The sequence below is a fragment of the Nycticebus coucang genome, chromosome X (genome assembly GCF_027406575.1).
Source record: "Nycticebus coucang isolate mNycCou1 chromosome X, mNycCou1.pri, whole genome shotgun sequence".
NCBI classification, from domain to species: Eukaryota; Metazoa; Chordata; class Mammalia; order Primates; family Lorisidae; genus Nycticebus; species Nycticebus coucang.
Window position 1 is genome coordinate 126,966,453 of NC_069804.1, and position 72,089 is coordinate 127,038,541.

The following is a 72,089-nucleotide window of genomic DNA, read 5'->3' on the forward strand; positions in this document are numbered from 1 at the left end:
ATGGAAAGTATCAGCAACAGGTTAGACCATGCAGAAGAAAGAATTTCAGAGGTAGAAGACAAAGTTTTTGAGATAACTCAGATAGTAAAAGAGGCAGAAAAGAAGAGAGAGAAAGCAGAACATTCACTGTCAGAATTATGGGACTTTATGAAGCGTTCCAACATACGAGTTATAGGAATTCCAGAAGGGGAAGAAGAATGCCCCAGAGGAATGGAAGGCATACTAGAGAATATTATAAAAGAAAATTTCCCAAATATCACCAAAGATTCTGACACACTGCTTTCAGAGGGCTATCGGACCCCAGGTCGCCTCAACTCTAACCGAGCTTCTCCAAGACACATTGTGATGAACCTGTCCAAAGTCAAGACAAAAGAAAAGATTCTGCAAGCTGCCAGGAGTAAGCGCCAGTTGACCTACAGGGGCAAATCCATCAGAGTGACCGCAGACTTCTCTAATGAAACTTTTCAAGCAAGAAGACAATGGTCATCTACCTTTAATCTACTTAAACAGAACAATTTCCAGCCCAGAATTCTGTATCCTGCTAAGCTAAGCTTCAAAATTGACGGCGAAATCAAATCATTTACGGATATACAAACATTGAGGAAATTCGCCACAACAAGACCAGCTCTACAGGAAATACTTCAACCTGTTCTGCACACTGACCACCACAATGGAGCAGCAGCAAAGTAAGAACTCAGAAATTAAAGGACAGAACCAAACCTCCACACTGATGCAAAAGATAAAACTAAGCAATGGACTCTCACAATATTAGACAAATAGAATACTACCACACTTATCAATTATCTCAATTAATCTTAATGGCTTGAATTCCCCACTGAAGAGACATAGATTGGTTGACTGGATTAAAAAACACAAGCCATCCATTTGCTGTCTGAAAGAAACACACCTGGCTTCAAAAGACAAATTAAAGCTCCGAGTCAAGGGTTGGAAGACAATTTTTCAGGCAAATGGAATTCAGAAGAAAAGAGGAGTTGCAATCTTATTTTCAGATACATGTGGATTTAAAGCAACTAAAGTCAAAAAAGACAAAGATGGTCACTTTATATTGGTCAAGGGAAAAATACAACAAGAAGACATTTAAATTCTAAATATCTATGCACCCAATTTAAATGCTCCCAGATTCTTGAAGCAGACCTTACTCAGTCTGAGCAATATGATATCTGATAATACCATAATAACAGGGGACCTTATCACTCCTCTTACAGAGCTGGACAGATCCTGTAAACAGAAATTAAACGAGGATATAAGAGACTTAAATGAGACCGTAGAACAACTGTGCTTGATAGACGCATATAGAACACTCCATCCCAAAGATAAAGAATATACATTTTTCTCATCACCCCATGGAACATTCTCCAAAATTGATCACATCCTGGGACACAAAACAAATATCAATAGAATCAAAAGAATTGAAATTTTACCTTGTATCTTCTCAGACCATAAGGCACTAAAGGTGGAACTCAACACTAACAAAAATGATCAACCCCACCCAAAGGCATGGAAACTAAACAATCTTCTGTTGAATATCAGATGGGTGCAGGAAGAAATAAAACAGGAAATCATTAACTTCCTTGAACATAACAACAATGAAAACACAAGCTACCAAAACCTGTGGGATACTGCAAAAGCAGTTTTGAGAGGAAAATTCATCGCTTTAGATGCCTACATTCGAAAAGCAATCTCACAAGAGATCTTATAGAATTGGAAAAAGAAGAACAATCTAAGCCTAAACTCAGTAGAAGAAAAGAAATATCCAAAATCAAATCAGAGATCAATGAAATTGAAAACAAAAGAATCATTCAGAAAATTAATGAAACAAGGAGTTGGTTTTTTGAAAAAATAAATAAAATAGATAAAACATTGGCCAGACTAACGAGGAATAGAAAAGTAAAATCTCTAGTAACCTCAATCAGAAATGATAAAGGGGAAATAACAACAGATCCCACAGAGATACAAGAGATCATATCTGAATACTACCAGAAACTCTATGCCCAGAAATTTGACAATGTGAAAGAAATGGATCAATATTTGGAATCACACCCACTCCCTAGACTCAGCCAGGAAGAAATAGAGCTCCTGAACAGACCAATTTCAAGCACTGAGATCAAAGAAACAATAAAAAGTCTCCCAACCAAAAAATGCCCTGGTCCAGATGGCTTCACTCCAGAATTCTATCAGACCTTCAAGGAAGAGCTTATTCCTGTACTGCAGAAATCATTCCAAAAAATTGAGGAAGAAGGAATCTTCCCCAACACATTCTATGAAGCAAACATCACCCTGATACCAAAATCAGGAAAAGAACCAAACAAAAAGGAGAATTTCAGACCAATCTCACTCATGAACATAGACGCAAAAATTCTCAACAAAATCCTAGCCAATAGATTACAGCTTATCATCAAAAACGTCATTCATCATGATCAAGTAGGCTTCATCCCAGGGATGCAAGGCTGGTTTAACATACGCAAGTCCATAAACGTTATCCACCATATTAACAGAGGCAAAAATAAAGATCACATGATCTTCTCAATAGGCGTAGAAAAAGCATTTGATAAAATCCAGCATCCTTTTCTAATTAGAACACTGAGGAGTATAGGCATAGGTGGCACATTTCTAAAACTGATTCAAGCTATCTATGACAAACCCACAGCCAATATTTTACTGAATGGAGTAAAACTGAAAGCTTTTCCTCTTAGAACTGGAACCAGACAAGGTTGTCCTCTGTCACCTTTACTATTCAACATAGTGCTGGAAGTTCTAGCCAATACAATTAGGCAAGACAAGGAAATAAAGGGAATCCAAATGGGAGCAGAGGAGGTCAAACTCTCCCTCTTTGCTGACGACATGATCTTATACTTAGAGAACCCCAAAGACTCAACCACAAGACTCCTAGAAGTCATCAAAAAATACAGTAATGTTTCAGGATATAAAATCAATGTGCACAAGTCAGTAGCCTCTGTGTACACCAATAACAGTCAAGATGAGAAGCTAATTAAGGACACAACTCCCTTCACCATAGTCTCAAAGAAAATGAAATACCTAGGAATATACCTAACAAAGGAGGTGAAGGACCTCTATAAAGAAAACTATGAAATCCTCAGAAAGGAAATAGCAGAGGATATTAACAAATGGAAGAACATACCATGCTCATGGATGGGAAGAATCAACATTGTTAAAATGTCTATACTTCCCAAAGCAATCTACCTATTCAATGCCATTCCTATCAAAATACCAACATCGTACTTTCAAGATTTGGAAAAAATGATTCTGTGTTTTGTATGGAACTGGAAAAAACCCTGTATAGCTAAGGCAGTTCTCTGTAACAAAAATAAATCTGGGGGCATCAGCATACCAGATTTTAGTCTGTACTGCAAAGCCATAGTGCTCAAGACAGCATGGTACTGGCACAAAAACAGAGACATAGACACTTGGAATCGAATTGAAAACCAAGAAATGAAACTAACATTTTACAACCACCTAATCTTTGATAAACCAAACAAGAACATACCTTGGGGGAAAGACTCCCTATTCAATAAATGGTGTTGGGAGAACTGGATGTCTACATGTAAAAGACTGAAACTGGACCCACACCTTTCCCCACTCACAAAAATTGATTCAAGATGGATAAAGGACTTAAACTTAAGGCATGAAACAATAAAAATCCTCCAAGAAAGCATCGGAAAAACACTGGAAGATATTGGCCTGGGGAAAGACTTCATGAAGAAGATTGCCATGGCAACTGCAACAACAACAAAAATAAACAAATGGGACTTCATTAAACTGAAAAGCTTCTGTACAGCTAAGGAGACAATAAGCAAAGCAAAGAGACAACCTACACAATGGGAAAGGATATTTGCATATTTTCAATCAGACAAAAGCTTGATAACTAGGATCTATAGAGAACTCAAATTAATCCACATGAAAAAAGCCAACAATGCCATATATCAATGGGCAAGAGACATGAATAGAACTTTCTCTAAACACGACAGACGAATGGCTAACAAACACATGAAAAAATGTTCATCATCTCTATATATTAGAGAAATGCAAATCAAAACCACCCTGAGATATCATCTAACCCCAGTGAGAATGGCCCACATCACAAAATCTCAAAACTGCAGATGCTGGCGTGGATGTGGAGAGAAGGGAACACTTTTACACTGCTGGTGAGACTGCGAACTAGTACAACCTTTCTGGAAGGAAGTATGGAGAAATCTCAAAGCAATCAAGCTAGACCTCCCATTTGATCCTGCAATCCCATTACTGGGCATCTACCCAGAAGGAAAGAAATCCTTTTATCATAAGGACACTTGTACTAGACTGTTTATTGCTGCTCAATTTACAATTGCCAATATGTGGAAACAGCCTAAATGCCCACCAACCCAGGAATGGATTAACAAGCTGTGGTATATGTATACCATGGAATACTACTCAGCCATTAAAAAAAATGGAGACTTTACATCCTTCGTATTAACCTGGATGGACGTGGAAGACATTATTCTTAGTAAAGCATCACAAGAATGGAGAAGCATAATCCTATGTACTCAATTTTGATATGAGGACAATTAATGACAATTATGGTTATGGGGGGGAACAGAAAGAGGGAAGGAGGGAGGTGGGTGGGGCCTTGGTGTGTGTGACACTTTATGGGGGCAAGACATGATTGCAAGAGGGACTTTACCTAACAATTGCAATCAGTGTAACCTGGCTTATTTTACCCTCAATGAATCCCCAACAATAAAAAAAAAAGAAAAAGAAAAAGAAAATAGTGAATAATTCTCACATAAATTGGATTTAATTTTGACCAAAGTACATTATTTGAACCATAATGTATATTTCAAGTTGTTAATATGTTGTTTAGGATATTGCATCCTCATTTATAAGTGAAATATGTTTGTAATTTCCCTTTATAATAATAAATTTTTTCCAATTTTAATATCAGGTATATTCAAATGAAGTAGAATGAATTTGAAGTATTTGTTCTTTTTACATTGTCTATAAAATTTGGCATGATCTGTTTTTTGAAATTATCTTCTATTTTTATTTATAAATATTAGTTGTTTATTTTTTAAGACTTTGGAAAAAAATTTTTTTTCCTGCTCTAAAATCTTTAGTAGTCACCCATTGTCTCTCTCTTTTCTTTTTTTTAGAGACAGAGTCTCACTTTGTTGCTCTAGGTAAAGTGCCGTGGTGTCACAGCTCAGAACAACCTCCAGCTCTTGAGCTTAGGTGATTCTCTTGCCTCAGCCTCCTGAATAGCTGGGACTATAGGCATCCACCACAATGCGCGACTATTTTTTGTTGTTGTTGCAGTTTGGCCAAGGCCGGGTTCTAACCCTCCACCCTCGGTATATGGTGCCAGAGCCCTACTCATTGAGCCACAGGTGCTGCCCCTCCCACTGTCTCTTAAAGTAAGGACAAACTCCTCAGTCCCTCATAATCTTTTCCAAAGATACCTTACAGGAATGACCAAATTATATACAGACAGGATCAGCAAGATAACATGAATATATAATTAAGCCAAGTCAGATATAAAAAAATAAGGAGTGGTCAGACCTGGGACAAACTGGACAGTGAGGACTTACCTGAACATGTTCAAATTAAATGAACCAAAAAACTTAAAGTAATAATTTTTTTCCAAAAAGCCCTACTTACTGGCCAAACAAAATATACCCAGGGCTGCCATATGCCCATATGATGTCAACTTGAAAATCTTGCTTTACCATCTTATATCTATTATTTTCTCATATTTACTCATTCTTCAATAAACTCTTTCCATTCCACAACTTTACTAACACTGATCCTTCTGCCTTGAGCAACAATTCTCAATAATAATTACACTCTGGAAATGCTTAAGGAGATTAAAAAAAATTCCAATGCCTCGCTAGCACCCAAAACAATTAAATCAAAAAATCTTCCCAGTATTTCTAAAGTATCCCACTAATCCAATATGCTGCAAAATTTGAAAAATACTGGCCTGGTATTAATTCCCTATAGGTCTTCTCATTAAATCCAAATCCTTGCAGAGCACTTGAAATGCAACTTTATGAAGTCGGTCCCTCAAAATCTTAAAAGAATACAATATCTAGGGTGGCGCCTGTGGCTCAGTGAGTAGGGCGCCAGCCCCATATACCGAGGGTAGAGGGTTCAAACCCGGCCTCGGCCAAAACCGCAACCAAAAAATAGCCGGGCGTTGTGGCGGGCGCCTGTAGTCCCAGCTGCTCTGGAGGCTGAGGCAGGAGAATCGCTTAAGCCCAAGGGCTGGAGGTTGCTGTGAGCTGTGTGAGGCCACGGCACTCTACCGAGGGCCATAAAGTGAGACTCTGTCTCTACAAAAAAAAAGTAATAACAAAAAAAAAAAAAAAGAATACAATATCTCACATGCCACTATTTGTATTTTTCTTTTAAGATATATTTTACTTTTACTACTAAGCTGCTTAAAACAATATACATTCATTATATTACCATTTTCATAGGTCTCTATTGTTATTACCCTGGTTCAAGCTACTATCATACCTCCCCTGTCTAGTCAGTTGCAATAGTTCCAAAGTAATTTCTCTTTTTCAACCCACCACCTCTCACCCATACCCGATACACAGGCTACCCAATACATTCAATCACCATTTCATAGTGTACATTTGATTATATCACTCCCTTGCTTTATAAAACAAAAATAACAATCTTCTTCAATTTACCATAGTCTCTAGGACCCTGCATGATCCTGATTCCTCTTCTGGCCCATCATAGTACAGCTTCACTGGCCTTCTTCTGGACAATATTCTCTGCTTAAGGGTTTGCATGTTAGAAATCAAATTTTCAGTTGAGGTTGTGTTCTTGTATGTACCTCAGGGTCCTCTTTCAAAGCTCATTTGAATGCTTGCCATCATCAACTTCTTCATGATTATAGTAGACTACTGTCTCCGTTTTCTTGCTAGCTGTTTATCAGCAATAGGAAACTACTCTCAAGTGGTATCCATGTGGATCCCTCCATCTTAAAGTGAGCAGTAGTGCCTTTATTTTCCATGTTCTTTGAATCTCTGATTTGCTCTTCAGTTTTCCTTTCAGAGAAAACTTTCTATTTTTTAAAGACTTGTGCTGTTAGGTTAGACTCATCTCAATGTTATTCCCATCTTATAATCATCTGATTAGTGACCTTAATTACATCTTAAAAACTTTTTTCATTGTGTTACATAATCATGGCAGTAACACTAAGAGAAGAACCTCATGAAGGCCATCTTAGAATTCTTCCTACCACACTTTGTAGTGTGTATTTTTGTATATTTGTATTTAGATTGCAAGATGTTGAAGAGCAAAGGCAAAACCATATACTTCTTTTATTTTTCCTCACTCTTTCTTCCACAATCAGTACTCAGTACAATTTTGCAAGCATAGAAATTGTCCAATAAAACTTGTTGACTAACCTAGTGGAAAATTATGGTCAACCTGATAACATGCAATACTTACACAGCCAAGAGACGTATACAATCCACTTAAAATAATCGCTGCCCAAATCATACCTTGTGGCAAATGGATTGCGATGGCTGGTCTAAAAATTGTAATCCTAATAATCCAATTGCTACACTTGGGGGCTAAGGTAAAAATGATGATATGGCCTCATTAATGGTTTAATTGAGTAGCCATGTTCTTTGAGGAAAGACATTTTTCAACTACTATCTTATAAAAATAAACAAAAAGAAAAATCATAGGCTGCCATTCATTTTGCCAAAGTACATGCAATAAATCAATCCATTTATAATATAAATAGATACCCATTGATATCTATTTTCAAAAATGTTTACAATGCATGAATTTTGTGACATGTACACATGCTTTTACTGCATGCTTAAAGAACTTTCTGTGCATATATGTGGCATAAATTTATTTAGTTTAAACTACAATACTAGCAACATGAGTTTACAATTGTAAAGTCCGGGAACATCAAACTTCTAAAATGGTCAACATTTGACATGGTGAGTGCCTCAAAATAAGATTGCTCTGTGTACTCTCTCAGTGTTTATTTTGTTTGCTAGAAATCTGCATATATTCATGAATTTTGATACCACAAAATTTCATTTAATGCTGCCAAGAGGTAATATTACGATTATTTGCTCACATTGGGACATTTTAAAGACTATAAATATTTCTTTCTCATAAGTATCTTGATTATCTACAACCTAAAAGTGGTATCAATCAAGTGGAGGAATTTTCCCATAGTCAGTTTAATGCTACAATTCGAAATTCTTGCTCCTGTCTGGCCATGGCATTGCTTTGCTATTTGCGGCACCTTCAAAAGCAAAGCCAAATAAGTTAGTGAATTTTATTTTTTTTATTGTTGGGGATTCATTGACGGTACAATAAGCCAGGTTACACTGATTGCATTTGTTAGGTAAAGTCCCTCTTGCAATTATGTCTTGCCCCCAGAAGGTGTGGCACACACCAAGGCCCCAACCCCCTCATTCCCTCTCTCTGCTTTTTCTCCTCCCCATAACCTTAATTGTCATTAATTGTCCTCATATCAAAATTGAGTACATAGGATTGATGATTCTCCATTCTTGTGATGCTTTACTAAAAATAATGTCTTCCACTTCCATCCAGGTTAATACAAAGGATGTAAAGTCTCCATTTTTTTTAATAGCTGAATAGTATTCCATGGTATACATATACCACAGCTTGTTAATCCATTCCTGGGTTGGTGGGCATTTAGGCCGTTTCCACATTTTGACAACTGTAAATTGAGCTGCAATAAACAGTCTAGTACAAGTGTCCTTATGATAAAAGGATTTTTTTTCCTTCTGGGTAGATGCCCAGTAATGGGATTGCAGGATCAAATGGGAGGTCTAGCTTGAGTGCTTTGAGGTTTCTCCATACTTCCTTCCAGAAAGGTTGTACTAGTTTGCAGTCCCACCAGCAGTGTAAAAGTGTTCCCTTCTCTCCACATCCACGCCAGCACCTGCAGTTTTGAGGTTTTGTGATGTGGGCCATTCTCACTGGGGTTAGATGGTATCTCAGGGTGGTTTTGATTTGCATTTCTCTAATATATAGGGATGATGAACACTTTTTCATATGTTTGTTAGCCATTTGTTTGTCTTCTTTAGAGAAGGTTCTATTCATGTCTCTTGCCCATTGATATATAGAATTGTTGGCTTTTATCATGCGGATTAATTTGAGTTCTCTATAGATCCTAGTTATCAAGCTTTTGTCTGATTGAAAATATGCAATTATCCTTTCCCATTTTGTAGGTTGTCTCTTTGCTTTGGTTGTTGTCTCCTTGGCTATACAGAAGCTTTTCAGTTTAATGAAGTCCCATTTGTTTATTTTTGTTGTTGTTGCAATTGCCATGGCAGTCTTCTTCATGAAATCTTTCCCCAGGCCAATATCTTCCAGTGTTTTTCCTATGCTTTCTTTGAGGATTTTTATTGTTTCATGCCTACCACTGTGGCCAGCTTCAAGAAAGTCGAGTGAAATCACTGCACACAAGAGGTGGGAAGAGAGCCACAATGACATAATACACTTTTTATTTAAGAATGTAATGTAAAAGCATAGCTGTTGTTTTGAACAATATATAATATTTAACCTACATGCTTTCAGAACACACATCCAGGAAAGAATTCTGTCAGTCCATAAAAACCAGACATATTTATCTCATGTATTATAAAATGATTTTATTGAGTTGTGACAGTATAAATAAAATTCATATTAACTATCTTTGACTATACTTATAGAACTTCAAATCCCACAATCGTTGCTTAGTTTCTGAGGTACTGTGAAAAAACACAAAGCCATTTTTCCTCTTGGTGATTCTTTTAACCCAAATTGTTATTCTCTTAAATATTTGGTTTCATACTTAATCACATTTCCTCACTTGCCCCTGCTCTGAGTTCTCTTCCTCTATCTCCCTTCACCTGTTTGTGTGTTCAGAGCTCAACTTTCAAATCTTCTTACCCATTCACTAACTAGAAGAAGGATATCTATTATTAATTTTAAAGGTGATCTAATGTCAAACCTTTTCATCCAGAAAATAAATAAGGTTGCAATAAAACCCTATATTTTTATTCAAAGTTACAGAAGTACTGGGGGGGCAGAGAAAAACATGGCTGACTGAAGCCAGCTTTCCACAGAGGAAAGTTAGAGAGTTTCAGAAGAGAGTCCAGAAAGAGAGTTAAAGGACAGAAATTTAGCAAGTAACCTGGCGGATTAGAGCTGTGCCAAGAGAGAAGGTTGAAGAATGCACATGAACCCTGCTGAGGTGAGCTGTGACCCCAAGAATACAAATAAAAGGTACAAAATCCATCACCAAGTGGAAGGAAGTCCCCTCTCCCATGAGAACAGCTCAGAGTACCCCATAAACAAACGACCAGAGTTCAAAATTCCTCCCATTATACTCCATGGGAGAGATCCTCTAAAAACCGGACCTACTTCCCCTACTAGGGTAACATGGCACTCTCCTGCCAGGCATAAAACTGTGTAAAACTGTATATATTCTCTACATGCCATTCTGAGCTACCAAAACTCCCCTCCACTCTCACTCTGAGGTCTGGAGTCTTGTCCCCCAGGAGTCCAGATTCTTTGGTGTATTCTCCAGAGGTGTGGACAAGGCCTGGACTGCTGGTGGTCAGTGCTGATTCTGCGACACGGGAGTGAGGAGAGCATGGTCGGCTGAAAGAAAACCACACAGGAGTGGTGGGGCCCTGAGGTGCAAAGAAGCAGCCATTTTTGGCAACAATAGGGTTCACCCCTACATATTCCAGAGTCACACCCCCTGTCTCTCTGGGCAACCAGAGGAGGCTGGGCATATTCTCAGGTGGCAACCACCAGTGGAACAGATCTGGGATGAAAACACAGGCCCTGAGGGGTGGAGCAAGATGGCAGCCGAGTAACAGCTTCCTAGCATCTGGGCACCGTGAGTCTGGGGAGATAGGACTCCAGGCATCTCTGGCTGCTGGGATCTGACTATCATCACCCCTGAGAGGATACAGGGAGTCAGCGAGAGACTTCTGGACCCCAAGAGGAGGACTAAAACAGTGGAAAACCGGCAAGTGGTCGCATGTGTTCAATCCGTCTAAACCCGCCCGCAACTGTAAGTTCAGTAGCAGCGAGACTGCAAACCAGAAAGGCCTTACCTGTAAAATGTTTTGGTGTCTTTGGACTTGGCACTCAGTGGAACTGCCTTGGGGAGAGCCTGAGTGGGAGTGCGGAGAACTTCGGCCTTTGTCTAGGGCCCCAGTCTGAGCCGCTGAGCCAGACGGAGCTAATAGTGTTTGGCTCTGGGTCACAGGCAGCCATTCTGAGCAATCTGCCCTGGCAAGCTCCGCCCTCAGGGTCACAGAGCTAGAATTGGGTGGGAGCTTGTAACCCAGCAACCAAGTAGCCTAAGGGCGGGGTTTGAGCCGCCTTGCAGCCCTAACCCTCGGGGGCAGAGGGAGACCAGTTTTGACACACAGGGTAAGTGGATAGCCACTTCAGCAGTGATTCCAGCGACAAGCACTTCCCTGGGAAAGCTTCTGCTCAGCAAGTGAACAAGTTCAAAGTGCCTTTTAAGTGGGCTGAAGAGAGATTTAGGGTGTCTACCTCCTGGGGTTTGAGAAACTTCGAGCCTCCAGTTGTATCAGAACTGTTACTGTTAACTGTTAATCACTGTTAACTGTGATTAACATCTCATACCCCAGGAGACCACGTGTTGCCCAGACAATATTCAATAATATATACATACTGCTTTGTTTTTGGTTGTGGTTTTTTTTTGGTTTGGTTGTTTTTTTTTGTTTACTATGATGTTGTAGATTGTTGTTTTGTTTTCTAAGTTCAAACTTTTCCATACAGATCCTTTTTCTTTCTCAATTTTTCTAGTTTAGTTATAATTTCCCATTGCTGCCTTTTTCAATAATTAGAACTACATTTTTGTTAGGGTTTCTACCGCTATTATTTGGTTTTCCACCCAATTTTATCCCACAAAGTTTTGTTTGTTTGTTTTGGTTTGATTTATAGCATTTTTGTCTTTCCTCTCTCCTTGGTGGAGGTGGGGTACTGTGTCTGATCAGGTTAGCAAAGAGCTGCTGACCTCAAGGGAACCACCCAACTGGGCAATGCAGAAGGAGGTTTTTTTTTTTTTAAGGTTGTATCAAAGTACCCTACTGTACACCTATATTGCTCTGTCTCCCTCTTTCTGTGCCTCTCTTCTTTTTGTCAATATTCCTTTTACACACCCCCTCTCCTTTCTCTATTTTTCTATTTTTTTTCTTATCACTCGGTCCTCCTTTCTTCCATCACTTTTTTGCTCTTCAACCTTCTCACCCTTCTGATCCTGTAACCCTTAGTCCACAGGCACGAGAACTTACAGAGCAAGAGGAAGTGAAAGGAAAATTAGGGCAAGGAAACAGATACAAGAAATCACTCATGAGGAAGAATCAGCAGAAAACTCCAGGCAACATGAAGAACCAGTCAAGAACAACCCGGCCAAGGGACCATGAGGCAGCTACTGCAGAGGATTCCACCTATAAAGTAATGTTAGGAATGACAGAAAGGGACTTTAGAATACACATGTTGAAAACAATGAAAGAAATAATGGAAACAATGAAGGAAGCTGCTAATAAAGTGGAAAATAACCAAAAGGAAATTCAAAAACAGAATCAAATAAGAGACGAACGATATGAAGAATGTAAAAAGGATATAGCAGAGCTGAAGGAACTGAAACAGTCAATTAGGGAACTTAAAGATGCAATGGAAAGTATCAGCAACAGGTTAGACCATGCAGAGGAAAGAATTTCAGAGGTAGAAGACAAAGTTTTTGAGATAACTCAGACAGTAAAAGAGACAGAAAAGAAGAGAAAGAAAGCAGAACATTCCCTGTCAGAAATATGGGACTTTATGAAGCGTTCCAACATACGAGTTACAGGAATTCCAGAAGGGGAAGAAGAATGCCCCAGAGGAATGGAAGCCATACTAGAGAATATTATAAAAGAAATTTTCCCAAATATCACCAAAGACTTTGACACACTGCTTTCAGAGGGCTATCGGACCCCAGGTCGCCTCAACTCTAACCGAGCATCCCCAAGACACATTGTGATGAATCTGTCCAACGAGACAAAAGAAAAGATTCTGCAAGTTGCCAGGAGTAAGCGCCAGTTGACCTACAGGGGCAAATACATCAGAGTGACGGCAGACTTCTCTAATGAAACTTTCCAAGCAAGAAGACAATGGTCATCTAGCTTTAATCTACTTAAAAAGAACAATTTCCAGCCCAGAATTCTGTATCCTGCTAAGCTAAGCTTCAAAATCGACAGAGAAATCAAATCATTTACAGATATACAAACATTGAGGAAATTTGCCACAACAAGACCAGCCCTAAGGAAATACTTCAACCTGTTCTGCACACTGACCACCACAATGGATCAGCAACAAAGTAAGAACTCAGAAATTAAAGGACAGAACCTAACCTCCACACTGCTGCAAAAGATAAACTAAGCAATGACTCTCACAATATTAGACGAATAGAATACTACCACACTTATCAATTATCTCAATAAATGTTAATGGCTTGAATTCCCCCACTGAAGAGAAATAGATTGGTTGACTGGATTAAAAAACACAAGCCATCCATTTGCTGTCTGAAAGAAACACACCTGGCTTCAAAAGACAAATTAAAGCTCCGAGTCAAGGGTTGGAAGACAATTTTTCAGGCAAATGGAATTCAGAAGAAAAGGGGAGTTGCAATCTTATTTTCAGATACATGTGGATTTAAAGCAACTAAAGTCAAAAAAGACAAAGATGGTCACTTTATATTGGTCAAGGGAAAAATACAACAAGAAGACATTTCAATTCTAAATATCTATGCACCCAATTTAAATGCTCCCAGATTCTTGAAACAGACCTTACTCAGTCTGAGCAATATGATATCTGATAATACCATAATAACAGGGGACTTTAACACTCCTCTTACAGAGCTGGACAGATCCTCTAAACAGAAATTAAACAAGGATATAAGAGATTTAAATGAGACCCTAGAACAACTGTGCTTGATAGACGCATATAGAACACTCCATCCCAAAGATAAAGAGTATACATTCTTCTCATCACCCCATGGAACATTTTCCAACATTCTCCAACATTCTCCAATATCCTGGGACACAAATCAAATATCAACAGAATCAAAAGAATTGAAATTTTACCTTGTATCTTCTCAGACCATAAGGCACTAAAGGTGGAACTCAACTCTAACAAAAATGCTCAACTCTACCCAAAGTTATGGAAATTAAACAATCTTCTGTTGAATAACAGATGGGTGCAGGAAGAAATAAAACAGGAAATCATTAACTTCCTTGAGCATAAAAACAATGAACACACAAGCTACCAAAACCTGTGGGATACTGCAAAAGCAGTTTTGAGAGGAAAATTCATTGCTTTAGATGCCTACATTCGAAAAACAGAAAGAGAGCGCATCAACAATCTCACAAGAGATCTTATGGAATGGGAAAAAGAAGAACAATCTAAGCCTAAACTCAGTAGAAGAAAAGAAATATCCAAAATCAAATCAGAGATCAACGAAATTGAAAACAAAAGAATCATTCAGAAAATTAATGAAACAAGGAGTCGGTTTTTTGAAAAAATAAATAAAATAGATAAACCATTGGCCAGACTAACGAGGAATAGAAAAGTAAAATCTCTAGTAACCTCAATCAGAAATGATAAAGGGGAAATAACAGCTGATCCCACAGAGATACAAGAGATCATCTCTGAATACTACCAGAAACTCTACGCCCAGAAAGTTGAAAATGTGAAGGAAATGGATCAATATTTGGAATCACACCCTCTCCCTAGACTCAGCCAAGAAGAAATAGAGTTCCTGAACAGACCAATTTCAAGCATTGAGATAAAGAAACAATAAATAATCTTCCAACCAAAAAATGCCCTGGTCCAGATGGCTTCACTCCAGAATTCTATCAAACCTTCAAGGAAGAGCTTATTCCTGTACTGCAGAAATTATTCCAAAAAATTGAGGAAGAAGGAATCTTCCCCAACACATTCTATGAAGCAAACATCACCTTTATACCAAAACCAGGAAAAGAACCAAACAAAAATGAGAATTTCAGACCAATCTCACTCATGAACATAGATGAAAAAATTCTCAACATAATCCTAGCCAATAGATTACAGCTTATCATCAAAAAAGTCATTCATCATGATCAAGTAGGCTTCATCCCAGGGATGCAAGGCTGGTTTAACATACACAAGTCCATAAACGTTATCCACCATATTAACAGAGGCAAAAATAAAGATCACGTGATCCTCTCAATAGATGCAGAAAAAGCATTTTATAAAATCCAGCATCCTTTTCTAATTAGAACACTGAAGAGTATAGGCATAGGTGACATATTTCTTAAACTGATTGAAGCTATCTATGACAAACCCACAGCCAATATTTTACTGAATAGAGGAAAACTGAAAGCTTTTCCTCTTAGAACTGGAACCAGACAAGGTTGCCCTCTGTCACCTTTACTATTCAACGTAGTGCTGGAAGTTCTAGCCAATACAATTAGGCAAGACAAGGAAATAAAGGAAATCCAAATGGGAGCAGAGGAGGTCAAACTCTCCCTCTTTGCTGACGACATGATCTTATACTTAGAGAACCCCAAAGACTCAACCACAAGACTCCTAGAAGTCATCAAAAAATACAGTAATGTTTCAGGATATAAAATCAATGTCCACAAGTCAGTATCCTTTGTGTATACCAATAACAGTCAAGATGAGAAGCTAATTAAGGACACAGCTCCCTTCACCATAGTCTCAAAGAAAATGAAATACCTAGGAATATACCTAACGAAGGAGGTGAAGGACCTCTATAAAGAAAACTATGAAATCCTCAGAAAGGAAATAGCAGAGGATATTAACAAATGGAAGAACATACCATGCTCATGGATGGGAAGAATCAACATTGTTAAAATGTCTATACTTCCCAAAGCAATCTACCTATTCAATGCCATTCCTATCAAAATATCAACATCGTACTTTCAAGATTTAGAAAAAATGATTCTGTGTTTTGTATGTAACCGGAAAAAACCCCGTATAGCTAAGGCAGTTCTTTGTAAGAAAAATAAAGCTGGGGCATCAGCATACCAGATATTAGTCTGTACTACAAAGCCATAGTGCTCAAGACAGAATGGTACTGGCTCAAAAACAGAGACATAGACACTTGGAATCGAATTGAAAACCAAGAAATGAAACTAACATCTTACAACCACCTAATCTTTGATAAACCAAACAAGAACACACCTTGGGGGAAAGACTCCCTATTCAATAAATGGTGTTGGGAGAACTTAATGCCTACATGTAAAAGGCTGAAACTGGACCCACACCTTTCCCCACTCACAAAAATTGATTCAAGACGGATAAAGGACTTAAATTTAAGGCATGAAACAAGAAAAATCCTCAAAGAAAGCATAGGAAAAACACTGGAAGATATTGGCCTGGGGAAATACTTCATGAGGAAGATTGCCATGGCAATTGCAACAACAACAAAAATAAACAAATGGGACTTCATTAAACTGAAAAGCTTCTGTACAGCTAAGGAGACAATAAGCAAAGCAAAGAGACAACCTACACAATGGGAAAGGATATTTGCATATTTTCAATCAGACAAAAGCTTGATAACTAGGATCTATAGAGAACTCAAATTAATCCACATGAAAAAAGCCAACAATCCCTTATATCAATGGGCAAGAGACATGAATAGAACTTTCTCTAAACACGACAGACGAATGGCTAACAAACACATGAAAAAATGTTCATCATCTCTATATATTAGAGAAATGCAAATCAAAACCACCCTGAGATATCATCTAACCCCAGTGAGAATGGCCCACATCACAAAATCTCAAAACTGCAGATGCTGGCGTGGATGTGGAGAGAAGGGAACACTTTTACACTGCTGGTGAGACTGCGAACTAGTACAACCTTTCTGGAAGGAAGTATGGAGAAATCTCAAAGCAATCAAGCTAGACCTCCCATTTGATCCTGCAATCCCATTCCTGGGCATCTACCCAGAAGGAAAGAAATCCTTTTATCATAAGGACACTTGTACTAGACTGTTTATTGCTGCTCAATTTACAATCGCCAAAATGTGGAAACAGCCTAAATGCCCAGCAACCCAGGAATGGATTAACAAGCTGTGGTATATTTATACCATGGGATACTATTCAGTCATTAAAAAAAATGGAGACTTTACATCCTTCGTATTAACCTGGATGGACGTGGAAGACATTATTCTTAGCAAAGCATCACAAGAATGGAGAAGCATGAATCCTATGTACTCAATTTTGATATGTGGACAATTAATGACAATTGTGCTTATGGGGGGGAAACAGAAAGAGGGAAGGAGGGAGGTGGGTGGGGCCTTGGTGTGTGTCACATTTTCTGGGTGCAAGACATGATTGCAAGAGGGACTTTACCTAACAATTGCAATCAGTGTAACCTGGCTTATTGTACCCTCAATGAATTCCCAATAATAAAAAAAAAAGTTTATAAAAAAAAAAAGAAAGAAAGAAAAGAAAACACATGCCCCATGATTAAAGGGTTTGCCTGAGGCGGTACCAGCCTGTGTGGAGCATGGGGACTAGAAAACTCATGCAGTGCCGTTAGAATCCCAGGGTGAGGCTGATCAGAGGACCGCTTTACTAAGTCTAAGATGTACCTAGCCCTCAGGAGATCATCAGCTTAGACAAAGGAGGGCAAGAGGCTAGAACTGACAGCTAACCTTGCTGCGAATACAAACTACCGGGCAGCATCAAAGACAGGGCGTGAGTTGCAGGTTCTGTGAACTCAAAACAACTTCTCTTCTGCAGGGGAATTTAGCTGGGACAGAAACAAATTCTGAAAAGTTGATCTGTTCTGTCAATAATATCAATCAGGGGTGGGGCTATAACTGAGTGAACACCCCCAGCCTCCATCCCAAGCACCCAAGGTTGTCTGGCCTCACCTCACCCTGCTGGATAGTGGCAGAGAGTAGTGGCATGGTTGAGAAGACATAGATGTCCTTGCAATTCAGGCAGGCGCAAACCCTAGAGTATTTGCTCATTGGAGGCAACTGGGTCACAGCCCTGCAGGGTTATCAGTGACTGGGTGTGAAAAAGGTGCAAGGTGGGAAAGGAGCAATCAACCTTCCCAGACTAATGTATTTGCTAGGTGGGTATTCCTGACCTCATGGAGCACCGGAGCAAGTCATATTTGAGTTATAAGCAGACCCCTGTAATCTAGTTGCCAGAGACCTTTTAAAGTCTCCCACCTGGGACAAGTGCTGACTAACACAATTGATTTGGACCTTTTGAACTGAACCAATCACCTGAGGACTATCCAAGTAGTGCCCTGGGAGTGTGTTTGTAGGAAGGTTTGATTTTCCTTTTCCAATTGTTGCCTGTGGGGGGGGGCGGGGTGACTTAATTGCTGGTATTTCTCAACAGCTGAGACTTCAACCCAGAATAAATGCATCACAAGGGTAAGACAGAGACCAGCTGAAAACAAGACAGAGCCACTTAGCCCGACCACCAAGCAGGTTCACAGCTTCTCAGGCCTTGGCACTGTACAGGTCCTCAGCAAAGCTCCAAGGGAAAAGGTATAGACACAAGTCCCAGCTTTGGGGCAAGGGCTGGTTAATCACTACTTCTGAAGCCCCTAACCCAACTTTTCTTTACCTACTTAATTAGTCAAATGGTGTGAAATAATCATGGGGTGGAATCAGTGGAAAAAATCTGGTAACATGAATAAACAGAGTAGATCAACCCCCCCCACACACACACCAAGGAAAGATATGGCAGTTGTAACTGAAGATCCCATTCATAAACAGATGGCCGAGATGTCAGAAATCAAATTCAAAACTTGGATTGCAATTAAGATTAATAGAATGGAGTAAAAGTTAGAATTAGAAATTGGAGAAGCAATTCAAAAGTTGGAATTAGAAATTCGAAGAGAAATTCAAAAGTTGTCTCAAGAATTCAACAAATTTAAAGACAAAACCACCAAAGATTTTGGCATTGAAGCAAGAATTTGCAGCCCTCAAAAATATGAAAAATACAGTAGAATCCCTCATTAACAGAGTGGAGCAAGCAGAAGAAAGGATTTCTGACATTGAAGACAAAGCTTTTGAATGCTCCCAAACTCTCAAAGAGGAAGAGAAATGGAGAGCAAATATGGATAATTCTCTCAGAGACTTCTAGGATAATTCAAAGAAGGCTAATATCCACCTCATTGGAATCCCTGAAAGCGATGAAGTAGCTTCACAAAGCACAGAGGCTATTCAACATGAAATTATGAAAGAGAATTTTCCAGACATGCCAAGAGATTCTGAAATTAAGAAAGCAGACAGTTTCAGAACCCCAGCATGACTTAACCCGAATAAGACATCCCCCAGGCACATCATAATTAACATCACTAAAGTTAATATGAAGGAGAAAATTCTCAAAGCAGCCACACATAAGAAAACCATAACCTACAAAGGGAAGAATATTAAAATGACTGCAGGTCTGTCTGCTGAAAACTTTCAAGCCAGAAGAGAGTGGTCATCGACTTTTAATCTCCTAAAACAAAATAACTTTCAACCCCGGATCCTGAATCCAGCTAAACTGAGTTTCATTTATGATGGAGAAATTAAATACTTTAATGACATTCACATGTTGAAGAAATTTGCCATAACCAAACCAGCTCTTCAGGATATTCTCAGACCTATCCTTCATAATGACTGGCCCAATCCTCTACCACAAAAGTAAACTCACTCAGAAACTTTTGATCAAACTCCAACTTCCACAGTGGAGAAAGGATTAAAAATGTCCACTGGACTTTCAAAAAACTCGATACCCAAAATTTTACCAGACTTATCAATATGCTCCATTAATGTGAATGGCTTAACCTGTCTTCTAAAGAGGCACAGGTTGGCTGACTGGATACAAAAACTCAGGCCAGCTATCCGCTACATGAAAGAATCTCATCTTACCTTAAAAGATAAATACAGACTCAGGGTGAAAGGATGGTCATCCATATTTCAGGCAAATGAAAATAAAAAAAAAGCAGGTGTTGCAAATCTATTCGCACATACAATAGGCTTGAAATCAACAAAAGTAAGGAAGGATAAGAATGGTCGCTTCATATTTGTTAAGGGTAATATTCAATATGATGATATTTCAATTATTAATATTTATGCACACACCAAGAATGTGCCTTAATTTATAAGAGAAACTCTAACAGACATGAGCAACTTGATTTCCTCCAGCTCCATAATACTTGGAGATTTCAACACTCTTCTAGCAGTGTTGGAAAGATTCTCCAATAAGAAGCTGAGCAAAGAAACTTTAGATTTAAACCTAACCATCCAGCATTTGGATTTAGCAGACATCTACAGAACATTTCATCCCAATAAAACTGAATACACATACTTCTCATCAGCCCACGGAGCATAATCCAAAATCGATCACATCTTAGTTCACAAGTCTAACCTCAGTAAATTTAAAGAAATAGAAATTATTCCATGCATCTTCTTGGACCACCATGGAATAAAACTTGAGCTGAGTAACAACAGGAATCTGCATACTCATACAAAAACATGGAAGTTAAATAACCTTATGCTGAATGATAGCTGGTCCATAGATGACATTAGGAAGGAAATTGCCAAATATTTGGAACAAAACGACAATGAAGACACGAATTATCAGAACCTATGGAATACCGCAAAGGTAGTCCTACAAGGGAAATTTATAGCACTGCAAGCCTTCCCCAAGAGAACGGAAAGAGAGTAAGTTAACAAATTAATGGGACATCTCAACATTCCAACCTGAAACCCAGTAGAAGAAAAGAAATGACCAAAATTAGAGCAGAATTAAATGAAATTGAAAACAAAAGGATTATACAACACATCAATAAATCAAAAACTTAGTTTTTTGAGAAGGTCAATAAAGGGGACCCATGATTGGCACACTCCACCTCTGGAAGAGCTGTGCAGGGACCAGAGATCAGCACACTCCCATACCTCCGGAAGATCTGCCCCCGGACCTCCAGAAGAGCTGCGCCAGGACCCACGATCAGAACCCTCCCACCTCCAGAACTGCTGCGCCAGGACCCATGATAAGCACCCTCGTGGAACTCTGGAAGAGCTGTGCTAGGACACATGATCGCCACCTTCCCACCTCTGGAAGATCTGTGCAGGAACCCGCAATTGGCACCCTCCCATACCTCTGGAAGAGCTTCGACGGGACCCACTACCCCGCCCGCAGGGCCTCCCCACACCCTGACCAGGAATTCCGTGAGCCACGCAACCATGCATCCTCCCTCCTGTACCCTCCCTGCCTCCACACCGCCCACTGGTCTGGCCAGGGATACTGGTAGCCACATGCCCTCTGGAGCCCTCCCTCCCTCTGCACGGAGCCCTTCTCCTGGCCAGAAACTGCTAGAGCCTTGGGCCCTCTGTGCCAAAGTCACTGGGCGCCAGGCACTCCCAGAACCGTGTGCACCACCACCTGCCCTGTTGCTGGATCTGGGGATGTCACATTCTGTAGCTGCTCCAACAACCAGAACTTCCTGGCTGGGGCAGCCCCAGAAGAGCTACACAGGGTCACTACCTATAATAATCCAGCAACAATAGATTGATCCCCCCAGGTCTAATCTCAGAGAGACACCAAGCCAATTCTGAGGATGGCCAGAGGCAATGGTGAAAAAAAATCATGAGATGAAATAAAAGGAAATACTCTGGCAATATGAATAATCAGAGTAGATCAACTCCCACAGGGATCAATGGGGCAGACACAGCACAAGATCCCATGCACAAACAAATATGAGATGTCAGAAATCAAATTCACAATCTGGATAGCAAATAAGATTGAATTAGAATTCCAAGCAGTAACCCAAAAGCTGTCTCAAAAATTCAATGAATTCAAAGACCTAATGACCAAAGATTTTCACACATTGAAACAAGAAGTTGCACCACTCAAAGATCTGAGAAACACAGAAGAATCTCTCAGTAACAGAATGGAACAAGCAGAAGAAAGGACTTCTGACATTGAAGACAAAGCTTTCGAATGCTCCGAAACTCTCAGAGAGGACAAGAAATGGAGGGCAAAAACAGATCACTCTCTCAGAGAGCTCTGTGATAATTTGAAGAAAACCAATATTTGTCTTATAGGGATCCCCGAAAGTGATGAAGTGGCTTCCCAAGGCACAGAGTCTCTTCTCCAAGAGATTATGAAGAAGAACTTTCCAGACATGCCAAGAGATTCTGAAATTCAGACAGCAGACAGATTCAGAACTCCAGCACAACTCAACCCAAGTAAGGTATCTCCCAGTCACATCATAATCAATTTCACTAAAGTTAATATGAAGGAGAAAATTCTGCAAGCAGCCAGACGAAAGAAAAGCATAACCTACAAGGGAAAGAATATTAGAATAACTACAGATCTCTCTGCTGAAACCTTTCAAGCTAGAAGAGGATGGTCATTGACTTTTAATCTCCTAAAACAAAATAACTTTCAACCCACGATCCTTTACCCAGCTAAACTGATTTTCATTCATGATGGAGAAATTAAATACTTTAACAACATTCACATGTTGAAGAAATTTGCCACAACTAAACCAGCTCTCCAGAATATTCTCAGACCTATCCTTCATAAAGACCAGCTTAATCTTCCAACACAAAAGTAAACCCACCCAGAAATGTTTGATCAAATTCCAACTTCCACAGTTGCAAAAGGATTAAAAATATCCACTATACTCTCGAAAGGCTTATCAATATTATCAATTGATGTGAATGGTTTAAATTGTCCTCTAAAATGGCATGGGCTGGCTTACTGGATACAAAAACTCAAGCCAGATATTGGCTGCATACAAGAATCTCATCTTACATTAAAAGACAAATATAGACACAAGGTGAAGGGATGGTCATCTATACTCCAGGAAAATGGAAAGCAGAAAAAAGCAGGCATTATAATTCTATTCGCAGATGCAATAGACTTTAAACCAACCAAAATAAGGAAGGATAAAGATGGACACTTCATATTTCTTAAAGATAATACTCAATATGAAGAGATTTCAATTATTAATATTTATGCACCCAACCAGAATACACTTCAATTTATAAGAGAAACTCTAACAGACATGAGCAACTTGATTTCCTCCAGGTCCATAGTAGTTGGAGATTTTAACACCCCTTTAGCAGTGCTGGATAGATCCTCCAAAAAGAATCAAAGTAAAGAAATTTTAGATTTACACTTAACCATTCAACATCTGGATTTAACAGATATCTATAGAACATTTCATCCCAACAAAACTGAATACACATTCTTCTCATCAGCCCATGGAACATACTCCAAAATTGACCACATCCTAGGCCACAAATCTAACCTCAGCAAATTTAAAATAATAGAAATTATCCTTGCATCTTCTCAGATCATTATGGAATAAACGTTGAACTCAATAACAACAGGAATCTGCATACCCATACAAAAACATGGAAGCTAAATAAACTTATGCTAAAGGATAGATGGGTTATAGATGAGATTAAGAAGGAAATCACTAAATTTTGGAACAAACAACAATGAAGACATGAATTATCAGAACCTCTGGGATACTGCAAAGGCAGTCCTAAAAGGGAAATTTATAGCACTGCAAGCCTTCCTCAAGAAAATGGAAAGAGAGGAAGTTAATAACTTAATGGGACATCTCAAGCAACTGGAGAAGGAAGAACATTCCAACCCTAAACCCAGCAGAAGAAAAGCAATAACCAAAATCAGAGCAGAGTTAAATGAAATTGAAAACAAAAGAATTACACAAGTGATCAATAAATCTAAAAGTTGGTTTTTTGAAAAGGTCAATAAAATAGATAAATGTTTGGCCAACCTTACCAGGAAAAAAAGAGTAAAATCTCTAATTTCATCAATCAGAAATGGTAAAGATGAAATAACAACAGACCCATCAGAAATTCAAAAAATCCTTAATGAATATTACAAGAAACTTTACTATCAGAAATATAAAAATCTGAAAGAAATTGACCAATACTTGGAATTATGCCACCTACCAAGACTTAGCCAGAACTAAATGGAAATGTTGAACAGGCCTATATCAAGTTCTGAAACAGCAACAACGATACAAACTCTCCCTAAAAAGAAAAGCGCTGGATCAGATGGCTTTCTATCAGTATTCTACCAAACCTTTAAAGAAGAACTAGTACCTATATTACTAAACCTCTTCCAAAATACAGAAAAAGAAGGAATACTACCCAACAATTTCTAAGAAGCAAACATCACCTTCATCCCTAAACCAGGGAAAGACCCAACAAGAAAAGAAAATTATAGACCAATATCACTAATGAATATTGATGCAAAAATACTCAATAAGATCCTAACAAACAGAATCCAACAACACATCAAAAAAAATATACACCTGACCAAGTGGGTTTTATCACAGGGTCTCAAGGCTGGTTCAATATACATAAATCTATAAATGTAAATTGGCACATAAACAAACTAAAAAATAAAGATCATATGATTCTCTCAATTGATGCAGAAAAAGCTTTTGATAATATCCAGCATCCCTTCATGATCAGAACACTTAAGAAAATTGGTATAGAAGGGACATTTCTCAAACTGATAGAGGCTATCTACAGCAAACCCACAGCCAATATCATATTGAATGGAGTTAAATTGGAATCATTTCCACTCAGATCAGGAACCAGACAAGGCTGCCCATTGTCTCCATTGCTTTTCAACATTGTAATGGAAGTTTTAGCCACCGCAATTAGGGAAGAAAAGGCGATCAAGGGTATCCATATAAGGTCAGAAGAGATCAAACTCTCGCTCTTCGCAGATGATATGATTGTGTATCTGGAAAACACTAGGGACTCTACTACAAAACTCCTAGAAGTGATCAAGGAATACAGCAGCGTCTCAGGTTACAAAATCAACATTCATAAATCGGTAGCCTTTATATACACCAACAACAGTCAAATTGAAAAAGCAGTTAAGGACTCTATCCCATTCACAGTAGTGCCAAAGAAGATGAAATATTTGGGAATTTACCTAACAAAAGACGTGAAAGATCTCTATAAAGAGAACTATGAAACTCTAAGAAAAGAAATAGCTGAAAATGTTAACAAATGGAAAAACATACCATGCTCATGGCTAGGAAGAATCAACATTATCAAAATGTCCATACTACCCAAAGCAATATATAATTTCAACGCACTCCCTATTAAAGCTCCACTGTCATATTTTAAAGATCTTGAAAAAACATTACTTCGTTTTATATGGAATCAGAAAAAAACTCGAATAGCCAAAACATTACTCAGAAATAATAACAAAGCAAGAGGAATCACGCTACCAGACCTGAGACTATACTGTAAATCAATAGTGATAAAAACATCATGGTACTGGCATAAAAACAGAGAAGTAGATGTCTGGAACAGAATAGAGAACTAAGAGATGAATCCAGCTACTTACCATTATTTGATCTTTGACAAGACAATTAAAAACATTCAGTGGGGAAAAGATTCCCTATTTAACAAATGGTGCTGGGTGAACTGGCTTGCGATCTGTAAAAGATTGAAACTGGACCCACACCTTTCACCAATAATTAAGATAGACTCTCACTGGATAAAAGATTTAAACTTAAGACATGAAACTATAAAAATACTTGAAGAAAGTGTAGGGAAAACTCTTGAAGGAATCAGCCTGGGTGAATATTTTATGAGGAGGACTCCCCAGGCATTTGAAGCAGTATCAAAAATACATTACTGAGACCTGATCAAACTAAAAATCTTCTCCACAGCCAAAAACATAGTAAGTAAAGCAAGCAGACAGCCATCAGAATGGGATAAAATATTTGCAGGGTATACCTCTGATAAAGGTTTAATAACCAGAATTCACAGAGAACTCAAACGTATTAGCAAGAAAAGAACAAGTGATCCCATCTCAGGGTGAGCAAAGGACTTGAAGAGAAACTTCTCTAAAGAAGACAGACGCACTATCTACAGATACATGAAAAAAAGCTCATCATCCTTAATCAGCAGAGAAAAGCAAATCAAAACTACTTTGAGATATCACCTAATCTCAGTAAGAGTAGCCCACATAACAAAATCCCAAAGCCAGAGATGTTGGTGTGTATGCAGTGAAAAGGGCACACTTCTACACTGCTGGTGGGAATGCACGCTAATATGTTCCTTTTGGAAGGATGTTTGGAGAATACTTAGAGATCTAAAAATAGACCTGCCATTCGATCCTATTATTCCTTTACTAGGTATATACCCAGAAGACTAAAAATCTCAATATAACAAAGACATCTGTACCAGAACGTTTATTGCAGCCCAATTCATAATTGCTAAGTCATGGAAGAAGCCCAAGTGCCCATTGACCCAAGAATGGACTAGCAAATTGTGGTACATGTATACCATAAAATATTATGCAGCCTTAAAGAAAGATGGAGACTTTACCTCTTTCATGTTACATGGATGGAGCTGGAACATATTCTTCTTAGCAAAGTATCTCAAGAATGGAAGAAAAAGTATCCAATGTAATCAGCCCTATTATGAAGCTAATTTATAGCTTTCATATGAAGGCTATAACCCAACTATAGCAAAAGAATATGGGGAAAGGGCCAAGGGAGAGGAAGGGAGGGGGGAAGTCGGGGTGGAGGGAGGATAATGGGTGGGGCCACTCCTATGGTGAATCTTAGAATGGGTATGGGTGTAACCTACTAAATGCAGAATACAAATGTCTACACACAATAACTAATAAAATGCCATGAAGGCTATGTTGAACAGTTTGATGAGAATATTTCAGATTGTATATGAACCCAGCACATTGTACACCTTCATTGCACTAATGTACACAGCTATGATTTAACAATAAAAAAAAGAAAAGGTCAATAAAACAGATAAACCTTTGGCTAAACTAACCAGAAAAAAAAAAAGAGTAAAATCTCTAATTTCATCAATCAGAAACAAAAAAGACGAAATAACAACAGACTCCTCAGAAATTCAAAAAATCCTCAATGAATATTATAAGAAACTTTATTCTCAGAAATATGAAAACCTGAAGGAAATTGACCAATACTTGGAAGCACGTCACCTTCTAAGACTTAGCCAGAATCAAGTGGAAATGTTGAACAGGCCAATATCAAGTTCTGAAATAGCATCAACCGTACAAAATCTCCCTAAAAAGTAAAGCCCGGGACCAGATGACTTTCATGTCAGAATTCTACCAAACCTTTTAAGAAGAACTAGTACCTATACTACACAACCTGTTCCAAATTATAGAAAAAGAAGGAAGACTTCCCAAGATGTACTATGAAGCAAATGTCACCCTGATCCCCAAACCAGGAAAAGACCCAACAAGAAAAGAAAATTATAGACCAATATCACTAATGAATATAGATGCAAAAATATTCAACAAGACCCTAACAAACAGAATCCAGCAACACATCAAATAAATTATACATCATGACCAAGTCGGTTTTATCCCAGGGTCTCAAGACTGGTTCAATATACTTAAATTTATAAATATAATTAAGCACATAAACAAATTCAAAAATAAAGACCATATGATTCTTTCAATGGATGCAGAAAAAGCTTTAGATAATATCCAGCATCCCTTCATGAACATAACACTTAAGAAAATTGGTATAGAAGTGACAATTCTTAAACTGATAGAGGCCATCTACAGCAAAACCACAGCCAATATCATATTCAATGGAGTTAAATTGAAATAATTTCCACTCAGATCAGGAACCATTGTCTTCACTGCTCTTTAACATTATAATGGAAGTTTTAGCCACCACAATTAGGGAAGAAAAGGCAATCAAGTGTACCCATATAGGGTCAGAAGAGATCAAACTTTTGCTCTTCGCAGATGATATGTTTATATATCTGGAAAACATCAGGGATTCTACTACAAAACTCTTAGAAGCGATCAAGGAATACAGCAGCATCTCAGATTACAAAATCAATATTCATAAATCGGTAGCCTTTATATATACCAACAATAGTCAAGCTGAAAAAACAGTTAAGGACTCTATTCCATTCACGGTAGTGCCTAAGAAGATGAAATATTTGGGAATTTATCTAACAAGGGATGTGAAAGATCTCTATAAAGAGAACTATGAAACTCTAAGAAAAGAAAAAGCTGGGCGGCGCCTGTGGCTCAGTCGGTAGGGCGCCGGCCCCATATGCCGAGGGTGGCGGGTTCAAACCCGGCCCCGGCCAAACTGCAACCAAAAAATAGCCGGGCGTTGTGGCGGGCGCCTGTGGTCCCAGCTGCTCGGGAAGCTGAGGCAGGAGAATCACTTAAGCCCAGGAGTTGGAGGTTGCTGTGAGCTGTGTGAGGCCATGGCACTCTGCCGAGGGCCATAAAGTGAGACTCTGTCTCTACAAAAAAAAAAAAAAAAAAAAGAAAAGAAAAAGCTGAAAATGTTAACAAATGGAAAAATATACCATGCTCATGGCTGGGAAGAATCAACATTGTTAAAATGTCCATACTACCCAAAGCAATATACAATTTTAATGCAATCCCTATTAAAGCTCCACTGTCATACCTTAAAGATCTTGAAAAAACAATACTTCATTTTATATGGAATCAGAAAAAAAACCTCGAATAGCCAAGACATTACTCAGAAATAAAAACAAAGCAGGAGGAATCACGTTACCAGACCTCAGACTATACCATAAATCAATAGTGATCAAAACAGAAAGTTAGATGTATGGAACAGAATAGAGAACCAAGAAATGAACCCAGCTACTTACTGTTAGTTGATCTTTGACAAGCCAATTAAAAACATTCATTAGGGAAAAGATTTCCTATTTAACAAATGGTTCTGAGTGAACTGGCTGGCGACCTGTAGAAGACTGAAACTGGACCCACGCCTTTCACCATTAACTAAGATAGACTCTCACTGGATTAAAGATTTAAACGTAAGACATGAAACTATAAAAATACTAGAACAAAGTACAGAAAAAAGTCTTGAAGAAATCAGTTTGGGCAAATATTTTATGAGGAGGATCTCCAGTTCAATTAAAGCAGCTTCAAAAATATACTACTGAGACCTGATCATACTAAAAAGCTTCTGCACAGAAAAGAACACAGTAAGTAAAGCAAGCAGACAGCCCTCAGAATGGGAGAAGATATTTGCAGGTTATGTCTCCGACAAAGGTTTAATAACAAGAATCCACAGAGTACTCAAATGTATAAGCAAGAAAAGAACAAGTGATCCCATCTCAGGCTGGGCAAGGGACTTGAAGATAAACTTCTCTAAAGAGGACTGGCACACGGCCTATAGACATATGTAAAAATGCTCATTATCCTTAATCATAAGAGAAATGCAAATAAAAACTACCTTGAGATATCATCCAACTCCAGTAAGATTAGCCCATATCACAAAATCCCAAACCAGAGATGTTGGCGTGGATGTGGAGAAAAGGGAACACTTCTACACTGCTGGTGGGAATGCAAACTAATACATTCCTTTTGGAAAGACGTTTGGAGAACACTTAGGGATCTGAAAATAGGCCTGCCATTCAATCCTATAATTCCTCTACTAGGTACATACCCAGAAGAACAAAAATCACATTTTAACAAAGATATTTGTACCAGAATGTTTATTGCAGCCCAATTCATAATTGCTAAGTCATGGAAAAAGCCCAAGTGCCCATGGATCCACGAATTGATTAATAATTTGTGGTATATGTAAACCATGGAATTTTATGCCGCCTTTAAGAAAGATGGAGACTTTACCTCTTTCATGTTTACATGGATGGAGCTGGAACATATTCTTCTTAGTAAAGTATCTCAAGAATGGAGGAAAAAGTATCCAATGTACTCAGCCCTACTATAAAACTAATTTGTGGCTTCCATATGAAAGCTATAACCCAGTTATAATCTAAGAATATGGGGAAGAGAAAGAGGGAGGGGAGGGAGGGGGAGGGTGGGCGAAGGGAGGATGATTGGTGGGATTACACCTGCGGTGCATCTTACAAGTGTGCATGTGAAACTTAGTGAATGCAGAATTTGATTGCCTTAACACAATAACTAAGAAATTCCCAGGAAGGCTATGTTAACCAGTGTGATGGAAATATGTCAAATGGTCTATAAAAACAGTGTATGGTGCCCCATGATCACATTAATGTACACAGCTATGATTTAATAAAAAATATAGAGTTACAGAACTATTTATTTCTTAATGTAGGAGGAAAAGTTATTTTTATTCCACTCCCTGAAGTTTCAATAATTTGTGTCTATAAAACAAACTGACAACAGACAGATGAATAGAAGAAAAGGCAAACAAATTTATTAACATGCAAGCACACAGAGACACACATAGTATGAAACTTAAAGAAGGGCAAGATGATTAAAGCTTATAAACACTTTTTATAGTGGAAAAGGAAATGGGAGATTTAGATGCTTTTAAAGGAAGAGTAAATGGTTAGAAGGGGAGATGACTGCATTAAAAAACAGACAGTAGCCTGGAACAAAGTTTGTCTAGGCTTTCGATGTGGTGTCACCTGTAGACTTTTTCCCTTTAGAGTTAGTCTCTGTCTGATGAGATTATAAAGTCCAGGGAAGACAATTGTATTCATTATGGAGGATCTTCTCTTAGACCGACAAGGGAACTTCAGAGAAAGCCCCTCCTTATGCTTTGGACAGGCAAGAAACAGGGAGGCCAGAGAGACCTTGGTTCTGAGACTGCCTCTTTAGTTCAAAGTTCTCAAGATGTCAAAGTGCCACCTTTTAGGGGTATCACTTTCTGAGCCCCAAAGATATTATGGGAGTGATTATTTAGAGTGTCTTCCTAAATTATTTTGTCTTGCTTGCTAATTATTATGCATCAAGTAATGTTCAATAAGCAGAAGATCAGTAATGGCTTGCAAAACATTTTGTTCTATAAATAATTGTAACAATGGGTTCGAGTCTATTGTAACCACAAAGGAGGAAAGAATGGCTTCCCTCTATCCTCCTAGGTTTTTTGGCTAGGCTACAGATTAAATTTAGAATAGAGTAACAGGAGGAAAAAACATTTTAACATTTTAATTGCATGCAGACATGTGAGAGTTTCTAGAATATAACTTTGTCTCTATTAAAGAAAAAATATTTTAAAAATTAGATGGATATGGTGATACATGACTATAGTCCCAGCTACTCAGGAGGCTGAGGCAAGAGGGCTACAATTGTGCCACTGTACTTCTGTTCAGCATGGGGAAAAAGCAAGAATCTATCTCAAAAAAGAAAGATAGAAGAAGTAAGAAAGGAGAAGAAGATGAAGGAGAAAGAGGAGGAGGAGAAGAAAGAAGGGTGAGGTGACTGAAGTTTATATGGTATCCTGAGCTACACAAAAGAATAGGGACTTAGGGTTTCTGGAGGATGGTAAAGATAAATTATGGGAGGGTGAGGGGAGGAAATGTATGGTAAACAAAGGTTGCCTAGTTATGCTGATAAAAATCTCCCAAGTTATAACTGGGTTCTAGCTTTCATATGAAAGCCATAAATTAGTTTCATAGTAGGGCTGGAAGGGGGACAAGGAGGGGAGGGAGGGGGGAGGATGGGCAGAGGGAGGGTCATTGGTGGGATTACACCTGTGGTGCATCTTACAAGGGTACATGTGAAACTTAGTAAATGTAGAATATAAATGTCTTAACGCAATAACTAAGAAAATGACAGGAGGGCTATGTTAACCAGTGTGATGAAAATGTGTCAAACTGTTAATAAAACCAGTGTATGGTGCCCCATGATCGCATTAATGTACACAGCTATGATTTAATAACAATAAAAAAAATCTCCAAAGTTCTGGAGTCACCCTATTCCTGATACAGATTCCTTTTACTAATGAGAATTTCTTTCATAGAAGTAAATTTCTTTTATCTTATATAACCTCTTATGGAGGTTTTAAGAATTACTCCTCTATCTGCTGTTTTTCAAAATAACCAGCTCAAAATATGCCACAGATGAGATCGGGTTCATTCAGGGTGATTATACCTAACAAAAGACACAAAGGAGCTCTACAGAGAGAACTAGGTAACCCCAAGACAAGAAATAGCAGAAGATGTTAACAAATGGAAGAACATACCATGTTCATGGCTAGGAAGAAACAACATTGTTAAAATGTGCGTATTATCCAAAGCAATCACAGATTTAATACAATCTCCACCAAAGTACTAAGATCATACTTTAAAGAACTTGAAAAAATAGTATTTCCCTCCCTGGACTATCTTTGTGTTTTATCATTTGTATGAATATGTAAGTGTTTATATGTTGGTTTCATAATAGTATTGAGTACATTGGATACTTTCTCCTCCATTCTTGAAATACTTTACTAAGAAGAATATGTTCCACCTCCATCCAGATAAACATAAAAGATATAAAATCTTCCTCTTTTTGTGGCTGCATAGTATTCCATGGCATACATATACCACAATTTGTTTATCCATTCATGGGTGGATGGACATTTGGCTATTGTGAATTGGCCTACAATAAACATTCTGGTGCAAATGTCTTTGTGGTAAAATTATTTGTGTTCATTGTAATAGATACCTAGTAATAACATTGCAGGATCAAATGGTAGGTCAACTTTTAGCTCCTTGAGAATTCTCCATACTTCTTTCCAAAAATGTTGTATTAGTTTGCAGTCCAATCAGCATTGTAGAAGTTTTCCTTTCTCTCCATAGCCATGCCAACATCTGCAGTTTGGGGATTTTGTGGTGTGGGCTAATCTTACTGGAGTTAGGTGGATATCTCAAAATGGTTTTAATTTGCATTTCTCTGATGATTAAAGATGTTGAGAATTTTTTCATGTATTTGTAGACCATGCACCTATCACCTTCAGAGAAGTTTCTGTTCAAGTCTCTTGCCCACAAGGAAAAGGGGTTGTTTGTTTTTTTCTTATTGATTAGTTTGAGTTCTCTGTAGATTCTAGTTATCAGACCTTTGTCAGAAACATAACCTGAAAAAAATCTTCTCCCATTCTGAAGGCTGTCTGTTTGCTTTACTTACAGTGCCCTTAGCTGTGCAGAAGCTTTATAGCTTGATCAGAGGGTATTTGGCAGGATCACACCTATTGTACACAAGTCAAGTGTACATATCAAAACAGCCAACCACACGAATAAGTAAGTGAGGTGATGGTTATGTTAATTAGTTTGATTTAAGCATTCCACATTGTATATCAAATCACCATATTATACCCCATAGAGTATACGGTAATGATTTAATAAAAATTAAACAAACAAAAAAAAGAGGCTGGGTGTGGTGGCTCACACCTATAATCCTAACACTCTGGGAGACTGAGGCAGGTGGATTGCCTGAGCTCACTGGTTCAAGACCAGCCTGAGCCAGAGCAAGACCCTGTCTGTAAAACAAAAAATAGCCAGACATTGTGGCAGGTGCTAATAACCCCAGCTACTTGGGAGGCTGAGGGAAGAGAATCTCTGAAGCCCCAGAGTTTGAGGTTGCTGTGAGCTGTGACACCACAGCACTTTACCGACTGCGACATAGTGAGACTTTGCCTCAAAAAAATAAAATAAAATAAGACTGCTATGAGGAGTGAAATGAAATAAATTAATTAATTAATTAATAAAGAAAGAAAGAAAAGTAAAGAAAAGAAAAAATAGTACTCATTTCATATGGAACTAGAGAAAACCCTGAATAGCCAAGGAAATTCTCAGAAACAGAATAAATCAGGGGGCATTACGTTACCAGACTTCAGGTTATACTACAAGTCTATGGTGATCAAAACAGCGTGGTACTTGAACAAAAATAGAGATATAGACCTATGGGATAAAATAGAAAACCTAGGGATGAAACAAACCACACATCGCTATCTAATCTTCCATAAACCAAACAAAAGCTTCCACTGGGAAACAGAATCCTTATATAATAAGTAGTGCTGAGAAATCTGGTTAGCCACCTACAAAAGACTAAAACTGGACATGTACCTCTCACCATTAACAAAAATTGACTCTCGCTGGATAAAAGATTTAAATTTTAAGACATGAAACAATAAAAATTCTAGCAGAAAGTATGGGGTAAAAGTCTTGACAATATCAGCCTGGGAAAAGATTTTAGGAAGAGCCCCCCTTGGCAATTCCAGCAGCACCAAAAAATAAAATCAACATGATCAAGCTAAAAAAAAAAAAAAAAAAAAAACTTCTGCACAGCTAAGGGTACAACAAATAAAGCTAAATTATCCCATGTATAAGAGGGCAAGAGACATGAACATGAACAGAATAGTCTTCTAAAGAATTAAGACAGTCGAATGGCCACAACCACATGAAAAAATGCTCATTATCCCTAATCATCAGAGAAATGCAAATTAAAACCATCCTTAAATATCACCTAACCCCAGTGAGAATAGCCCACAACACAAAGTACCAAAGCTGCAGATGCTGGCACAGATGTATAGAAAGGGAACACTTTTACACTGTTAGTGGAATTGCAAAATATTATAGTCTTTAGGGAAAGAAGTATGGAGAATCCTCAAAGACTTTCCATTTGATCATGCAATCCTATTGCTGGTATCCACCCAGAAGAAATAAAATCATTTTACCATAAGGACACTTGCACCAGAATGTTTATTGCAGCTCAATTCACAATCTCCAAGATGTGGAATCAACCCAAGTACCCATCTACCCATGGATGGATTAATGAACTGTGGTATATATATACACCATTGAATACTATTCATCCATAAAAAGATGGAAACTTTACATGTTTTGTATTTAGTTGGATGGAGTTGAAGAATATTCTTCTAAGTAAAGTATCACAAAAATGGAAACGCAAGTATCCAATGTACTCAATATTAATGTGAAATCAACGGATAAGTAACTACATGCCCACAAGAAAGGAAAAGACAATTAAATTCAAGGGCAGAAGGGGAAGAGGGAAAGGGAAGGAGGAAGGGGAATTAGTAAGCTCTCACCTAATGGTTGATGTAAAGGGATATAGCACATTCCCTGAGTGAAGGGCTCAACTACAACCTAAACTTTACCTAAAAATCAGAAACAATGTAACCTAATAATTTGTACCCTCATAGTAACCTGAAACTTGTAAAAAAGAAATATGCCAAAGAAGTGCATTTTGTTGAGGCATATTCTGATCTATTACAGCCATATTATGGGATGGTGTGTCCTGAGCCCCAATGTAAACAATATACCACATCATTATCTTATTTATCATCCAAGTTATTTTAAAGCATTAAGTCATCTATTTCTTTTTTTATTTTTTATTTTTTATTTATTAAATCATAGCTGTGTACGTAAATATGATCATGGGGCACCATACACTTGGTTCATAGACCATTTGACACATTTTCATCACTTTACTTGACATAGTCCTCCTGGCATTTTCTTAGTTACTTTGCTAAGACATTTACATTCCACACACCTGTGGTGCATCTTACAAGAGTATATGTAAGTCATCTATTTCTAATGACATCATTGAGTATATGCTACATTAATATGTCCATTTTCCAAAACGAAAAACTGAGAATAGAAAAAGGTATTGCCAGTAAATGACAAAACTAAGATTTGAACCTAGGTAGAACCATCAGAGCTAGTGTCATTACTATACATTACTTTCTCCTGATTTTATTAGGAGGTAAAATGATTATTAATGTTCAGAAGACTGTTTCCTCTACAGTGAGGCAGTCAAACCTTCTTGTTTACATGAATATATATTTTGTTTCTATAGTTTTTTTATATGACCATGTTAAAAATATTAAAAGACAAAAATCTCGTAAAGCTCAGGGGAGGTTGAAATTCAGAAAATAATAATTCAACACTTACCAGCTAAAATTTCACAACCTGCCATTTTAATATAGCTGAAAATGACAATGTTAACAACATCATTGCCAACAAGAGTAATGATGGCCCCTGGTAATCATTGAATCATTTCCTTGAGTTTACAACTGATTCCAAAAACAACTTTCCCAGAACTTGCACAAATCAGAAGTATTACTCTATTGACATGTAATTCCTTGTCCAATGTAAGTGTCTTAGTAGTGTGATCTAGGTTTTAAAAGTGTTGCTATATATTTATACATACACACACAAACACACAGTGGTATATTGTTCATCGCTGGATTTATGACATTTCTTATCTTTAAGCTTCTACAGGAAATAGCTTCATCAGACATCTTCATAATGTCTGAAATTTCCCTAACAATTCTCTACCTTCACCTCATCACTAATCGTAATCATAGCTATGCTTCTGTCACAGGCAGCTGTGAGGGAAGCAGAATGTTGAAAGCTAATCAGTTCACAGCTGGTCTAAACTTGCTTACCAGATTCAGATAAAATTTATGGATTATACCAATCAAAAGCAATCTAAACAGTTTATTATAAAGTCTAAACAAAAATAAAAGAAGATCTACGTGAATATAAATCAATCGAAAATCCAGAATGACATAAAAATTCTTTCTTAGTGAACATTAGTCATTATGGTGCTTGTGTAAAGCAGAAAATAATTAGTATGCTTTGAAAGTGGCATGGCATTAAATTAGATAAACTCGAGTGAAATGTAGGCTCTCCAAAATCCCGGTGGCTAGAGATACCAGTTCCATAAAAGTCTAAGTGCTGGGCCTTGGTGTGTGTCATACTTTATGGGGGCAAGATATGATTGCAAGAGGGACTATACCTAACAATTGCAATCAGTGTAACCTGGCTTATTGTACCCTCAATGAATCCCCAACAATAAAAAATAAAAAAAATAAAAAAGTCTAAGTGCCTAAATCTTTGATTAAATTTAACCTTTCCAATTTTATTTTCTTGACTTAGCTAACATAAAGATGAGAGTCACTGTGTAACATATTTTATGCATAATTTTAGAACTAAAAGCACTTCTCAAATAATACACCCTCTGTCAATTTAATCCCCCCCTTATTGACTTGATTGAATCACGTAACAGTCAGTGAGCTGGAAGTTGATCCCCTGACATTCAGGTCTGTACCCATCCAATGACACTAGTCCATCTCTCATGTGTATTGTGTCTTAATTTTCTTTCTTTCTTTCTTTCTTTCTTTCTTTCTTTCTTTCTTTCTTTCTTTCTTTCTTTCTTTCTTTCTTTCTTTCTTTCTTTCTTTCTTTCTTTCTTTCTTTCTTTCTTTCTTTCTTTCTTTCTTTCTTTCTTTCTTTCTTTCTTTCTTTCTTTCTTTCTTTCTTTCTTTCTTTCTTTCTTTCTTTCTTTCTTTCTTTCTTTCTTTCTTTCTTTCTTTCTTTCTTTCTTTCTTTCTTTCTTTCTTCTCTTTTTCTTTTTCTTTTTTTTTTTTTTTTTTGCAGTTTTTGGCCGGGGCTGGGCTTGAACCCACCACCTCCAGCATATGGGGCCAGTGCCCTACCCCTTTGAGCCACAGGCACTGCCTGTGTCTTAAATTTTTTAAAGCTAGCATCTTCAGGAAGAGAGTGCTTCATTCTCTGCCATCAATTCATTGGCTGTATATTAGGCAATCAAAAAAAAAAAAAAACATTTACAGAAAAATAAGTCAATCTTAATAAAGCATTTAAAAACCAAATATATGGGGTGGCGCCTGTGGCTCAGTGAGTAAGGCACTGGCCCCATATACCGGAGGTGGTGGGTTCAAACCCGGCCCCGGCAAAAAAAAAAAATAAATAAAAATAAAAACCAAATATATATATATATATATATATTTTTTTTTTTTTTTCCAGGACAAAATAATTATACTATTCTCATGGAGGTTGACCACCAAGAAATGACTCCAGAAATGAAATATTGGGGCATATTATTTGAGAAGGACAATAGTTCCATTCATAGTCAAATAGGAATTTACTTTTAAAAGATAATGATAAAAGTCATTGGCCATTTATGGGTAGTAAAGGCAGAAACTGCTGGAAAAGATTTTAGAGATCATCTAACCAACTCCTTCATTTTAGGAATATGGAAAGCAGAGAATAAAGGAGACAATTTTGGTCTAATTGGTAATGGTGATAATTTTATTTCAAAGGTATCTATCCCATATTTTTCTAAGAAGTAATGTTTTTAGCCTCAAAATGTCAACCAGATATGGTTGTTGATATTACAGACAGGTATTCCAAGATGTCAGAATGTCCAGGAATAAAAGAGTATTTATTTAGAGAACTATATTTGAGCTTATGATGGCATGATTAAATTATGCCAAATTATACTAGTTTATGAGAACTGCAAACGCCAAATGCATGATTTATATAAATATATTTTGAAAGAACTATTTTGTACGCCCGAGCAAATAAAATGTATAACCTGCTACTTCTGACTGCCCCAAACCTGTGATTTTTACAATTATAGAACTATTTAACTCACCCTGAGCTCATGCTTTTTGGAGGACCAGAATAGGGAACCACTTTAAGTGAAGGTTTATAATACATCATTATAAACATTTTCATCTACGTCATAGATTGAAAAGACAAATGCAATGGATTGAGATTATTTACCCTCTTTTAACATAGGACTCAGCACTTCAAATGTTTCTGTTTCTATGGTAAAAGTCAGTCCCTGAAAGAATTTAGAAAAAAATATTTTAAAAGACATCAGTAAATTTGAAGTATTTCTAATTCATTGATCAAATATTAAAAGGGAAAATTGAATGTGTTTTTCTTAGGACAATGAAGATAGGTATATGTTTTTGTTTAGTACATGCAATTTTTAAAATATGGTCAGCTTCACAGTGTCAAATCCTACCAATTATGTTACATATACATTTATCACTATAATAAAACCAAAAAGGTATTGACTGAAGAAAGCCATGTGAATAAGCTGCTTTAAAAACTAGGGAGTAGGGGTGGCGCCTGTGGCTCAAAGGAGTAGGGCGCCAGCCCCATATGCTGGAGGTGGTGGGTTCGAACCCAGCCCTGGCCAAAAACTGTGAAAAAAAAAAAAAAAAGTAGAGAGTGCTGTCCTATGTCAAATAATGATGATCAATTGAGTAATAAGGGAACTAAAACACACCTACAGGAACTAGCAACAGAGATCATTTAAAATCTAATGTTTTAGATTATGGGATGTAAACTACTATTCACAAAAATAGCTGCTTCCAATTACAGTCCCTTCTAGGGCTCATCTCTATGAGATGGAGTACCAAAAATACTCATTGACTAGGTGTCAACAGAAGCAGATACTATTACCTTTTCTTCCTCCAGAGTAATGAAAACATTCCAGATAGTGAGTCTTCCCTTTAGCCCGAATCTTGAAGTGAAGAGGGCATGCTACAGAATCTCAGCTGACATACAACCAACATATAATGTGCAAAAGAAATACGTATTTATTATGGGTAAGCCACTGACATTTTGGAGTTATTTGCTACTGCAGCATACCCTAGTCTACCCAATTGCTACACTTTGTAAAAGCGATTATACTGCAGTGATGTTACTGGGAAAAGATTAGAGTCGGTTAACAAAGAGGGCATAATTTATCATGCCAACAATTTTAAATTAAATTAACCCACCACCTTCTCATTGTAAATACATGGAAATGACAAATAAACAAATTCTTATTTTAAAATGCATAGCTTGGCTCAGAAAAAAAAAATAAAACAGAAAGGAGCAAGGAAAACAGCAACAAAACCCCCCATAAACTGATAACAACAATTTTAGACATGTAAGATAATACAGAAGCCACCATTGGATGGGGTTTGGGGGAAAGGAATGTGCATTATACTAACCATAGAGTTTGAAGGTTTTAATGCCCTCACATGATAAAAAGTCAGGGCTAGTCCATTTATAAGAGAAATTTATACTAAATGAGAATGGAGACTTCTATATAAACTGAGGCCAGAGCTGCTTTCTTTCTCTTTCTCTTCTTTTTTTCTCTTTCTCTTACTTTCCCTCCCTCCCTCTGATACAGGGCAGGTACACCTTGGCTTGGTCAGCGCCAGCCACCAGGGAGGACCTTCTGTTTCTCTGCCCTGGGGGTATTGGTGCAGCTGATAAGGGGAAGTGAGAACTGGAGAATCAGTGCAGCAGAGAGGGCTAGCATGGCGGAAGCCCGTTGATCCCTAATTATTTGACGGAGACCACAGCACAGCCCACGCTGGTGCTGGTGCCAACCCCAGAACCACCCTTGGACCTAGAGAGACCTCCTCTGGCTGTACTATCCCCTGTAAGCATTTCACAGGCCTAAGGGTAATTCAGGGTTCCCCCATTCAGGGATGAACTGGGAACTCTCATTTCCTAGGCCTGGGCAATTTTATGAATGGACTGTATCCATTCCTTAATGCCTTCATTTACCTTGTCCCTAGTAGAAGGAACTGCATCCATTCATTGACACAGTCATTCATCTTGCCCCAGAGGAAGGGTCTGTATCCATTCATATGTTACCAAATCCTGGCCAAATGTAACTACAAAGGACCCTCACAACTATATATACCCCTGGACAAAGAACCCAGGCAGAGAGGAGATTTTTTTCTGACTCGGGTTTTTCCCTCTCCCAGAAGCTCTGGTGCTTTCTCTGTATTCCTTTCTGTAAAATAAATCTTGTCTTACCACTGATCTGTGGTCTGTGAATTCATTCTTTAAAACCCCAAGACCAAGGACCTACTGAAGAAGTAATTCTGGTAATATATTTTGAGAGCTGTCCGGGACTGAAGATCTGTGGTAAGCAATGGGACCCTTACCTCTATTCAATTTTTCTTTATAGTTATAATAATGGAGACTAATAATTTTGAAGCCTGTCAACCCATAAAAGTGCATAGTGCAGCTGCTGACCTCCAGGTCACAGGTGAGAGGCTACTGGGGCACGAACTTTCTAATTCCCTTTGGCTCCAAAAACCATCCAAAGGGAAGATTAGAAGGCTTTTTAACCTGTTCTATATCCACTCCTTTTCTCTGGTTGAGAGCTGAGAAAAAAAGTAGCACCCAGAGGTCCTGGGGTCCCCAGCAATAGTTCTGACCCCAGAGCACTGGAGGGCCTTCTGAAAAACGTGCTCTCCCAGCTCTTTTACTATCTGCTCTGATCTTCCATGGTCCCAAACTTATGTTTATCTCTACAGACCCCTGCTGCTTTCTCTCTTTCCTTGTAGTTTGCTTGCTTTGTTTGAATGTTGGTAAAGGATTGCTTTATATATTTAGTTAAGTTTGTACTGGCTCATTCTGGTATTTTTCAGACTTTGTGAGTATGTTGTAAGGTCTTTTTTATTGCATTTCCTTGCAAAATTAAATTCAATTGGCTTTTTGTGTGTTTGAGAAAAAGCTGAACTATGTTAACAGAGGCCAAGAAATTGTGTCCAAATTAAGGGCAAAATGACTCCCCTACATGGCTTCTCTGGACGACCAGGAGTCTGTGAAGGGAAGCCCAGGGCAACACCCCAAGGCAAGAATGGTAAAGAAAATGACCCTGGGTATTTGATTTTTTTCTGATCTATTGTTCTAAGTGGAAAAGTTCAAAAGCACTCCAGGTTTCTCTAAGACTGCAGCTAGTTGTAACTAATTCTAATGCAAAAGTTTCAAAGTCCCTCTCAACCCTGATTTGTTACAAAGTTTAATTATTGTTGCCTTGCTAACTTTGGGGGAAGAAAGGAGGTTGGAAAACAGAGCCTTTAAGACCTGCTCATGATAGAAAGCCTATTTTCCTTTGTTACTGAGAACTTAGATTAAATTATAAAGGCTTACACATGCAAGCACAATGCTGGTGTGGGACTTATCCTCACTTTGATTGACAATTATATATTCAATGGCAGGTGCAGAAAGGGGTAGAACTTGCACCAGGTGGGACCAGACTCCTGGATATCTGATTTCTCAGGCTGTACTGCCAGCAAGTAAACACTGGAGAGCCCACGGGTACAAAGCACTACACTGGTAATTGTGGCTAAATCCAGACAAGTGCAGGAGCTGGAGAGGCCACTCTCCTCAGGAATTCGTCCTCAAGCATTGGAAGGATGCTTTCTTTTGTTTGGCTGGAAGCCTTCTTGGGTTGGTCAGAGGATGCTTTGACAACCCAGGAACATAGAGGATGGGATTTATTAAAGCGCTGAATGTTTATTCTTTCCCACAAATGGGTAACACATTCTCTCATCAAGAGAACTTTCATCAGGTAGAATGACAATGGCTCCCAGATACCTGATTTTCAGTCTGTGCTGTCAGAACACCCCACTGGGCTATGTTGGGACATGTTTGATCCCAGATACTGGAAAAAGAATGTACGGTTTTCTTCTGCACCCAAGCCTGGCCTTAGTATCAACTCTCCAATGGTGAACAATGCTCACCAGAGGATACTCTAACTATGATACTGAAGGAAAGTACTACCATAAGAATGTGACCACCTCTCGCCCCCTACCATAAGAATGTGACCACCTCTCGCCCCCTACCATAAGAATGTGACCACCTCTCGCCCCCTACCATAAGAATGTGACCACCTCTCGCCCCCTACCATAAGAATGTGACCACCTCTCGCCCCCTACCATAAGAATGTGACCACCTCTCGCCCCCTACCATAAGAATGTGACCACCTGGGCGGCGCCTGTGGCTCAGTGAGTAGGGCGCCGGCCCCATATGCCGAGGGTGGCGGGTTCAAGCCCAGCCCCCGCCAAACTGCAACCAAAAAATAGCCGGGCGTTGTGGCGGGCGCCTGTAGTCCCAGCTGCTCGGGAGGCTGAGGCAAGAGAATCGCGTAAGCCCAGGAGTTAGAGGTTGCTGTGAGCCGTGTGGCGCCACGGCACTCTACCCGAGGGCGGTACAGTGAGACTCTGTCTCTACAAAAAAAAAAAAAAAAAAAAAAAAAAAAGAATGTGACCACCTCTCACCCCCTACCATGAGAATGTGACCTTTTGTAACTGTTCCAGGAGATAGCCCCGAGCTGAAGCAGATAAAAGGGCTAAGCAAATGTTTAACTGTTAATCTTGTCTTAAGACAGTTGAGTAATGAACCAGAGTTCTTCTTATCTAGAAAGCCCCTGCTATGTCTGTTACCCCTCCCTACTTTGTGGTTTTTGCCTTTATAAGCTTGTAAAACCTGCTGTTCGGGGCTTAACTCCTCTGCTCCTGAGAGAGTTATGAGCTAAGCCCCAGCATGCTGGAATAAAACCCTCTTGCTAATTGCATCAAGTGCCGTCTCTTGCGGTTGATTGGGGGGTCGTCGTGGTCCAGGACAGAGTGGGGGTCTTGTCCCAAGTCTTTCATTTGGGGGCTCGTCCAGGATATAATGACCACCCCTCACCTGCAGAGTCGACCTTGGAGGTAAGAAAGGGGTACCCTGAAAACTGTCTGGTCTGTGTCTTCAGTCCTTTGTTTGACTTTGTGTGAGCGCTTTCGATTTCGCAGCCGTTCGGCACCTTGTGAGAGTGGCCGGACAGTGGTCGGTAGACGTGCCTGGAGGACCACAGGCTGAAATCCTGGGGGATGCCCCAGGAATTGAGGAGAACCAGGGATGCCTGGTTGTCTCCTGCTGTAAGGGCGCTGATCGAGTCCGGTTGTTCGATCAAAAATTATGGGAAACGCGCCCGTCTGATTCTGTTATAGGCTTGTAAGGGACCAAGTGTGGTAGGTGGGTCCTTGTATCTGTAATATTTCTGTTATTCCTGTTATTTGTGTTTCTGACATATCCACTGATGATGGGACAGACTGTGACAACCCCTCTGAGTTTAACTCTAGATCATTGGACTGAAGTGAAGAGAAGAGGTCGTGATCTGTCAGTAGAGGTTAAAAAAGGTCCATGGCAGACTTTCTGCTCCTCGGAGTGGTCTACTTTTAATGTCGGCTGGCCCTCAGGAGGAACCTTTGACTTATCTCTTATTTTTGCTATTAAAGAGATTGTTTTTCAGAGAGGACCGGGAGCCCATCCGGATCAACAACCTTACATCATAGTCTGGCAGGACCTGGTGCAGAATCCGCCCCCCTGGGTTCGGCCGTGGACTGCCACATCCAGGCCCCCATCTAATCCTCGGGTGCTCGCTGTTCAATCCTCCGGTTCCAGAAAAGGGGCCGACAGCTCGGACCCCCCTAAGAAGATCTACCAGGAAATCCAGACTGATCATCTTCTCCTCAACCCTCCGCCCCCTCCTCCCACATACCCTCCCGCCTTGGCTCCTGTCGGGGGGCAGGGAGGACCAGCATCGCCGGATCTGGCAATTGCCCCCTCTGCACCCCCGGGGGAACCTTCACTGGGGCCCACACAAGGTACCAGGAGTCACATGCCGGGGAGGAATGTCTCCCGACACTACTGTTGCCCTGCCCCTGAGGGCATACGGCCCCCTGCTGGTGGCAACAGATGAGGGACCACCTCCTCTCCAGCCCCTCCAGTACTGGCCATTTTCTTCCGCAGACCTGTATAACTGGAAAACTAATCACCCCCCTTTTTCAGAAGACCCCCAACGCCTGACTGGGCTGGTAGAGTCCCTGATGTTCTCTCATCAGCCCACATGGGATGACTGCCAGCAGCTCATACAGACTCTCTTCACTACTGAAGAGAGGGAGAGGATTTTACTAGAAGCTAGGAAGAATGTACTCCGGGCGGATGGGCATCCTACCCAGCTCCCCAACATCATTGAGGCTGCCTTTCCCCTCTCCAGACCTGACTGGGACTTCAACAGGGCAGAAGGTAGGGAGCGACTGTCAATCTATCGCCAGGCTCTAGTGGCTGGCCTCCGTGGGGCGGCAAGATGCTCCCCTAATTTGGCTAAGGCAAGAGAGGTAATACAGGGGGCCACGGAACCCCCCCTCAGTGTTTATTGAACGTCTAATGGAAGCTTTTAGGCGCTACACCCCATTTGACCCTGCCTCTGAAGGACAGAGGGCTTCCGTGGCTATGACTTTCATAGGGCAGTCAGCTGTAGACATTAAAAGAAAGCTGCAGAGGATTGAAGGATTGCAGGACTATACCTTGCAGGATTTAGTTAAGGAAGCTGAGAAAGTATACCATAAAAGAGAAACTGAGGAAGAAAAAGAGCAGAGAAAGGAGAAAGAGAGAGAGGAAAGGGAAAATAAAAGAGACTGAAGACAGGAGAAAAACTTAACACGGATTTTGGCTGTAGTAGTAGGGGAGAAGAGCCAGGAACAGACCCAAGGTAGAACTAAGAAGTCAGGTAGCCTGGGCAACCGCGTCCCGTTAGATAAGGATCAATGTGCCTATTGTAAGGAGAAGGGGCACTGGGCCAGGGAATGTCCTAAAAAAAAAAGAAGAAAGAACTCTCCAAGAAAGTACTGGCCTTAGAGGAAGAAGAAGATTAGCAGGGACGGGGCTCGGAACCCCTCCCCAAGCCTAGGGTAATACTTAAGGTGGAGGGGAAGCCAGTTGATTTCCTAGTAGACACCGGAGCTCAACACTCAATCCTACTCGAACCATCAGGACCCGTCTTCAAGAAAAAATCCTGGGTTGTAGGGGCCACAGGGCATCAGCAGTACTCATGGACTACCCGAAGATCAGTAGATCTTGGAGTGGGACAGGTAACCCACTCATTCTTAATTATCCCTGAGTGCCCTGCGCCCCTCCTCAGGAGAGATTTACTCACCAAAATGGAAGCCCAAATCACTTTCACTCCTGATGGCCCAGAGGTAACCCAGAATAAGAGAGTAACAGCCCTGACCATGCATTTAGAGGATGAACATGGACTCTTTGAAAAGCAGCGGGAGAAAGGGACTAGTCTCGTACATGACTGGCTAGATAAATATCCCGAGGCATGGGCCGAAACTGCTGGAATGGGACTGGCCGCAGAAAGGCCGCCTATAGTCATAGAACTCAAAGCTACTTCCACTCCTGTGGCAGTGCGCCAGTATCCTATGACTAAGGAAGCTCAGGAAGGAATTAGGCCTCACATTCAGTGTCTCCTACAGCTGGGCATACTAGTAAAGTGCCAGTCACCATGGAACACCCCCTTATTACCCGTCAAGAAACCCGGCACAGGAGACTATCACCCTGTGCAGGACTTGAGAGAAGTAAACAAGTGCGTGCAAGACATCCACCCCACCTTGCCTAACCCTTATAATCTGTTAAGCTCTCTCCCTCCGGACCATATCTGGTACACCGTCCTGGATTTGAAGGATGCCTTCTTCTGCCTTCGACTACACTCCTCTAGCCAGAACATCTTCGCATTTGAATGGAGAGACCCGGACTCTGGAACGACAGGGCAATTGACATGGATCCGACTTCCACAGGGGTTCAAGAACTCCCCAACCATCTTTGATGAAGCCCTCCACCAAGACCTAGCTCACTTTCGCTCCAGCCACCCTCAGGTAACGCTCCTACAATATGTAGATGACTTACTACTAGCTGGAACGACAAAAGAAGAGTGCCATCGGGGCACAGAACTGTTGCTGGAAGAAGTAGCCCGCTTAGGATATCGAGCCTCCACCAAGAAAGCCCAGATCTGCCAGAAAGAGGTAACGTACCTGGGTTACACCCTAAGAGGAGGGCAGAGATGGTTAACAGAAGCCAGAAAGCATACTGTGACTCAGATTCCAGTTCCCCGCTCGCCCTGCCAGGTGCTAGAATTCTTAGGGAATGCGGGGTTCTGCCGCTTATGGATACCGGGGTTTGCTACTCTGGCAGCTCCCCTCTACCCTTTGACCAAGGAAGGCACTCCCTTCGAGTGGGGTGCCAGCCAACAGCGGGCCTTTGACAACATTAAAAAGGCATTATTATCAGCCCTGGCCCTGGCTCTACCAGATGTAACAAAGCCCTTTGTCCTATACGTAGATGAGAAGAGAGGAGTGGCCCGAGGGGTGCTGATGCAGCCTTTAGGGCCGTGGAAAAGACCTGTAGCATACCTCTCCAAGAAATTGGACCCCATCGCTGGTGGTTGGCCAGCCTGTCTGAGGTCTGTGGCAGCAGTGGCGGTACTGGTAAAAGATGCAGACAAATTGACTATGGGGCAGAAGTTGACAGTCATTGCCCCCCATGCTTTAGAAAGCATCATCAGACAGCCTCCTGACCGGTGGCTGTCCAATGCCCACATGACACATTACCAGAGTCTCCTATTAAACGAAGACAGAGTCCAGTTTGGCCCGCCTGTCATCCTCAACCTGGCTACCCTACTACCTGATACCTCTGTCCGGGAGGATGTATTACACACATGCCAAGAAGTACTGGCTGAGGAGACTGGAACTCGGAGGGACCTCTGTGATCAGCCCCTGCCAGATGCCCAACTGACCTGGTTCACTGATGGGAGCAGCTCCATAATAGAAGGTAAAAGGGTGGCCGGGGCGGCGGTAGTGGACGATAAGCAGACCATCTGGGCAAGTAGTCTGCCTGAAGGGACGTCGGCCCAGAAGGCTGAGCTGGTCGCCTTGACCCAGGCCTTACGTTTGGCAGAAGGGAAAAAAGTTAACATATACACCGATAGCAGGTATGCTTTTGCTGCAGCCCATTTCATGGGGCCATTTACAGGCAGCGAGGACTGCTGACTTCAGCAGGAAAAGAAATTAAACACAAGGAAGAAATCCTAAGTCTACTGGAGGCTGTTCACCTCCCTAAGAGAGTGGCCATTATCCACTGCCCTGGACATCAGAAAGGGGGGTCCAGAGTTGCCGAGGGAAACCAAAGAGTCGACCGAGAAGCTAAGCTAGCGGCTCAAAGGCTCAACATCCTGCCGCTATATGAAAACACTTTAAGGCCTAGCCTTAAAGAAATAGCACCCCCCCTTGTCAAACACTTTGAATATTCAGAGCAGGATCTCGAGAGGATGGACAGATTAGTCCTCCACTTAGAATCCCCAGAGGGGATCCGAGAAACCCCGGAAGGAAAAATCATCCTCCCTGAGGAGCAGGCGATCACCTTTCTCAGACAACTTCATAAATGAACCCATCTGGGCCCCAAGCATCTAAGAATTGTTCAGTCCTCCCCATACTATATTATAGAATTAGGTAAGCTTGTTGATGCAGCTGTAAAAGAGTGCAGACCTTGCCAATTAGTAAACACCCAGCCTAGCACACTACCTCAGGGAAAACGACTCAGAGGGGATTGCCCTGGAAGCTACTGGGAAACAGATTTTACTGAGATTAAGCCGACTAAGTACGAATACAAGTACTTGCTAGTGTTCATAGACACTTTCTCAGGATGGGTCGAAGCTTTTCCTACAAAGAGGGAGACTGCTCAAGTTGTGGCCAAAATAATATTAGAAGAGATTTTTCCAAGATTTGGGCTACCCAAAGTAATCGGATCCGACAACGGTCCTGCTTTCATTGCCCAGGTTAGTCAGGGTTTGGCCAAAATCCTGGGGCTTGAATGGAAATTACATTGTGCTTATCGGCCCCAGGGCTCAGGGCAGGTAGAGAGGATGAATAGAACCCCAAAAGAGGCCATGACTAAATTATCCTTAGAGACTGGCATTACTGACTGGACAGTCCTCCTTCCCTTTGCCCTGTTCCGTGTGCGCAACATCCCTAGCACTCTCAAGCTGACCCTCTTTGAAATCCTATATGGAGCTCACCCCCCGCTCGTTGCCATGCAGCACTTCCCTTCCCCAGAATCTTACTCCTCTCAATCTCTATACACCAGATTAAAAGCCCTTGAAACTGTGCAAAAGGAAGTGTGGAGCCGGCTGATTGAAGCCTACAAGCCCGGAGATCTGCAAATACCTCACCAGTTCCAGGTTGGAGATTTGGTGTACATCCGGCGCCACCGGACAGCCAACTTTGAACCACGGTGGAAAGGACCATACCTAGTACTGCTCACAACCCTGACCGCAGTAAAAGTTGATGGCATCGCAGCCTGGATCCACGCGTCTCATGTCAAACCAGCACCGCTGCCAGACTCCGGGTGGAAAGTGGAAAAGACGGACAACCCCCTCAAGCTCCGCATCCGCTGCAGTAGCCCTGCTCCTGCTGATACAACTCCCGGTAATAAGTAGCTCCGGTCCCAATCCCCATGCCCCCCAGAGGTTAACCTGGCAGGTTCTCTCTCAGACTGGTGATGTAGTATGGAGTACTACAAAAGAGGACCCTCCTTGGACCTGGTGGCCGTCCCTCACCCCAGATATTTGTGCCTTAATAGCAGGGCTAGATAATTGGGATATCCCCGATGAGACCTTTAAAGAGGTTCCATCGAGCTTTGATCACCATTTAGCAAAGCGCTCGCTTACCCAAGGCTCCACATCCCAAGGCCAGTACGTTGCAGACGCCCCTGGCTGTGGCAACTGGCCCGCCCAGCGCCGGATGCGACAAACGGAGTTCTATATCTGTCCCTGGGACGGGAGAACGAGAAGCCAGGCCAACAGATGCAGGGGGGGGTAGAAAATTTCTATTGTAAACAATGGGGATGTGAGACAACTGGGCAGGCCTTCTGGCACCCCTTCTCCTCTTGGGACTTAATAACCATAAAGAGAAGCAGTACCGGGGCAGGGTCAAACCCCCTAAATATTTCCTTCACGGAGAGAGGGAAACAAGCCCGAGATTGGATAAAAGGAAGAACATGGGGATTCCGTTTCTATATGTCAGGGTGGGATAAAGGATTTACCTTCTTTATCAAATTAAAAATAGAAACCCCCGTCGCTGTCCATATAGGATCCAACATCGTACTCTCAGGACAGCAGCCACCAACCAGGCTGCCTATTTCCCCCCGTATGCCCCAGACCCCAGGGAGCACCCAATTAACTGGGGCCAGCACAGCCCCATCGCCTGCGGAACTGTCTCCCCAGATAACATCCCTGGAGACTCCAAGCACCGGGCAGAGACTCCTTAACTTAATACAGGGGGCTTTCAATGTCCTCAATACTTCCAACCCTAATCTTACCGAATCTTGCTGGTTGTGCCTAGCCTCAGGCCCACCCTATTATGAAGGAATCGCCTTCTCAGGTATCTTCCAAAATACCACCTCTCATAATTCCTGTGACTGGGGGTCCAAGATCACCCTTACAGCAGTCTCTGGACGAGGCACTTGCCTAGGCACGATCCCCGAAAATCGCCGGCATCTGTGTAATCAGACCATAAAGAGTCCGTCAACCACTACCAATTATTATTTAGTGCCCCCTGAAAGAGGATGGTGGGCTTGCAGCACCGGGCTAACCCCGTGCATTTCCTCATCAGTGTTTAACTCTACTGCAGACTACTGTATCCTCGTACAGTTAACACCTAGAGTTATCTACCACGAGGCAACTTCCTTCGAGGCAGAATTCGATCTCTGACCCCATAGACAGAAGAGGGAACCAGTCTCTATTACCCTAGCTGTCCTGATGAGTATAGGGGTGGCGGCCGGAGTAGGAACAGGAACGGCTGTGCTTGTCCAGACCCCACAGTATCTCGAAGAACTGCGAGCAGCCGTAGATGAGGACCTAAAAGCCATAGAACAATCAATCACAAAACTAGAAGAGTCACTATCTAGAAGATAGTGACTCTAGAAGAGTCACTATCCTTATCTGAAGTAGTATTGCAGAATAGATGGGGACTCGATCTCCTGTTCCTAAAAGGTGGAGGGTTATGCGCTGCACGAAGAGAAGAATGCTGTTTCTATGTAGATCACTCTGGTATGGTAAAAGACTCCATGTCTAAACTCAGGGAGAGACTAGAAAAAAGGCAACGAGATCGGGAGGCCCATCAAGGGTGGTTTGAAAGTTGGTACAGTCGATCCCCTTGGTTCACCACTCTCGTTTCCAGTTTAATAGGACCCCTTATTATACTGCTTCTAATTCTTACCTTTGGGCCCTGCATTTTCAACCATATAGTCACCTTCGTCCGGGAGAGAGTGAGTGCTGTACAAGTGTTAATGCTCAGACAGCATTACCAGTCTCTCCGCCGGAACGATAGCCATGAGAATGAATACATAGAGCCAGAAGTTCCATGATTAGAACTTCCAACAAAAACAAATGGGGGAATGAAGGAAAGTACTGTCATAAGAATGTGACCACCTCTCGCCCCCTACCATAAGAATGTGACCACCTCTCGCCCCCTACCATAAGAATGTGACCACCTCTCGCCCCCTACCATAAGAATGTGACCACCTCTCGCCCCCTACCATGAGAATGTGACCTTTTGTAACTGTTCCAGGAGATAGCCCCGAGCTGAAGCAAATAAAAGGGCTAAGCAAATGTTTAACTGTTAATCTTGTCTTAAGACAGTTGAATAATGAACCAGAGTTCTTCTTATCTAGAAAGCCCCTGCTATGTCTGCTACCCCTCCCTACTTTATGGTTAAAGCCCCTGCTATGTCTGCTACCCCTCCCTACTTTGTGGTTAAAGCCCCTGCTATGTCTGCTACCCCTCCCTACTTTGTGGTTTTTGCCTTTATAAGCTTGTAAAACCTGCTGTTCGGGGCTTAACTCCTCTACTCCTGAGAGAGTTACGAGCTAAGCCCCAGCATGCTGGAATAAAACCCTCTTGCTAATTGCATCAAGTGCCGTCTCTTGCAGTTGATTGGGGGGTCGTCGTGGTCCAGGACAGAGTGGGGGTCTTGTCCCAAGTCTTTCAATACCATTTCTCATTTAGATATTTTCTGTAAACAAGAAGGGAAGTGGTCTGAAGTGCCTTATGTGCAAGCTTTCTTTTTCTTTCAGAGACAACCTCCAACTATGTAAAATCTGTCAGTTAGATCCAGCTCTGTTGGCTGTAGTAACTTCCACTGATGACCAGGGATTCCTGAGAGAGACGTTGTCACCACCTACTTCAAACCTGCCATCTACTTCTCCTGCACCTTCCTCCATGTGTGTAGAAAACTCCTAAGAAAGAGTCTATTCCCAGAGTTTCTTCTGCTTCTGTTGGGACCCCAGAAAGCAACTATATCCTTCTTTGTGTCCCTTGGTTGAGAATGTGGGTGCTGAAAGGGGAAATGCATGAATATTCACTCCATTTTCTCTGGCAGATTAAAAACAGAATAAGGTTGATTTAATAAAATTTTATGATTACCGAGATTAAGCACATAGATATTCTCCAAGGAGTAGGACAAAGCTTTGACCTCTTCTCACAAGATGTAATGTTACTACTAGATCAAACTTCAACTTTGAATGAGAAAAATGGAGTCTTAGATGAAACTAGAAAGTGGGATGATTTTTGGTTCATGTCCAATACTGATAGCAGTATGTCTTCCGAGGAAAGGGACAGATATGCCATGGGAAGACAGGTCCCTTTGAGGATCCTGAATGAGACCCTGAGAAACAAGGGGACTGGTAGCGTAAACATTTTCTAACATGTATCCTGGAAGGTTTACATCAATCCAAGGAAAAGCCTTTGAGTTATTCTAAGTTGCCTACTATTTACCAGGAGCAAAATGTGAGTCTCTCAGCCTTTCATGAGCATCTAAGGGAGGTGATGAGAAAACACACTCAGTTGACACCCAAATCTAGAGTGCCAAATTATTTTAAAAGATAAATTTATCATTCACGTGGCCCCAGACCTTCAATAAAAACTCCAGAAATTTGCACTAGGCCTTGATCATAACCTGGAGAATCTCCCTAAAACAGCCACAGCTGTCTTTTATAATCAAGATCAGGAGGAAGAGGAGAAAAAAGAAAGAAGGCATAAAAAAGAATGACAGCTCTAGTAATGGCACTCCAACAAATGGGCACCATTCAGGAGCAGAGGGAAGCTAAAGGAGCTAAGAATAAGAGCTTCCAATGTGGTCAGACTGGCCACTTCAAAAGGGATTGCCCCTGGCAGCACCACCTGCTGGGTAAGCCACCTGGCCCCTGTCTACAATGCAAGGGTGACCACTGGAGGGCAGCCTGTCCCAGAGGTGAATGCCTTCTGGGACGGTGACCCCAGCAGCCCCCAAGCTGGACTGAGGGTTCCCTGGGAAAATTCTCCTGGTTTTAGCTTTTGTCATCACCCTCAAGAGCCCTGGGTCCTCATAGTGGAGGACCAGGAGACAGAATTTCTTCTGGACACTGGAGCAACGTTTTCTGTACTCCTCTCTAACCCTGGTCTTCTATCCCCCAAATCTGTAACTTTACAAGGGGTGTCTGGAAAGCCAGTTACTAAATTCTTCTCTCAGTCTTTAAGCTACAATTGGGATGACTGGCTGCCCCTTCCTAATCATGTCTGAAAATTCTACTACCCTTTTGGAGAGGGACATACTAACCAAAATGGGAATAACCATTTATATGAATATGGGACAAGAACTTTTGACTTCCCTTATTAGAGACAGAAATTAAGCCAGAAGTATGTGCTACTGGGGAACATGTGGGAAGAGCAAGATATGCTCAACTGGTCCACATTGAGTTAAAAAATCCCACCATCTATCCCAATCAAGAACAATATCCTCTAAAAGCAGAAGCTAAGAATGGGCCAATACCCATAATACAGAATCTAAAGTGATAGAAATTATTATTACCTTGCAATGGTCCATATAACACTCCTATTCTAGCCAAACAGAATTTGGAAACTAGTCCAAGACCTCCGCATTACAAATGAAGCAGTCATTCCTCTCCATCCTGTAGTTTCCAATCCATCTACTTTATTATCTCAAATCCCTGAAAAAGCTACCTGCTTCACAGTCCTAGACTTAAAAGATGCCTTTTTCTGCATTCCTCTTCATGAGAATTCCCAACCTTTTTACTTTTAAAGACCCCTCTGACTCCAACACATAGACTGTATTCCCTTGGGGATTTAGGAACAGCCCTCACTTGTTTGGACGAGCCTTAGCCCAAGACTTGAATTGTTTCTCATATTCTACAGTGACACTTATTCAGTATGTAGATGACACACAAATGCCACAAAGCTACCCAAGATCTATTAAACTTTCTAGCTGATTGTGGGTACAAAGTTTCCAAGGCTAAAGCCCAATTTTGTGTGTCTGAAGTGCACTATTTGGGTCTCCAACTTTTATAGAGGAAGAGATCTTTGGGCAAAGAAAGAATAGAACCAATACTTGCTCACCCTAAACCTAGAACTCCCAGACAGCTTCAAGGCTTCTTAGGAATTACAGGCTTTTGCAGACTCTGGATTCCTGGATATAGTCAAATAGCTAGACCACTCTATTCTTTAATTAAAAATGCTCAAAAAAGAGTGGTCACTGTAGAATGGGAACCAGAAACAGATAAGGTGTTCCAATAGCTGAAAAATGTTCTTATACAGGCCCCTGCTTTGAGGTTTCCCACTGGACAATTTGATCTCTACATTACAGAGTGGACTGGAATTGCTGTAGGGGTTTTGACCCAACAATGGTGTCCAGTTTTACAACCTGTAGCTTATCTTAGTAAAGAAATTGACACCAAGGGATGGCTGCACTGTCTATAAGTTGTAACAGTGGTAGCCCTCTTAACCCCAGAAGCAACTAGGTTAACTTTGGGAAGAGACCTAATTATTTAGACTTCTCATGATCTTACTGGACTTTTAAATTCAAAAAAACATCTTTGGCTAATGAAATTGTAAACAAAAGAATCATTCAGAAAATTAATGAAACAAGGAGTTGGCTTTTTAAAAAATAAATAAAATAGATAAACCATTGGCCAGACAAACTAGAAACAGAAAAGTAAAATCTCTAGTAACTTCAATCAGAAATGATAAAGGGGAAATAACAACTGATGCCACAGAGATACAAGAGATCATCTCTGAATACTATTAGAAATTCTATGCCCAGAAATTTGACAATGTGAAGGAAATGGATCAATATTTGGAATCACACCCTCTCCATAGACTTAGCCCAGATGAAACAGATCTCCTGAACAGACCAATTTCAAGCACTGAGATCAAAGAAACAATAAAAAAATCTCCCAACAAAATAATGCCCTGGTCCAGATGGCTTCACACCAGAACTCTAACAAACATTCAAAGAAGAGCTTATTCCCATACTGCAAAAGTTATTCCAAAAAATTGAGGAGGAAGGAATCTTCCCCAACACGTTCTATGAAGCAAATATCACCCTGATACCAAAACCAGGAAAAGACCCAACTAAAAAGGAGAACTTTAGACTAATTTCACTCATGAATATAGATGCAAAAATTCTCAACAAACCCTAGCCAATAGATTACAGCTTATCATCAAAAAAGTCATACATCATGATCAAGTAGGGTTCATCCCAGGAACGCAAGGCTGGTTTAATATACATAAATCCATAAACATTATTCACCATATCAACAGAAGCAAAAACAAAGCCTATATGATCCTCTCAATAGATGCAGAGAAAGCATTTGATAAAATCCAGCATCCTTTTCTAATTAGAACACTGAAGAGTTTAGGCACATTTCTTAAACTGATTGAAGCTATCTATGTCAAACCCACTGTTAATATTTTACTGAATGGAGTAAAACTGAAAGCTTTTCCTCTTAGAACTGGAAGAAGACAAAGTTGTTCTCTGTTATCATTCTTATTCAACATAGTGCTGGAAGTTCTAGCCAATACAATTAGACAAGACAAGGAAATAAAGGGCATCCAAACGGGAGCAGAAGAGGTCAAACTCTCCCTCTTTGCTGACGACATAATCTTATGCTTAGAGAATCCCAAAGACTCAACCACAAGACTCCTGGAAGTCATCAAAAAATACAGTAATGTCTCAGAATATAAAATCAATGTCCACCAGTCAGTTGCCTTTGTATACACCAATAACAGCCAAGATGAGAGGCTAATTAAGGACACAACTCCCTTCACCATAGCCCCAAAGAAAGTGAAATACCTAGGAATATACCTAACAAAAGAGGTGAAGGACCTCTATAAAGAAAATTATGAAATCATCCTAAGAAAGGAAATAGCATAAGAATTTAACAAATGGAAGAACATGCTCATGGCTGGGAAGAATCAACATTGTTAAAATGTTTATACTTCTCAGAGCAATCAATCAATTCATTGTCATCCCTATTAAAATACCAACATCCTATTTTCAAGACTTGGAAAAAATGATTATGAGTTCTATATGGAACCACAGAAAAACCTGTATATCTAAGGAAGTTCTTAGTAATAAAAACAAAGCCAGGAGCATCACCATACCAGATTTTAGGCTGCACTACAAGGCCATGGTGGTCAAGACACCATGGTACTGGCACAAAAATAGAGATATTGACAATTGGAATTGAATAGAAAACCAGGAAATGAAACCAACAATTTACAATCACCTAATCTTTGATAAACCAAACAAGAACATACCTTGGGGGAAAGACTCCCTAATAAATGGTGCTGGGAGAATTGGATATCCACATGTAAAAGACTGAAACTGGACACACACCTTTCCCTACTCACAAAAATTGATTCAAGATGTATAAAGGACTTAAATTCAAGACATGAAACAATAAAAATCCTCAAAGAAAGCATAGGAAAAACACTGGAAGATATTGGCCTGGGGAAAGACTTCATGAAGAAGACTGCCATGGCAATTGCTACTACAACAAAAATAAACAAAATGGGATTTAATTAAACTGAAAAGCTTCTATACAGCTAAGGAGACAACAAAAGCAAATAGAGAACCTACCCAATGGGAAAGGATATTCGCATATTTTGAATCAGACAAAAGCTTAATAATTACGATCTATTAGAGAACTTAAATTAATCCACATGAAAAAGCCAACAATCCCATATATCAATGGGGAAGAGAGATGAACAGAATCTTCTCTAAAGAAGACAGACGAATGGCTAGCAAACATATGAAAAAATGCTCATCATCCCTAATTATTAGAGAAATGCAAATTAAAACCACCCTGAGATATCATCTAACCCCAGCAAGAATGGCCTATATCACAAAATCTCAAAACTGAAGATGCTGGCATGGATGTAGAGAGAAAGGAACACTTTGACACTGCTGGTGGGACTACAAACTAATACAACCTTTTTGGAAGGAAGTATGGAGAACCCTCAAAGAACTCAAGCTAGGCCTCCCGTTTGATCCTGCAATCCCATTACTGGGCATCTATCCAGAAGGAAAAAAAAAATCTTTTATTATAAAGACACTTGTACTAGACTGTTACCACAGCTCAATTTATAATCGCTAAAATGTGGAAGTAGCCTAAATGCCCCTAGACCCAGGAATGGATTGGCAAGCTGTGGTATATGTATACCATGGAATAATATTCAGCCATTAAAAAAAATGGATATTTTGCAGCATTTGTATTAACCTGGATAGAGGTGGAACACATTATTTTTAGTGAAGCATCACAGGAGTGGAGAAGCATGAATCCTATGTATTCAACTTTGATATGAGGATAATTAATGATAATTAATGACATGGTGGGGGGTGGTGAAAGGGGACAGCTGACAGAGAGAGAAGGAGGGAGGGGGTGAGGGAAAGGAAAAAAAAGAAAAGAAAATAGTGACTAATTCTCACATAAATTGGATTTAATTTTGACCAAAGTACATTATTTGAACAATAACTTTTTAATTCAACTTGTTAATACTTTGTTTAGGATATTGTATCCTCATTCATAAGTGAAATGTGTTTGTAATTTCCCTTTATAATAATATATTTTTCCAGTTTTAATATCAGGTATATCTAGATCAAGTAGAATGATTTTGAAGTATTTCTTCTTTTTCTGTTGTCTATAAGATTTGGCATGATCAGTTTTTTGAAATTATCTTCTATGTTTATTTATAAAAATAAATATTCTCTATTTTTTGAGACTTTGGGGAAAAAAAAGTTAACAGATGACTCCATACTGAACCTCAGAGTCAAAGCATTCTATGATAGGCATACTTTTATCTGACATGTGAATGTTACTTTTTTTGCATTATTATTATTATTATTGCTCAATATTTTGTTGTAGCAATCATCTGATTTCTTTTCTGATTGTACTTATTTTCATTTTTTCCTTATGAGGTTTTTGTTTCCAGTCCTTATCTTAAACAGTGTTATTGTTATTAAATTTTAAGCCTCTTTAATTTTGTGAAGGCAAAAAGTGGAAACCAAATAAACACATGTACATGAATAGAGAAAATAAAAAAAGAAAAAGAAAAAGAAAACAACCTTTGGCTGTCAGAGAACTGCCTTCTTAAACATTAAGCCTTATTACTAGAAGGAGCAGTGCTACAATTATGCACCTGTGCCACTTTGAATCCTGCCACTTTCCTCCCTGAATCCAATGAGGAAATAGGGCATGATTGCCAACAAATTATAGCACAGACCTATGAAACTAGAGAAGACTTACAAGAAACTCCTCTACCCAGTCTAGACATGGTTTTGTATACAGATGGAAGTTCTTTCATAGAACAAGAAACTTGCAAAGCAGGCTATGATGTAGTTACTCAGTATGCTGTAATTGAGAGTGGGTCTCTCTCTTCAGGAACCAGAGGACAATTAGCTAAGCTAATAGCTTTAACCCACACTTTAGAAATTGGGAGAGACAAACAAGTCAATATATACACTGACTCAAAATACGCTTCCTTCATTTTACATGTCCATGCTGCTATTTAAAGGAAAAATAATACCTAACTTCCGATGGCTCCCCAATAAAAGATCTTCATGAAATAGACAGGTATTATAAGCTGTTCATGCTCCATAAGAAGTAGCAGCTATTCATTGTAAGAGACACCAAAAAACCTTAAATGATATTTCTGAAAGTAACTGACTTGCTGATAAAGAGGCTAAAATGGCAGCACAGAAGGGAAAAATTCTCCTTGTGGCACCCCTCATTTGGGAGGGATCACTTGAGAATCATGCACCTCAATATACCCAAAAAGAAAAGGAATGGAATTTATCCAGAGACTATGCACTACTTCCATCAGGCTAGCTACAAAATAGAAGTTGGCTTTTGCTATTACCTACTGCGAGTCAATGGAAAATACTTAAAACTTTACATCAGTCTTTATTTTGGCACTGAAATTACCTATCAAATGGCTAAAGTTCTCTTTAATGGAAAGAATTTATTTAAAACCATAAAACAGATAACAAGGACTTGTGAGTTATGTCAGAGAAACAGTCCTTCAAATCACCATTTAGCTCCTCCAGATATAAAAAAAAAAAACAAGGTAAATATCCAGGTGAAGACTGGCAAACAGATTTGACTCACCCCCCTAAGGTACATGGTATACAATATTTGTGGATACTTTTACTAATTGGGTTGAAACATTCCCTTGCAGGACAGAAAAGGCCCAGGAAGTTATAAAGGCTTTAGTATATGAGATTATTCCCAGGTTTGGACTCCCTTAGAGTTTCCAAAGTGATAATGGGCTGGCCTTCAAAGAAGTTGTTACATAGGGAATATCTAAAGTCCTGGGCATAAAACATCATCTACATTGTTCTTAGAGGTCCTAATCCTCTAGGAGAGTAGAAAAAAATGAATGATAAAATCAAGTGAGAGTTACAAAAGCTAACTCAAGAGACTCATCTCCCTTGGACGAAATTACTTTCCATTATTCTCCTTAGAATAAGACATTTACCTCAGAAACTTGGTTGTAGCCCATTTGAATTATTATATGGAAGACCCTTTTAAACTAATGATTTATTTTTAGATCAAGAAACTACAGAATTAGTAAAACATTTTACTTCTTTAGCTAAATTTCAGCAAATCCTTAAAAACCTGCCAACTACATTTTCACATTAAACACTAAAAGAGCTTTTCCCTTGCGGAGATCTAGTTATGATCAAAACTCTTCCCTCCAATTCACCTTCCCTAACCCCAATTTGGGAAGGTCCCTTTTTCGTTATCTTATCTTTTTCTACAGCTGTTAAAGTTATAGAAATAGATTCTTGGGTACATCATTCACTAGAAAAATCCTGGAACCCACCACTTCCTACAGAAGCGGACCATGAAGAGAATCAACCACAGTCCACCTACACTTGTGAGCCTAAAGGTAATTTGAAGTTATTATTTAGAAGACAACAAGGAAAGTGTTAATATTTCTCTTTTAATATCACTGATTTATTATTTACAACCTGACACCACCGAATGTAATTAACCTCCTACTCTCACTGTTCTACCCTTGCCTTTTAATGAGCTAATCAGATCTGTGTCTTCTAGAAAAGATGTCATCAAGCCACAAACAGTAAAGAATGCTTCAGTCTAAGACCTGATTCTATTGTAGACCCCTGGATCACCCTCCCTCTGGAGAAACCCTAACTGCCCTCTTCTATCATCACCCAATTCAGCAGGAAGCAGTTATATCCAGTCTTCACCCTTTTTCCCTAACAGAAGTTAGAGTTTCTACTCAGAGAAGGAGAATTGACACACGGCGGGTACACTCTGGCTTTGTCAGTGCCAGCCACCCTGAAGGACCTGCCACACCTTCTGTATCTCTGCCCTGGGGTGTTGATCCAGCTGGCAAAGGGAGGTGAGAACCAGAGAACCAAGTTGGGCAGAGAGTGAGCATGGTGGAAGCCCAGGGTGCCTAGTTACTTGAGGGAGAACATGGCACAGCCCACGCTGGTGCCGGTGCCACCCTGAGAACCACTCTTTGACCTAAAGAGCCCTCCTCTGGCTGCACTACTTCCCTGTGAGCATTTCACAGGCCTGAGGGTGATACAGGGTTCCCCCATTCAGGAATGAAAAAGGACCCCTCATTTCCTAGGCCTGGACAATTTCATGAATGTTTTGTATCCATTCATTAATGAGTTCATTCACTTTGACCCTAGTGGAGGGGACTGTATCCATTCATTTGTTACCATCCTGGCCAAATGTAACTACAAAGGACCCTCACAACTATATATACTCCTAGTCAAAGAACCCAAGCAGAGAGGAGAATTTTTCCGACCTGGCATTTTCCCTCTGCCAGAAGCTCTGGTGCTTTCTCTGTATTCTTTTCTGTAAAATAAATCCTGTCTTACCACTGATCTGTGGTCTGTGGATTCATTCTTTGAAACCCCAAGACCAGTGACTGGCTGAAGAAGGATTCCAATAACACCTCCCTCCCTTCCTTCTTTCCTTCCTTCCTATGGGCTCTCACTCTGTTGCCCAGGCTGGAAAGCAAATAGCATAACTATAACCTCAAACTCCAAGGCTCAAACAATCCTCCTGCCTCGGCCTCCCAAGAAGCTGGGACTATAGGCTTTTGCCATAATGCCAAGCTAATTTTTAACTTTTTTTTTTTTTTTTTGGTAGAGACCAGGTTTCCCTATTTTGCCCAGGCTGGTCTCTAACTCCTGGCTTCAAGCAATCCTCCTGCCTCTGCCTCCCAAACTGCTGGGATTACACATGTGAGCCACTGCACCCAGCCTCAGAGCTTCTTAACTGGAGTGTAGAGTGTGGTGGGAATTACTTTAGTGTGCCTTGTAAATGTTACAATTTTCTAAGTGTAGCATTATGTAAAATGTTTAGAACAGATATCACATGTGCCCCATAAATATGTACAAACATTATATATCAATTTAAAAGATAGAAGAAATGCATTGTATCAGAAGAAGATAATGAATGATTATCAGTCATTGAGACTTTGAGAACATAAGCCTATTTTATTTGTGGTTTGTAGGTCAACACTTTAAATAGATGACACAGGAACTCTAAAGCTGGGATGTTAGCAAATCTATGCCTCATGATACCTATGGGGCAATCAAAAAACACAAATACAAAACCACTCTGGGACACACACTCTCAGTTCATGTAACAAAGGGTTATCACAGAAAATTATCTACTAGATATGAGTTCAGAATGAAAAATTATACAACAAATAAGAAAATCATGCACCGTGGTGAAAAGTCATCCAATATAACAAACAGCAGGATCAGACTCTCAAGAACAGCATTATGGAAACTACAAAAAAGTATATTTTATTTATTTATTTATTAGTATTGGGGATTCATTGAGGGTACAAGAAACTAGGTTACACCGATTACATTTGTTAGGTAAAGTTCCTCTTACAATTGTCTTGCTCTCAAGAGGTGTGTCACACACCGAGACCCCACCCTCTCCGTCCATCCCTCTCTCTGCTCTTCCTTTCCCCACCTCCCTTCTATTTTAATATTTTAAAATATTAAGGATATACTAATAAAGGATGTGATGTAAAAATAAACATCACTGTATTAAAAGAAGAACATCTCAAATAAATTGAATTTTTAAAATGAAAAATACAGCAATTTTAGTACAAATAAAAGTAGATTATATAAATAACAAATTAGACACAGAATTTATGGAATGGAAAACATATTCCATTCTTAAGTAATTGACAAAATTCATTACAAAGATAAATAAATAGAAGGTATAAAAAACATTAAGGGACACGGGGAACTCAGTAGATACAGTATACATTTCATTGGCGTTCTAGAAGGAGTAAAGATAAAGACGAAGGAAAGACAATAATTTGAAGGTATATAACCAAACCGAGATAGTACCAGAATTCAATATGATATACATGTTCACATTTAGGAGTCACAAAAAAGTCTTGAAGGAAAAAAACAAAAGAGCTATAGTAAAGAGCCACAGTAAAGTTATATATTAGAGATAAGCTATAACTAAAATGCAGAACACCAAAGGTAGAGATTATAAAAGCAATCAGAAGGAAAAGAAGTGACAATTGAACTTACAGTAGACTTCTCAATGGCACAAACAGAATTCCATCATTCATTCAATAGCTATATATTGATTTCCTACCATGTGCCAAGCACTGTTCTAGATTATGGGAATGCAGGAGTGAACAAAACTGACAAAGTACAGGTCTACGTGGAAGTTACATGCTAGGGGGAAAAGAGAGATAATAAGAAATACAAAGGATGCTGATGGTAATAAGTGCTAATTAAGGAGACAGGAAATACTGTAGCAGTGCAGTGGAAACATGCTGTTTAAATAGATGGGATAAGGAAGGTCTCATTGAAAAGGTCATGTTTGAACAGAGACCTGAAGAAATGGGGCTGATGATTAAAAATAAATGTTAACATATAATTCCAGACTCATCTAAATCATAAATCAAGAGTATGAATTAAATAAAGGAAATCCCAATAAAGATTAGGAGTGTTTACCACTGATAATTTATTTTAAAAATTGGCAATCATAGCCCAGAAAGAAGGAGAGAAGGGGAGGGGAGGGGGGACAGGTGAAGGGAGGGTAATCGGTTGGACCTCACCTACTGTATGTATTGGAAGTGTACATGTCAAATATATTAATAGTAGAGTATATATGTCTAGACATTACAATTAAATAAGTGAGGTGAATGATATGTTAACCAGTTTGATGTAAACATTCCAAATTGTATATAAAATCAGCACATTGTACCCCATAAATGCAGTAATGTACACAGATCTAATAAAAATATTGGTAAAACATATATTTTAGAAAGGTAGAAAATGGATTTGTAAATAGAGCATAAACTGAACCTACAGATATCTCGGATAAATATTGCCTATATAAAATAATAAATCAATAGGTTTAATAATATTATGTACTAATTTATGAGTATCAAAGAGAGATAAAATCACTAAGGAATCACATATAGGAAGGAAAATTATTGTAATGTCTTTTATTTTGGCAAGAGGTTTAGGCATATTTGGGCATCCATGTAAGTACTATCAGAAATAGAATGTATAACTTCCAAATTTGTAGAAAGAACAGGGAAAGAAAAAGAATATGATTAAGGATATTCAGGAAAAGAGGATAGGTCAGGAAAAGAGAAGGGGAAAAATGAAAAAAAAAACAAGGTCTGTACGAAGATGTAGAAATGAATCAAAATATATCAGTAATTACGTCATTTATGAATGCACCAAATTTGCTAGTTCAAAGTCAGATTCTCATATTGATTTTCAAAAATACTATTTTATTCTATTAATAAAAGGTACTCCTAAACTTAAGTGAGAGCAATATTCAAAGATATGAAGAAAATAAACCAGCAAACGATAAACAAACATATGTTGGATGTCTACATTAATATTAGACCAAGTAAACCTCAGAGCAGGTGGCATTATTAGAATTTACATTGGGGACACTGAAAATTATTAAGAAAACATGTCAGAAAGTACAGCAACAATGACCTTGTACATAGCCAATGCCAACTCCAAAGTATGAAACAAAAGTTGACAAGATAGGATAAACTTGTATATATATATATATATATATATATATACACAACACTGAAAGAAATTAAGATTAACACATGTTTATTTATACATGTAGACTTTTAGAAAAACACATATAACGTGTTTCTTTCAGTATCCGTACATAGAATTTGACTTATAAATTTAGAGTCACACATTCTTTTGAAGCACACATAGAACATTTATGAAAATTGAACATAGATGGGTTCTAAAAGCAGATCTCAATATGGTACAAAATATTGATATGATACAGGTGAGATCCTCTGAGCACCATAGAATGTAACTATAAATAAAGGGGGGAAAGGGCAGCGCCTGTGGCTCAAAGAAGTAGGGTGCCGACCCCATATACTGGAAGTGGCAGGTTCAAACCCAGCCCTGGCCAAAAACTGCAAAAAAATAATAAAAATAAATAAATAAATAAATGGAAAAGAAGGTACCCCCAAAATAAAGCCTGCATATTTAGGAGTTTTAGAAACCACTTCCAAACATTTCAGGGACCAAAGAATGTATCACAATAGTATCATAAGTGCTTATAACTGAATTGAAATTAAAGGTATTAAAAATTCTCATATATTGGGCAGCACCTGTGGCTCAAGGAGTAGGGCGCCAGTCCCATATGCCGGAGGTGGCGGGTTCAAACCCAGCCCCGGCCAAAAACCACACACACACATACACACACACACACACACACACACACACAAAAAAAAAAAAAATTCTCATATATTTTTATGGCTATGAGGGAATATGTATATACCACCATATAATATTCAGGAATTTTCATATATATTCTAATGGTAATTCAATTTTAAATATTTATAACATTATCATATATTCTATATATTCTTATATGTAGATTTTAATTTTCTTTTACTCTCTTCTTTGACACATGAAGTACTTAGGGGTACATCAGTTACTTTCCAAATATTTGGGATTTTCTCGATCTTATATTGTTATAGATTTCTAATTTAATTCCATTACATTAGGAAAACTCATCATATTCTGTATGGTTTCAAGCCTTATGAATTTACTACGACTTTTTTAGGGCCAATCAGATTGTCTATATTTAATGAACATTCCGTTTGTACTTGTAAAGAATGTGCTTTTCAGTTTTATCATGTAATGTGTAAATATCAAGTAAGTCGAGATAGTTGATAGTGTTTTTAGTTCTTCTATGACTTTATTCACCATTGGACTACTTGTACAATTAAAGAGAGAGGGTGATAAACCTACAACAAAATTTTAGGGTTTGTCTATGTCTCCTTTAATTTTGTCAATTTTTGCTTCTTATATTTTGAGGCCACCTTTAGAAATGTTCACATTTATGGTGCTTATTTTATGAAAAATCTACGCCTTTTCCTCTATGGCTCTCTACTTTCTTGGATTTCCCCTCAACTTTCCACTTACTGCGTTCACCCTAAATTCTGTCTTTAGATTCTTCAATCTAGTCAAAATTGTTCTTTTTAGACAAAAAATTAAAGACAGTAAATATAATGAGTTTTATGTATTTACTAGTCAGGGAGAGCGATGCTAGCTACTGTCACAACGCTTACATCAAAGTTCCTTAACAAAGTAAGTGTTTATAAAGGTGACTCTGAATCCAACCTTATTCCATTGTGTGGTTTTTACCATCTTGTAATTTCAATGTTACAATTTCTGCAATTTTTCAGCCTGTAGAATAAGTGTAGTACAACAAGAAAAGGTATTTGATCTTTGTCCAAAGATCTTGTCATAAAAACACTTGTAATTTACTGAGTGATCGGAGGGTTTATAGTTCTTTACAGCAAGCCCTTTTAGATCACTACCTAAGTTTATGCTAATGAACTGATCCATACCGTGGACCACTAGGTAGCTTAAGGTTAAGAGTTGAATGCCAGAGAAACAAATCATATAATTAAAGGGTGGAAACTTCTAGCCCTACCACCAACCTCTGAGACGGGGAGAGGGACTAGAAAAAACTCAGTAATAATGAGGCACAAAGGTTTTCCTGGTTGGTGAACATTTTAATGTGTTGGGAGAGTGTACACCCCACCTCTGCAGAGACAGAGACTTCTATGTTCAGGACCCCTCTTCATCTCACCCTGTGAACTCTCCACTTGACCATTTATTTACATAGTACTTTCTTGAGTTCTGTGAGCCTTTCTAAAAAAATTATTCCTAAGATGGAGACTTTACCTCTTTCATGTTTACATGGATGGAGCTGGAACATATTCTTCTTAGTAAAGTATCTCAAGAATGGAAGAAAAAGTACCCAATGTACACAGCCCTACTATGAAACTAATTTGGGACTCTCACATGAAAGCTATAACCCAGCTACAACTTAACAATAGGGGGAAGTGGGAAAGGGGGGGGTGGTGGGTAGAGGGAGGGGGATCGGTGGGATCACACCTGTGGTGCATATTACAGGGGTATTTGCGAAACTTGGTAAATGTAGAATGTAAATGTTTTGGCACAGTAACTGAGATAACGCCAGAAAGGCTATGTTAACCACTGTGATAAAAATCTGTCAAATGGTTTATGAAGCGAGTGTATGATGCCCCATGATCATATCAATGTATACAGTTATGATTTAATTAAAAAAAGAAAATAATAATAAATAAATAAATAAATAATGGTAATTCTAACAGAAAAAAAATAAAAAAAATATTCAAGGAAATCAAAATATTTCAACCTCAAATATACTTTGACATTATTTCGAAATGGCTGTTGAGGACTCGAAAACAGAAGTAGCCCTACAAAGCTGTCTTTGGTTGATGAAATTTCTATCTGTATAAAAAATATGTATTAGGCAGCTAATCCTGAATTGAACTGGGGTCTGGTAGCCCAGTGCATGAAAGCCAGAAACTAATGATGAGATTTGCAGCAGGAGAAAAGGGCATTTATCGCACAGCGACGAGCAGAGAGAGCAGGCAGCTAATGCTGAAGCCCAGAACTTCCCAAAGGCTTACAAGCAAGGGCTTTTAAAGGCGGGGGTATATGTCAAGAAAATAGAAGTTCAGCTTGGTGCCTGTGGCTCAAGTGGCTAAGGCGCCAGCCACATACGCCTGAGCTGGTGGGTTTGAATACAGCCCGGGTCCGCCAAACAACAATGACAGCTGCAGCAAAAAAATAGCCTGGCGTTGTGGCAGGTGCCTGTAGTCCCAGCTACTTGGGAGGCAGAGGTAGGAGACTCGCTTGAGCCCAGGAGTTGGAGGTTGCTGTGAGCTGTGATGCCACAGCTCTTCTACCCAGAGTGACAGTTTAAAGCTCTGTCTCAAAAAAAAAAAAAGAAGAAAGAAAGAAAGAAAAGAAAAGAAAATAGAAGTTGCAGATTAATACAAATTCACAAGCCAACACATGGAAAATACACATTGGTTTGACCCATGAGTGTATGGCTCCCTCCAGGACCCTCATGGTGAAATTTAGAACAAAGTGTAATAGTAGGAAACATTGGAAAAAGAGCAGTGAAATGTTTTACAAATTGTCTCTTTAAAACTCCCCACCCATCTTGGGAATTAAAACCTGTATTCCCCTTAGGCCACTAATCAAAAGAGCAGAAACATTTTCTTTGCTGTTTATTTTCTAATATCTTAAACACAACTCTCCAGACAAGGAGCACAAGATCTTCCTCTCTAGAGATAAGTTCTACAGAAACCACCAATTATAAACAACAGTGGCCTGAAGCCATGACATGTGACACTTGCCACATAGACTTCACCCCAGCAGCTGGGCCCTTCTGGAATGAGGATCTTCAAAGGAGAAGGAAGACAGTGACCTTTCTAGATTTTATGGCTTCTTTGGGGGTATTTTAGTTTCTATGACTGCCTTGAGAGAGAAAGGGACACAGGGGAAAGGAGGGCAGGAGAAGGTCAAAGTACTCAGCATGCCAAGGTGGTGGGTATTGTGTTCATGAGTGGAAATACTGCAATTGCTAATGATCCAAATTCCTGCCGAATAACAATTTCAATCCATTTTGTATTCCAATCCCAACAGATTCTTGATGGAAATTTTTAAGCTGATTGTAAAGTCTTTCTGACAGACTAAGGAAAAATAATAATATTGATGAAAGAATATCAAAATGATTTTGAAGAAGAAAAATAGGTGTAGGGACTTGTCCTATTATAAAGCTACAATAACAAAAGATTGTGATATTTACACAGTAATGCACTAATAAATAAATGAAACAAAACTTATACAGAAATAGGTTCATAAGTCTATATATAGTTGTAGTGAAGGAGGCATTACAAATCGATAAAGGGAAAGCTAAACTACACAGTAGAAAGGTACTGGGAAGATTACTTAAAATTAAACATCGTCTCTTCATCTCATACTTACTCTACTCTAACCACTTTAGATGCTTGCTGTTTTCAAAATACACTAATCTACTCTCATCTAAGCACCTTTGTTTGCTATTCCCTTTATCTGACTAACTCCTTCATTTCCTGAGGTCTTTGTTCAAAAGTCCTCACAGATATGAGGACTTTTGAACTTTAAGTTCCTCAACAGGAATATAAATTCCATGTTGTTACAGGACTTGGTCAGTTTTGTTCACTTCTCTATCACAAGACCCTAATACAGTGCATGACAGCTGGTAGGTGCTCAATAAATAGCGACTGAGTGAATGAATTAGGGAATAAATGAATGAGAACAAAAATATAAGATCTCTAAAACACAGTATACAGAAATCTTTTTCATATATATTAGATACCTAAATGAAAAAACTAAAACTATTTAAAACATGAAAGGAGACCATTATGATGAAGTTCAAAAGTAAATTATTTCCTAAATAAAATCTAAAGTGTATAAAACATAAAGCAAATTATTAATAAATGTTACCAAAATAAAATTTAAAATTTCTTTATGATAAGAAAAAAGACAACATATATAAGAAATACAGAAGACACAGACAGGGACAAGTTTCACATATAACTCACCAAGTTTTAGTATCCAGAATATATCAACTACTACTTCAAATAAAAAAGGAAATCAAAACATAAAAAATGAAAAATCAGGAAAATACAGGGAAATTCAGAGAGCATCAACTAGTAGGTTCAATACATATGTGAAAAGTTGCTCAGCAGTAGTAATCAGCAGAATCAAAATAAAACAAAAAAAATAGATACAATTTTATCTACAACATTTTAAAAAAAATTCATTCTGGCATTCTACGTAAGCAAAAGTGTGGAAAGACGATAACAGTCATAAACTGATGGTAGAGGAAAACGAAATTATGACCAATGGTCCCATTCCTTAGTATATCCACCATAGGGTTCCTTATCCATAGGCACAATGGGACGTATGGAAGATAATTATTTAGCATTACTTCTAATGGCAAAAAGTAAAGTGAATAACTTAATTGACATATGGCCATAATTGGGTACTCTATAATGAGATGGAGCAAGGACCTCTCATAGGGCCCCGCTGCATCCCTCAAGCATGAACATGAAGAAAAGAATCTTCAGGCCCTTCACGGGAAATTCTAAACACCTAGCTAGCCTTAAAAAGTAAACAACCAACCCAACAAGTAGTAAGATGGTAACAACAGTCTCCCAAGCAAGTCAGAGTCATAAGGCCAATTGATGCCCTATTGAAACTCAAAGATAACATCTTAACATGTTCCTGAGTTGTTTTTCAAAAACCTCACTGGAAAGAAAATAGACATTAGAAAAAGGGAAAGTGAGGACTAAATTCTGACAGCACTCTTTGTCCTAAATTTCCTTCTGGAGGGACCACACCCAAACCAATATATTACTTCCATGTATCAGCTTATGATCTGACCTGCAACTTCTGCTTTCTTAAAGTGTAACCCTGCCTTTAAAACCCTTCCTTATAGGCCACGGGGGAGTTTGGTTCTTAAGTGTTAGCTGCTTCATCTCCTTGCTTGGTGCCATGCAATAAAATGCCCCTTTCTCCCACTGCAAATCTCTTCATCAAGGCCTGGCTTTATTACACTGGACAAACAAACTTCAGTTCGTCTCAGTAACAATAGCAGTGAAATCAATGAAATAAACCAACTAGCGCTAAATTTACCAATATGAATATATGAAAATACAAGGTTGAGGGCACACAGTAAGCTGTAGTAGATTCTTCAGTACAGTATCATACTGTATTTATGATACTAAACTTAATATAATATTTAAAATGTGATAAATATATTTGGGGGGCTATGTATATACATATATATTATATATACACACCCATACGCATACATTATGGCTACAATATATGTATAGTAAAAATAGGAAAGAAAGTGGAACTACAAATAGTAAACCATAGTAATCGCCGAATTTTGGTTGATTTTAAAAAATGAAGGATAGAATGGAATCAGAGAGAGATAAGCTGACTCTAAATCCATCTCTTAAGTGTAGTTTCTCTGAAAGAGAAGACAGGAGGAGAGATTAAAGATGGCGGCCGAGTAAAAGCTTCCCTGCAACTGGGAACAGCAAGTCTGGGGAGACAAGACTCCAGACATCTCTGGCCGGTGGGATCTGCCTATAATCATCCCTTTGAGGATACAGGGAGCCAGCAAGGGACTTCTGGACCCAAGAGGAGGACAAAAACAGTGGAAAACTGGCAAGTGGTTGCGCGTGTTCGATCAACCTAAGCACCCCAGCAACTGTAAGTACAAGCAGCAGTGAGAATGCAAACCGGAAAGGCCTTACCTGTGAACTGTTTCGGTGTTCTTGGACTTGGCACTCAGTTGAACTGCCTTGGGGAGAGCTTGACCACGAGTGTGGAGAACTTTGGGCATTGTCTGGGGCCCCAGACTGAGCCACTGAGCTGGGAGCAGGAAGCCATTGTGAAAGAACTGCCCTGGCAAGCTCTGCCCTCAGGGTCTCAGAGCAAGGATTGGGTGGGTCAAAGTAACCTACTGACTGAGCAGCCTAAAGGCGGGGACTGAGCTGCCCTTCAGCCTTAATCCTTAGGGGCAGAGTGACACAGTTTTGGGACACCGGAGCCTTGGGCTGTTGCCCTGGGTAGAGTGCCGTGACATCACAGCTCATAGCAACCTCAAACTCCTGGGCTTGGTGCTGCCCAGACCTCCATAAGAGTTGTGCAGCTACCCCCGACCAGTGACCCACACCCACCAGGCCTCTGCATTGCCTGACCAGGAACTGCGGGAGCCACGCAACCCTGCGTCCTCCCTCCTGTGTCCTCCCAGCTTCCACACTAGCCCGTTCATCTGGACAGGGACTCTGGTAGCTGCGTGCCCTTTGGAGCCCTCCCTGCCTCTGCGCAGAGCTCTTCTCCTGGCCAGAGACTGCTGGAGCCTTGGACTCTCTGTGCCAAAGTCACTGGACTCCTGGCACTCCCAGAACAGTGCGCACCACCCCCAGCCCTGTTGCTGGATCCGGCTGTGTCACAAACCGGAGCTGCTTCCACAACTAGAACTCCCTAGCTAGAGCAGCCCCAGAGGAACTTCACAGGGTCACTCCCTACAAAGATCCAGAAACAATAGAGTGATCCCGCTGGGTTCTAATCTTGGAGAGACACCTCCCCAACTCTGAGGACAGCCAGAGGCAAAGGTGAAAAACAATCATGAAGTGAAATCAGCAGAAAAACTCTGGCAATATGAATAATCAGAGTAGATCAACTCCCCCAAGGATCAATGGGGTAGAAACAGCACAAGACTCCATGCACAAACAAATAGTTGAGATGTCAGAAATTGAATTCAGGATCTGGATAGCAAATAAGATCGAATTAGAATTCCAAAAGTTATCTCAAGAAATCAACGGATTCAAAGACCAAATGACCAAAGATTTCAACACATTGAGACAAGAATTTGCATCCCTCAAAGATCTGAGAAACACAGTAGAATCCATCAGTAACAGAATGGAGCAAGAAGAAGAAAGGATTTCTGACATTGAAGACAAAGCTTTTGAATGCTCCCAAACTCTCAAAGAAGAAGAGAAATGGAGAGTAAAAACAGACCACTCTCTCAGAGAGCTCTCAGATAATTTGAAGAAAACCAATATTTCGTCTTATAGGGATCCCCGAAAGTGACAAAGTGGCTTCACAAGGCACAGAGTCTTTTCTCCATGAGATTAGGAAGGAGAACTTTCCAGACATGCCAAGAGATTCCAAAATTCAGATAACAGACAGTTACAGAACTCCAGCACGACTCAACCCAAATAAGACATCCCCCAGACACATCATAATCAATTTCACTAAAGTTAATATGAAGGAGAAAATTCTGAAAGCTGCCAGATGAAAGAAAACCATTACCTACAACGGGAAGAATATCAGAATAACTGCAGATCTCTCTGCTGAAACCTTTCAAGCTAGAAGAGGATGGTCATCAACTTTTAACCTTCTAAAACAAAATAACTTTCAACCCAGCCTCCTGTACCCAGCTAAACTGAGCTTCATTTATGATGGAGAAATTAAAT